The sequence below is a fragment of the Coffea eugenioides genome, chromosome 10 (assembly GCF_003713205.1).
Source record: "Coffea eugenioides isolate CCC68of chromosome 10, Ceug_1.0, whole genome shotgun sequence".
Classification (NCBI taxonomy): domain Eukaryota; kingdom Viridiplantae; phylum Streptophyta; class Magnoliopsida; order Gentianales; family Rubiaceae; genus Coffea; species Coffea eugenioides.
The window spans coordinates 28,511,882-28,583,970 of record NC_040044.1 but is presented as its reverse complement, the minus strand read 5'-3'; positions in this window follow the sequence as shown (position 1 = coordinate 28,583,970).

Genomic DNA, 72,089 nt, shown 5'->3' with positions numbered 1-72,089 from the left:
ATATGCAATTACACATAATTTATTTATTTTTATTTTTTTTTTGCAATTACACATAATTTATATAATAGGTAGAAAAGATAAAAGAGAATTGCTATTTATGTAAAAACAAAACCAAGAAAAATGACATAAAAAGTAAGTTTGGTTTTTCTCCCACTATTTTATTCAAATTCATTTGGGAATTCATAATTCCTTGTGGGCCAGAATTCCATTTAGTTATTTTGATTTTGAGTATACTCAAAAAATCAAAATAATTTCAATATGTAAGTACTTATTACCAATTATAACTCTTGTAACTTTTAGATAGTTGAGTTATCAACTCTTGATAAATTACATCATATGTGTTATGTGAGGACTCGTAAAAACTATTATTTTATGCCTAATTTATGGCTTAATAAACTATTTAATTGGATTTTTGCCACGAGGAATATTTTCTAGCCTTATTAGACCTAAATACATGGAAATATAAGTTCGTTATATTTTTAAAGTGACTCGTTCTGAAAATTAATTTCCTGGAGTACGTTTAGTAAAAATAGTGAATAGTACTTGGAGATTTTATCCGCGTAGTAGCACAATAAGCTTGGAATATTGAAGACTTGTACTATGGTCCTAAAATAGGTAATCTTATGAATAAATACTCAAGTGATAGTTAGTAGTACAATCGTTATAAGAATTTCTCGGAAGTTTCGCGTTATATCGTTAAAATTGACGGTACGCGTTTTCACACGCGCGACTTTATTTGAGGGACTTTAGACCCTTATTTCGGGACAATTAAGAGTGAATAATATTTACATGAATATATATGCATTGGAGGTTTAGTGCATTAGTGAACCAAACGCGCGAGAAAATCGAGCCGTAATCGCACCAAACGGCCCCTAATGAGAGTTGACTTTTGGGTGAATTTCCACCACTTATTTCACCTTCTCTTGGAAGCTAAAGGAAATCAGATTTCTCTCCATCTTCTCTCTCCTCATAGCCGACCAAACACCCTCCTCTCTCTAACTCCATTGCTTCAAAATTTCTGCTCACTAATCTCACTCAAAACCACCCCAAATCATCTCCAAATTCAACCAAACTTGCACCACACCTAACTTGACACTTGAGGAGCATTTTGAGCTGCAAACAAGGGCTGGAAATCACGGTTTTTCTGGGGTAATAGAGGGCCGAAAATTCTGCTGAACATCAACCCAAAGTTAGTGATGATCCACTCTTGGAAACTTGAAGTTTGGAAGCTATCTTACCTTGTTAAGTTCATGCATGCATTTGGTTAGCTTGATATGGATGTAAAATGTGATAGTGGGCTCTTTGTATTCCCACACTTGGGTTGTTGTTGCTGATTTGAGGATCAATGTTGGATTTAATGGTAGTTTAATGGTTATAATGATGAATTTATGGAGTGTTATTGTTGGGAACTCAAGTAGAGGTCATGACCAGAAATTGCCGAATCTGCCCCTGTTTTGTTCGGCCATGATAAGGCCATTTTTGGTGATTTATTGGCATGATCCTGATGTGTATATGTTATATTATGTGTGTAGAAATTTTCGTTGGAAAACATTAACGATTGGATGGGCAAATGAATTTATTCATGAACTAGGCATGCTGGAAAATTATTTTCGGGTAAAACTGTCCAGTGGTCGTATTTTGGCCATAACTCTGTCCTCGGGTGTCGAAATCAAGTGCCGTCAGTGGCGTTTGAAACTAGACATTCCTAGCTTTAATTTGAGATAAAATTCACGTTCTGATTCTTTGTGAGTGATCCGAACCAAACGTTTTAAGTTAGCTGTCCTGTCTCTCGGATTTGCTGGAATGGCTTGTTGAGGCAGCAACTTGAGGCTCAATTTTGAGCTGGTTGCTTGCCAAATTTCAGAACATTTCCTTCTGTGAACTTTTAGTCCCGTGAATGTATTTTCTAACGCCATAAACCATGCCTCATTCTGAGTTAAATTGATTGAGTTGTGACTAAAACAAGAGGACTGCCCTGTTTTGGAAAAACGTAGTATTTGGACTGATTTGGGGCAAAACTTGGGAATGATTTTATTAATTGAATTTCTTGATGCTCATCACTTACCAAAGGTATCATGGATGAGTCTTAGACCTTTGTTTCACAAATGAACCATGTTCGGATAGTTTCTTGGTTAAACGATTTGAAATTGTGAAATGAAAGTCACAAGGCAGATTGCCTTAGAATTTTTCCTGAACTTTGGTTGACTAATTAACTACCTTCCCGAGGGTATTTTTCCCTGAAATTTGATAGAGGAATACCTTGCATATAGGAGTAAAAGACTGCCAATTTTGGCACCAATTCAAGTTCGTTTCGATACCGAATTAAATTGCTAGTGTTGGAGGTTCAAAACTGGAAATTCTTCTTCAGTCTTGAATCTTCCTCAACTTTGAGCTACCGTATCTCGGTACTCGAAACTCCGATTCTTGATCCGCTTGTTTTGTTATAAACCTCACTTGTAACACTAATTGAGCTGTAAATTTCAGAGGCCGGTTTGCAACATGTGAATCGTGCCGAATTTCCAAATTTGGCCGAAATCCAACTTAATTCTGCCTTGTACGCCGAACCTGTACCTTCAAGCTCATTTTTGAATACCTTCCACTTAGATTCATGGAAAAGTGTCTTTTAAGAACTTTTAGTACTTTCTAAGAGGTTTCCAACGGTACCAAGTTTTATAATTTTGGACCTACTGAGTGCAAGATCTGATTTTTCTAAATTTGACGCGCAAAGCTGAAATTTGCTGATTTCTTAGAAAATGAAAATTTGAAAACTTGTTACTCCTTCTTGATGATAATTGATCGCTTTAAACTTGATTTCATGAAGGAAATCAGTTTTTCTTGTGTTAATAAAACCTCACTTTTGAACCTTTATTTTGAGTGGTTAAGGTTCTTGGTTTGAGGTATTGACTAGTCCAAATAAGCGTAACTCCTTTCTTGATTAATACGTGATTGTGAGTGAAAAATGCTTGTTAATTGCTTCAGGTGCTCAAGCGAGTCTTGAAAAGAATCCCGGAGGGGACAACTAAAGATTTTCTCGCTCAATTACTTTTGAATTGGTGAGTGTCAAGTGCATGACTTGTCGTGTTTACTTGATTTACCTGCTTATATACGTGAATATCACTTGATGAGACGAGTGTGTACTTTATCGCACTCGCTCTCCTTTACTTGAACTTTACTTGTATTAACTTGGTTTTCAAAGTCGATTGAGTGAATCTCGTCGACTAAAATATACCCGTTTTCGTGTGCGTGTCGTGTTGCCATGCATGTCATGTATGTCGTGCGTGTCTTGTTGTCGGGTGGAGTGAACCTCCTCGACTTATGGGGACGCCCAATTCTCTTAACCAATCTTGCAACTCGAGCCGGCATGGGCTTGGTCGAGAAGTTTGATAAACCAAGAGAGTAACAAAACACAACTTGATCTTTTGAGATCTTGTTCGGCATACTCGTGGAGTATCGCCCTTTCCGTGCGTGTTCAAAAATCAAAACTTGATCTCTTGAGATCTCGTGTGGCATACTCGACGAGTATCGCCTTTTTCGTGCGTGTTTGGTTTCGGATCCGAGAGGGTGGAATGTTGGTCGGAGGAAGTAATAAGTGAAGTTTCTACGGATAAAATACCCACCAGGATAACGGAGTGTCATCACGAGAGGGTATCGGATCGAGCCGTGGCGAAGCAAGAGGAAAATAGTTCCTGAGAGCTCCTATATCCTTGAATTGTTTCTGTTTATTTTTCTCGCTCGAATTGTAAATTACTTGAATATTGGGATTGTTATTTGGACAACGTGCTTGCATGTGTGTTTTCTTGGCCTCACGAGCGTTTCGCTCACCCCGTAGATTTGTTTTCCTTAACAGGAATGGATGGAGTGAAACTCGTTGGAACCCTTTGGATGTACTTTTTGTATTAGGGTTTCAATTGTAATTGATAGACATTTTGGCTATTGTATATATTTGGGAATTGATGTATCTTTTGGATCCTGACGTAAGAATTGGATAACGGATGTATTTTGAACACGTGGTACAAGACTTGGATATTCGTTTATGGAAGCGATTTTTTTCTTATTAGACAGGTATAAATTGTTATATATTGTTAAGTTTGAATTGATTTGTCTCGAGTCCTGGCGAGAGCTAGGCAGACGTTCCGCGGATACCCTTGGGTTCGCCCTTGGGAGAAGTGGGGGCGTCACATGTTACCCAACCTTTGCCTCTAAAACTTTTTGACCTTAAATGTATTCAACAAGTCACAAATTTTAGTTAAATGATACCCATTACTTTAAGATGTCATCTCATCTCATAGTTGAAACTTCTCGTGGTGGAGCAATCTTGAGTGTACTCAACAAGTTAATTCGAACATGATTGCATTTTAACTGTAATAATGGAATGCAACTTAAGTTTTGACCTAAAAGGATTCTAGATAGAGTATATCAAGTGGGTCAGCATGCATATCCATTCATCAACATAAATAAATAAATATTCTATAATTAAATGTGGATGATTGTGTACTTTATTCCTAAACTGGTTTCTTTGATTCAAAAGGACACTAAATGGTCAAACTAAGGGACAAGTGACACCTCCATGCATTGTATGCCTTTTCTATGTCTGCCATGGTAGAATTAGTGTCATCTCCATCTCTTTTGTATATTACAAATGTAAATATAATCTAAATATTTTAGATCCTCGCCTTCTTCCTATCCCTAATACAGTACATTACATAATATTGAGAAAAATCTTGAATTACATTCCAATGGAGTGAGATGAGAAGAGCATTTGCATTGAGCGTGTATAGAGAAGGTAGGATCTGCAGACCCAATTTCAAAAATACCAAAACCAAACCATACATACATTCACTCATTTCACATTAGTCTTAGTTCATAACCAATAGGTGTTAAATCTGTTCAATAACAAAATACCTACTCAAGAAAATATAAATTTGCATATAACATTGAATAGGATCATCTCCATAGAAATTGGAAGAAATTCATTTCTTTTAGAGCAAGATTTAATGAGGGGTTTTGAATAATTAAAATAATTAATTAATTTTCACTAAAATAATTAAACTAAAGTTAAATCAATAAATAGCAAAGCTCTAGCCAAAAGAGTAACTTTTAGAGATGGTTTATACAACTGATCTGTTACAATAATAAATTCAATTACTCATTGATAAACTAGTTATAGCTATCAATAAACTTTAACAGCCAACTTTTCCTTACTTTATTGGTAGTTAAGGTACGATCATTAACTACTTTCCTAATCAAAAGATAATCGTAGGTATGACCGTATGATTCAATCTTTCAATTACAGTAAAAGCTAGAAAACCCTAGCTCAAACCAACAAACACGTTAAGTGAATTTTTTAAAATTTGATTGTATGTTTCCCTGATACAAATCCAATTATTAGTCACCACGAGGATTAAAATATCCAAACAATTACGGATTCAACTATTTAATTGGTAGTAGATTATCTAATTCAATCAAATATCGATCAATTATATGCAAATTAAATAGTTCAATAAAAAATTAATCTAGAACATACACAAATACCAATGAATAAAAGAAACAGTAAAAATTAACTCGATCTCATAGTTGCTTGTAGAACCAAATCTTCAAATTATCCCTTGACTAAAAAAAGAATTTAGTTTCTCCTCAACGAATTAACCCAAGCAAAAGTATCAAAAATTGCAAAAGTCATTCGCTGAAAGAGAAGCCAAAGTTGTTGGTCTTGCGAGGAAGAACGAGAAAAATAATAGCCAAACCATTACTTCTAATTGTTTCCTACTTTTTATAGTGGTCTAAAACATATCCTGTGAGGACTCGTATTTTTATTTTTAATTTTTACTTATTTTAAAATTATTTGCATTGGTGTTATTTAATTTTATTATTTTAGCATGAATTTTACTCAAAACAATTTTTATCACTTACGCGTCAAAATTTTTTAAAAGTCGCACCGGCGTGACTAATTGGAGATTTGGAGAACTTATCTTGGACTAGTAAGGATGAGTATTAGTGGCGCAAGAGAAACTATCTTGGAAGATTAGTATTTAAGTGTAGTAAACAAGAAGGAAATTGGTAGTGCAGGACACTATTACACCGCTATTCAAAGTTGACTTTCTAACCAAACAAAAGGCTAGCTTTTCTTCTTATCTTTTCAACACAAATCAAAACTTCATCTTCCCTCATTCTCTCTCTCTAAGTGGCCGAACCTTGGGAGCTCAAGAGGAGGAAGAAAAGCTTCAACTTTTGCCATTAATCTTGCTCAAAGATTCACACCCAACCCTCAAGACCTTTGGAATTGATGGTGAATTGTTGGTGAATAACTTGTCTCCAACTAGGGTTCAAGAGGCTTGAAGAGGTAACAAGTTCACCTCTTTTAATCTTTAATTTTTACAAGAGTTAGTAATGGTTAGTGGTTGTTTTGCATGGATTTGAAAACCCTAACAAAAAATCTAAGATAGAGGACTTGAGGAAACCCTTGTTTTCTTGCTTTATATCTTAGGTAGTGGTCTTGAGGTAAACATCTAGGTAGAGGACTTGGGGATTCTTGCTTGTTTGGTTGTAATCTTGTGAATTATGGTTTGATATTTGGCTTGGTAGTGGAGAGAAAACTTGAAGAAGTCAAGGGGAGTCCGAATTTCTGCTGTCTTGTTCCCTTGCTTTAATTTCGAATTTTGTTGCTCAAATGGCTGAAAAAATGCTTGTTATATGTTGTATTATGTGTGTAAAAATTATCTCTCAAAAATTGTTTCAATTGGTTGGCTAAAACTTGAGTTTTGAGAAAAGAAAGAAATCTGAAAAATCTGCCAGGTCAGCCAACCAGGGTCTCTTTGACTGCACATAAATCTTTGTACAAAAGTTGAAATCAAGTGCCGTTTGCGGGATTTGAAACTAGACACCAAGAGATTTCTAACGGTATAAAAGTTCCCTGCTAATTCATTTTGTGTAAGCTGTAGCAAACAGGCAAAGTGGACTGATTTGCTTCTCCTGTTTAACCGAGAAAATTATGCAGCTGCATCTTGCGGCTCAATTTCGTTCCTCTTGTGTAAAGAATTTGAACACAATTTCTTCTGATGATTTATAGAATTTTGAATCTAGTTTTCAAATCCATAAACCATTCCCAATTTGGACTTGTGTAGCGTTAGTTATGGCCTGATTTCGAAACTGTGTCGAAGCTTTATGACTGAAAATCCGCAGAACAGGTTGCAAAGACCAGTTTTCTTAAAACTGTTGTATCTTGGTGTTGGAAAATCCGAATTGAGTTCTGCTTGTTGCGTTTGAAACTTGACTTGAATTTATTTTTGTGTTATGAATTTCAGAGGCTAATTCAATTTTCGTGAATTTTTTCGAATTTTCAAACTCTACTGAAAATCAAAACTGTTCCTGCCCTATTTCAATAAAATAGCAAGTTTGAGCTGAGATTTGAATGATTTCTGTTTGGAATTTGGGAAAAGTGTCTTCTGGAAAGTTTTGGTACTTTGAATCTTTCCAACAGTATAAAGTTTTTAATTTTTTGGGCATACCAAACTCAAGATATGATTTTTCACGTGTTGTCGCGTAAAGCTGGAAAATTTTGGGTTACAACAAAATGAACCTCTTAAGAATTCCCAACTATCTTTTGAGATTGATAGTCCATTTCAAACTTGATTTCATGGATGATACAAGTTCTCTTGTGACTTTAAACCTTCATTTTTGAATCTCGATTTTCGATGGATTAAAATTCTTTTGAGGCGTTGTCCTAAGTTCTAAGCTAATGAATTTTCTCCTTGTATCCTAAGTGACATAGGGCATCCGTGAGTGATAGTTGGTTGATATTTTTTCAGGTGTTCAAAAGGATTTCGAAAGGAATCCTGGTGCGGATAGCTAAAGGACTTAATTGCTTGCTTGCTTTTGAAAATTGGTGAGTGTCAAGTGCATGTCTCATGTACTATGATTGAAATGATATTTGTACAAGTGTTATGTGAAATTGTTATGATTCGTGAACTTGCCGAGACGAGGGTGTACTTTATTGCCCTTGTCCTCTCCCTCTTGAATACTTGTTACTTGAAATATGAACTTGCGTAACTTGAACTTGTACTTGAACATGCTTGTAATCGTGAGTACTGAGCGGCAGCATGTACCACATCCTATTCGGGTGGGAGGTGCCTCTCATCCCGACTTAGTACTATGACCGATTTTTAGTCAATTGAAGCCTTGTCTTATCGACCACTTATACTCGTGAGGATGCCCAAAACCCATTGGCTAGCCTCGTAACTCGAGCCGGCAAGGGCTTGGTCGAGAAGTTTGGTGAACCATGAAAAATTATAAAGTTTAGTCTTTTGAGATCTTGCTTAGCATACTCGAGTAGTATTGCCAATGGAGGAAGTAAGTGGAGTTCTATGGATATGTTACTACTTGAGTTGACAGAGAGTCAATCAAAGATGGCTTGAACTGGTCGTGACGTGGAAATAGCTCTTGAAATCTCATGTATACTTTTCATTTATGTTTTACTTCCTACTTGCTCGTTTATATGAAAATTGTGTTAAGTCTCTCTTAAGTGTGTTATTTGAGTTAGTTCGCGCTACTTGTTTACTTGCTTACTTGATTTCTTGGCTTCACTGAGCGTTAACTCACCCTAAGTTGTTTTCCTTAACTGGTTTGGAAGTAGAAGTTGGTGATTCTAGACTAACGATTTTTTGTGGAAGTTAGTATGTCTTTTGTATGTTATGGGAGACATTTAAAGTGTAAATTTTGTTATACTTGGGTTATAAAACTTATCTTTTAAGTCCCTACTTGAATTCTTTTAAGTCAGCTAAAGAAATTCTTAATGTGTGTGACCCATTAGGTTTTTATATATGTTGACAATAAGTATGAGTTATAATTCCTAATAAATAAGAACTAGATAAATTTAAACTTCTTTTAAATTATTGTTGATTCTATTAATCAATCAATTCATTCTCATAGATCAATATTGGCATCTAACAATGCATTATGATCACCCAAGTAATAAGAAAAGTAAAGTGGATGACTTCATCTTTCAGTGAATGTTTACTATGTAATTAATATCTTTTTACCACACTTATCTCACATTAATTATGAAATAAGTTGTCCCTGTTCCATTATGTGATTAATGTTCATTTCTTGTACCAAAATGTAAGTCCAATGAATAAGTACTTAGAAACACTTTCTAACACTCTTCTAGTTAGCGCTAAAAATTTTGAATTATACTTCTACAAGTTATCATACATGAGATAACACCTTTTTTTAACAAGATGTGGTAAATTCTTATAGGTTAGTCACCATCATTTCATACTTCAAATATATACCCATTTGCTTATGATGTGAGCATTCCCTGTTATCTGAGCAATCATATAGCAAATAAAGTATAACCGTCCATATTCAAGATACTATGATAACCTTAAATCTAAGGATCACTTACACAAACATTGCTTAGAGATTAATCCCTTGGCACTTAAAGGACATCTCTATGCGGATCAATCTAGTGAACTTGATCATTTTATCAAGCACCCATATATTAGCGTAGGTGTCTTACACACCATAGTAGATGAGGTCTGTTATTTCTCATATAAAAACAGAATAGTATATGCTAGTCTAACAATATTAACAATACCATTTCTTGTTAATATTTTGACTAAAGATATTTAAAAATATACCGTATCTATGATCAAATGGACCTCATCATCCTAACTCTTATGATTTCATTGATCAAATTTACTCTAAGGGTTTTATCTTACAAATATAAATATATAAGCAATCAATATGTTAAATATATCATTTATTATAACATAAATAGTTCAAGTGCATATTAAACCCTAGAAATTGATTGTTTTTAAGGCATACACATTTTCAATCTCCCACTTGTACTAAAACCAATTACTCATAAGTCCAAGACCAAATGAACTTACATGACCATCATGTTTCCTTTGAGATAAGTTTTAGTAAACGGATCAACTATAGTTTCATCCGTAGGTACTCTTTCTATCTCCACCTTTATTCTTACCAATGATTTCACCAAATCATGTGGTAACGCTTTAACAAGTCTATGTATCTATAATGAGACCTTCGTTCCTTTGCTAGAATAAATTTCCATTATAGTCACAATACAAGATAAATGACTTCTAATGCAGAGAACCAATCCAAGGTCAAAATTGAACTCGTAGATCCAAATGCTTCCCTTTGCCACTTCTCAAGTAGCAATTTGTTAAAGTTTAATTGTAGAAACTTTAGCTGTATTTTGCTTGAAACTCTTTCAACACGCAACATTAATATTGTAAGTAAATACATAATTACTTACAAATTATCATTTGTAAGATTGTTTACAAGTATATTCTTGAATTTCCAATTTTAATTCTTCATGGACCAAAGGAAACCACAAGTCTAGTACATTGAAAGGATAATTCTATATAATATAGATAAAACCCATTCTTAGATCACTTCATGCCAAACATTTTTAGCATCTTATCTATGCATTTTGAAAGCCCTAACAATCATGGTCTATCACTATCTTTACTTCCATAAAGAAGATTGCTTCTCCTTAATATCATAGAGAAAATCTTGATCAGCTATATTTATAGTTTTGGAGCATAGGTTTATACTTTCCATGTATAATATGTCAACTACATATAAACATAAAATCAACAATAACTCCCACCAAATCATGTATTAATACAAGGCCCATTCACACTTTTGATAAAATCAAACTCTTTGATTATGTCATCAAAATGAATGATGCAACTCTTAGAGGCTTGTTTTATTGGCACACAAGATGTAAAAAAACTTTTGAGATGTGTTACACACACAACCGTTTATTGTTTCCATTTAGGAAAAGTGGCTTTAACATCTATTTGCAATTGCATATCCCAAAGCTAAAGCAAGTAAGAAAATTTAAATGAATTTAAGTGTATTAATTACTTAGAAGATTTCTTTAAAAATAATTACTTATCCTTGCTGATAACTTTTCTACCAATCATGCTTTGTAGGTAACACTTTTACCTTCCATATTGATCTATATGCTAAAGACTCTCCTGCACCTAATAGGTTTTTATACTCTTAGGCGGATTGACTAAGGTTAATTTCTTTTGTTAAATATGGAATCCATTTTAGATTTGTGGTTTTAAACCATCTCTATAAGTTGTAAAGTTATTCATAAGTCATTAGGAACGCCATGATCAAATGTCATTATATTTCATAAGAATTCTATATTTCTAAAACTTATAAAACCCTTGTTCTAGGAGCTTTCACTGCACCTTATCATCATAAAATGCAAGTTTTAGTTCCATGCATTTGTTCAACTTCCTTTTGTGGCACTTCAAACTCTTTCAAATTTTAAGTTCTATCTTACTCCCACTACTTTATCTAGACTAAACTATTTATCTAGAAAATAGTAATTTTAAAGAAAAACACTTTTACTCTTGGAGAAGATTGCAGTGTTCCTTGAGAAGATGAGGAAACTCTAACTTATGAGTTAGAAGAAATCAAACCAATGAATTAGAGAGAGTCAATTTGCTCTTCTTTTTTTTGGTCAATTTTCTTTTTTCTTTTATTTCTCAAGGACACTCTGCAGAAAGGTCTTAATTGGATCTTAGTTCCAACTTGTCCGATTATACCTACTTCATAAGTACGGCAACTCAAACTTTTATAAAAATTTGGATTCTTTAACACTATATATCTCATATGATATATTTTGAACAAAAATATATATGGAACAGGATTTAGTGTATAGGAAGTATTTTTATCTAGAACAAAATCCAAAACTATTTTGGTAAAATTGCATGGTACATCTTATCTCATAAGACATAATTCCTTATCTAGTTTACTCAATTTAAATTGAGATACCTAAGAGAAATTTTACTTGAAAATCTCAATCTTCTTTAGATGATTTTGAAACTCTTGGACTAAATGTTCTCCACATTGATCAAATTTTAGTGTTCCAATACTTTGCCTTGAATCAAGCATTATTCACCTTGATCATATCTAGGTGTTCTAATGCTTTCACCTTTTTATTTCTCTACTTCATACGCAAACCCTTTAACTTCTAAATACATCGGGTTTGTACTTAAAAAGCATACCTAACCATTTTGAGTAGTTATTATTCAAAGTAGTAAAGTATAAGAAATAATAACATTTATTTAGTTCCAAAATAAGTCCACTAGATTAAGAAAGATAATTTCTTACTGCATAATAATGAAGTAACTTTTACTTCATTAAAGTAGATGCTTATTATCCTTCTTTTCAACTTACTTCTTTTAAGTTAAAGTATAACGAATATCTGGTATCTCAGATCCAAGGAGTTTAAGTTGGAAGTAAATATACTAGTTAATCTCAATTATAAACTTAAAATGAAACTTTCACAAAGTTACATTTCATTCAAGTTAAGACCATGCAATGAAAGTTTGTGCCATAAAGCTAGCTTTTCAAAACTTTTTAACTTATCCTCTTGATAATTGATTTACCTTGTCAACTCTTGATAAGTGATATCCTTTTAGTCAAAACTTGACTTATAGTTTTGTCCAACAAAACTTGATTGAACTAATTTTCCAATATAGCCAATCATTCTCTAATAAATAATCAACATTTATTTAGAGAAATTCTTGTCATCTAGTAATGAAATTATTGTTCAACGATTTCATATATCTTAAACCTTGATTATCCATCATTCAACTCCTGAGATGTCTAGTCATGCTGAAACAAAATGAAGCCTTTGTAACATAGGAGATTTCGGAAGCAACCATGATACACTATCATCATCTCCTTTATGTTTATTATAAGCATTCACTATTAATTTCATACCATCTTTCATGATTGGAAGTATGAAGGTCTTAAAAGATATAGCCAATTCCACTTGAGAACATTTTTCAATTTTCTTTCTCAATCCAAGAAATTGGAAATATTAAATATATCAAGAATAATATGCAATTACACATAATTTATTTATTTTTATTTTTTTTTTGCAATTACACATAATTTATATAATAGGTAGAAAAGATAAAAGAGAATTGCTATTTATGTAAAAACAAAACCAAGAAAAATGACATAAAAAGTAAGTTTGGTTTTTCTCCCACTATTTTATTCAAATTCATTTGGGAATTCATAATTCCTTGTGGGCCAGAATTCCATTTAGTTATTTTGATTTTGAGTATACTCAAAAAATCAAAATAATTTCAATATGTAAGTACTTATTACCAATTATAACTCTTGTAACTTTTAGATAGTTGAGTTATCAACTCTTGATAAATTACATCATATGTGTTATGTGAGGACTCGTAAAAACTATTATTTTATGCCTAATTTATGGCTTAATAAACTATTTAATTGGATTTTTGCCACGAGGAATATTTTCTAGCCTTATTAGACCTAAATACATGGAAATATAAGTTCGTTATATTTTTAAAGTGACTCGTTCTGAAAATTAATTTCCTGGAGTACGTTTAGTAAAAATAGTGAATAGTACTTGGAGATTTTATCCGCGTAGTAGCACAATAAGCTTGGAATATTGAAGACTTGTACTATGGTCCTAAAATAGGTAATCTTATGAATAAATACTCAAGTGATAGTTAGTAGTACAATCGTTATAAGAATTTCTCGGAAGTTTCGCGTTATATCGTTAAAATTGACGGTACGCGTTTTCACACGCGCGACTTTATTTGAGGGACTTTAGACCCTTATTTCGGGACAATTAAGAGTGAATAATATTTACATGAATATATATGCATTGGAGGTTTAGTGCATTAGTGAACCAAACGCGCGAGAAAATCGAGCCGTAATCGCACCAAACGGCCCCTAATGAGAGTTGACTTTTGGGTGAATTTCCACCACTTATTTCACCTTCTCTTGGAAGCTAAAGGAAATCAGATTTCTCTCCATCTTCTCTCTCCTCATAGCCGACCAAACACCCTCCTCTCTCTAACTCCATTGCTTCAAAATTTCTGCTCACTAATCTCACTCAAAACCACCCCAAATCATCTCCAAATTCAACCAAACTTGCACCACACCTAACTTGACACTTGAGGAGCATTTTGAGCTGCAAACAAGGGCTGGAAATCACGGTTTTTCTGGGGTAATAGAGGGCCGAAAATTCTGCTGAACATCAACCCAAAGTTAGTGATGATCCACTCTTGGAAACTTGAAGTTTGGAAGCTATCTTACCTTGTTAAGTTCATGCATGCATTTGGTTAGCTTGATATGGATGTAAAATGTGATAGTGGGCTCTTTGTATTCCCACACTTGGGTTGTTGTTGCTGATTTGAGGATCAATGTTGGATTTAATGGTAGTTTAATGGTTATAATGATGAATTTATGGAGTGTTATTGTTGGGAACTCAAGTAGAGGTCATGACCAGAAATTGCCGAATCTGCCCCTGTTTTGTTCGGCCATGATAAGGCCCATTTTTGGTGATTTATTGGCATGATCCTGATGTGTATATGTTATATTATGTGTGTAGAAATTTTCGTTGGAAAACATTAACGATTGGATGGGCAAATGAATTTATTCATGAACTAGGCATGCTGGAAAATTATTTTCGGGTAAAACTGTCCAGTGGTCGTATTTTGGCCATAACTCTGTCCTCGGGTGTCGAAATCAAGTGCCGTCAGTGGCGTTTGAAACTAGACATTCCTAGCTTTAATTTGAGATAAAATTCACGTTCTGATTCTTTGTGAGTGATCCGAACCAAACGTTTTAAGTTAGCTGTCCTGTCTCTCGGATTTGCTGGAATGGCTTGTTGAGGCAGCAACTTGAGGCTCAATTTTGAGCTGGTTGCTTGCCAAATTTCAGAACATTTCCTTCTGTGAACTTTTAGTCCCGTGAATGTATTTTCTAACGCCATAAACCATGCCTCATTCTGAGTTAAATTGATTGAGTTGTGACTAAAACAAGAGGACTGCCCTGTTTTGGAAAAACGTAGTATTTGGACTGATTTGGGGCAAAACTTGGGAATGATTTTATTAATTGAATTTCTTGATGCTCATCACTTACCAAAGGTATCATGGATGAGTCTTAGACCTTTGTTTCACAAATGAACCATGTTCGGATAGTTTCTTGGTTAAACGATTTGAAATTGTGAAATGAAAGTCACAAGGCAGATTGCCTTAGAATTTTTCCTGAACTTTGGTTGACTAATTAACTACCTTCCCGAGGGTATTTTTCCCTGAAATTTGATAGAGGAATACCTTGCATATAGGAGTAAAATACTGCCAATTTTGGCACCAATTCAAGTTCGTTTCGATACCGAATTAAATTGCTAGTGTTGGAGGTTCAAAACTGGAAATTCTTCTTCAGTCTTGAATCTTCCTCAACTTTGAGCTACCGTATCTCGGTACTCGAAACTCCGATTCTTGATCCGCTTGTTTTGTTATAAACCTCACTTGTAACACTAATTGAGCTGTAAATTTCAGAGGCCGGTTTGCAACATGTGAATCGTGCCGAATTTCCAAAGTTGGCCGAAATCCAACTTAATTCTGCCTTGTACGCCGAACCTGTACCTTCAAGCTCATTTTTGAATACCTTCCACTTAGATTCATGGAAAAGTGTCTTTTAAGAACTTTTAGTACTTTCTAAGAGGTTTCCAACGGTACCAAGTTTTATAATTTTGGACCTACTGAGTGCAAGATCTGATTTTTCTAAATTTGACGCGCAAAGCTGAAATTTGCTGATTTCTTAGAAAATGAAAATTTGAAAACTTGTTACTCCTTCTTGATGATAATTGATCGCTTTAAACTTGATTTCATGAAGGAAATCAGTTTTTCTTGTGTTAATAAAACCTCACTTTTGAACCTTTATTTTGAGTGGTTAAGGTTCTTGGTTTGAGGTATTGACTAGTCCAAATAAGCGTAACTCCTTTCTTGATTAATACGTGATTGTGAGTGAAAAATGCTTGTTAATTGCTTCAGGTGCTCAAGCGAGTCTTGAAAAGAATCCCGGAGGGGACAACTAAAGATTTTCTCGCTCAATTACTTTTGAATTGGTGAGTGTCAAGTGCATGACTTGTCGTGTTTACTTGATTTACCTGCTTATATACGTGAATATCACTTGATGAGACGAGTGTGTACTTTATCGCACTCGCTCTCCTTTACTTGAACTTTACTTGTATTAACTTGGTTTTCAAAGTCGATTGAGTGAATCTCGTCGACTAAAATATACCCGTTTTCGTGTGCGTGTCGTGTTGCCATGCATGTCGTGTATGTCGTGCGTGTCTTGTTGTCGGGTGGAGTGAACCTCCTCGACTTATGGGGACGCCCAATTCTCTTAACCAATCTTACAACTCGAGCCGGCATGGGCTTGGTCGAGAAGTTTGATAAACCAAGAGAGTAACAAAACACAACTTGATCTTTTGAGATCTTGTTCGGCATACTCGTGGAGTATCGCCCTTTCCGTGCGTGTTCAAAAATCAAAACTTGATCTCTTGAGATCTCGTGTGGCATACTCGACGAGTATCGCCTTTTTCGTGCGTGTTTGGTTTCGGATCCGAGAGGGTGGAATGTTGGTCGGAGGAAGTAATAAGTGAAGTTTCTACGGATAAAATACCCACCAGGATAACGGAGTGTCATCACGAGAGGGTATCGGATCGAGCCGTGGCGAAGCAAGAGGAAAATAGTTCCTGAGAGCTCCTATATCCTTGAATTGTTTCTGTTTATTTTTCTCGCTCGAATTGTAAATTACTTGAATATTGGGATTGTTATTTGGACAACGTGCTTGCATGTGTGTTTTCTTGGCCTCACGAGCGTTTCGCTCACCCCGTAGATTTGTTTTCCTTAACAGGAATGGATGGAGTGAAACTCGTTGGAACCCTTTGGATGTACTTTTTGTATTAGGGTTTCAATTGTAATTGATAGACATTTTGGCTATTGTATATATTTGGGAATTGATGTATCTTTTGGATCCTGACGTAAGAATTGGATAACGGATGTATTTTGAACACGTGGTACAAGACTTGGATATTCGTTTATGGAAGCGATTTTTTTCTTATTAGACAGGTATAAATTGTTATATATTGTTAAGTTTGAATTGATTTGTCTCGAGTCCTGGCGAGAGCTAGGCAGACGTTCCGCGGATACCCTTGGGTTCGCCCTTGGGAGAAGTGGGGGCGTCACATGTTACCCAACCTTTGCCTCTAAAACTTTTTGACCTTAAATGTATTCAACAAGTCACAAATTTTAGTTAAATGATACCCATTACTTTAAGATGTCATCTCATCTCATAGTTGAAACTTCTCGTGGTGGAGCAATCTTGAGTGTACTCAACAAGTTAATTCGAACATGATTGCATTTTAACTGTAATAATGGAATGCAACTTAAGTTTTGACCTAAAAGGATTCTAGATAGAGTATATCAAGTGGGTCAGCATGCATATCCATTCATCAACATAAATAAATAAATATTCTATAATTAAATGTGGATGATTGTGTACTTTATTCCTAAACTGGTTTCTTTGATTCAAAAGGACACTAAATGGTCAAACTAAGGGACAAGTGACACCTCCATGCATTGTATGCCTTTTCTATGTCTGCCATGGTAGAATTAGTGTCATCTCCATCTCTTTTGTATATTACAAATGTAAATATAATCTAAATATTTTAGATCCTCGCCTTCTTCCTATCCCTAATACAGTACATTACATAATATTGAGAAAAATCTTGAATTACATTCCAATGGAGTGAGATGAGAAGAGCATTTGCATTGAGCGTGTATAGAGAAGGTAGGATCTGCAGACCCAATTTCAAAAATACCAAAACCAAACCATACATACATTCACTCATTTCACATTAGTCTTAGTTCATAACCAATAGGTGTTAAATCTGTTCAATAACAAAATACCTACTCAAGAAAATATAAATTTGCATATAACATTGAATAGGATCATCTCCATAGAAATTGGAAGAAATTCATTTCTTTTAGAGCAAGATTTAATGAGGGGTTTTGAATAATTAAAATAATTAATTAATTTTCACTAAAATAATTAAACTAAAGTTAAATCAATAAATAGCAAAGCTCTAGCCAAAAGAGTAACTTTTAGAGATGGTTTATACAACTGATCTGTTACAATAATAAATTCAATTACTCATTGATAAACTAGTTATAGCTATCAATAAACTTTAACAGCCAACTTTTCCTTACTTTATTGGTAGTTAAGGTACGATCATTAACTACTTTCCTAATCAAAAGATAATCGTAGGTATGACCGTATGATTCAATCTTTCAATTACAGTAAAAGCTAGAAAACCCTAGCTCAAACCAACAAACACGTTAAGTGAATTTTTTAAAATTTGATTGTATGTTTCCCTGATACAAATCCAATTATTAGTCACCACGAGGATTAAAATATCCAAACAATTACGGATTCAACTATTTAATTGGTAGTAGATTATCTAATTCAATCAAATATCGATCAATTATATGCAAATTAAATAGTTCAATAAAAAATTAATCTAGAACATACACAAATACCAATGAATAAAAGAAACAGTAAAAATTAACTCGATCTCATAGTTGCTTGTAGAACCAAATCTTCAAATTATCCCTTGACTAAAAAAAGAATTTAGTTTCTCCTCAACGAATTAACCCAAGCAAAAGTATCAAAAATTGCAAAAGTCATTCGCTGAAAGAGAAGCCAAAGTTGTTGGTCTTGCGAGGAAGAACGAGAAAAATAATAGCCAAACCATTACTTCTAATTGTTTCCTACTTTTTATAGTGGTCTAAAACATATCCTGTGAGGACTCGTATTTTTATTTTTAATTTTTACTTATTTTAAAATTATTTGCATTGGTGTTATTTAATTTTATTATTTTAGCATGAATTTTACTCAAAACAATTTTTATCACTTACGCGTCAAAATTTTTTAAAAGTCGCACCGGCGTGACTAATTGGAGATTTGGAGAACTTATCTTGGACTAGTAAGGATGAGTATTAGTGGCGCAAGAGAAACTATCTTGGAAGATTAGTATTTAAGTGTAGTAAACAAGAAGGAAATTGGTAGTGCAGGACACTATTACACCGCTATTCAAAGTTGACTTTCTAACCAAACAAAAGGCTAGCTTTTCTTCTTATCTTTTCAACACAAATCAAAACTTCATCTTCCCTCATTCTCTCTCTCTAAGTGGCCGAACCTTGGGAGCTCAAGAGGAGGAAGAAAAGCTTCAACTTTTGCCATTAATCTTGCTCAAAGATTCACACCCAACCCTCAAGACCTTTGGAATTGATGGTGAATTGTTGGTGAATAACTTGTCTCCAACTAGGGTTCAAGAGGCTTGAAGAGGTAACAAGTTCACCTCTTTTAATCTTTAATTTTTACAAGAGTTAGTAATGGTTAGTGGTTGTTTTGCATGGATTTGAAAACCCTAACAAAAAATCTAAGATAGAGGACTTGAGGAAACCCTTGTTTTCTTGCTTTATATCTTAGGTAGTGGTCTTGAGGTAAACATCTAGGTAGAGGACTTGGGGATTCTTGCTTGTTTGGTTGTAATCTTGTGAATTATGGTTTGATATTTGGCTTGGTAGTGGAGAGAAAACTTGAAGAAGTCAAGGGGAGTCCGAATTTCTGCTGTCTTGTTCCCTTGCTTTAATTTCGAATTTTGTTGCTCAAATGGCTGAAAAAATGCTTGTTATATGTTGTATTATGTGTGTAAAAATTATCTCTCAAAAATTGTTTCAATTGGTTGGCTAAAACTTGAGTTTTGAGAAAAGAAAGAAATCTGAAAAATCTGCCAGGTCAGCCAACCAGGGTCTCTTTGACTGCACATAAATCTTTGTACAAAAGTTGAAATCAAGTGCCGTTTGCGGGATTTGAAACTAGACACCAAGAGATTTCTAACGGTATAAAAGTTCCCTGCTAATTCATTTTGTGTAAGCTGTAGCAAACAGGCAAAGTGGACTGATTTGCTTCTCCTGTTTAACCGAGAAAATTATGCAGCTGCATCTTGCGGCTCAATTTCGTTCCTCTTGTGTAAAGAATTTGAACACAATTTCTTCTGATGATTTATAGAATTTTGAATCTAGTTTTCAAATCCATAAACCATTCCCAATTTGGACTTGTGTAGCGTTAGTTATGGCCTGATTTCGAAACTGTGTCGAAGCTTTATGACTGAAAATCCGCAGAACAGGTTGCAAAGACCAGTTTTCTTAAAACTGTTGTATCTTGGTGTTGGAAAATCCGAATTGAGTTCTGCTTGTTGCGTTTGAAACTTGACTTGAATTTATTTTTGTGTTATGAATTTCAGAGGCTAATTCAATTTTCGTGAATTTTTTCGAATTTTCAAACTCTACTGAAAATCAAAACTGTTCCTGCCCTATTTCAATAAAATAGCAAGTTTGAGCTGAGATTTGAATGATTTCTGTTTGGAATTTGGGAAAAGTGTCTTCTGGAAAGTTTTGGTACTTTGAATCTTTCCAACAGTATAAAGTTTTTAATTTTTTGGGCATACCAAACTCAAGATATGATTTTTCACGTGTTGTCGCGTAAAGCTGGAAAATTTTGGGTTACAACAAAATGAACCTCTTAAGAATTCCCAACTATCTTTTGAGATTGATAGTCCATTTCAAACTTGATTTCATGGATGATACAAGTTCTCTTGTGACTTTAAACCTTCATTTTTGAATCTCGATTTTCGATGGATTAAAATTCTTTTGAGGCGTTGTCCTAAGTTCTAAGCTAATGAATTTTCTCCTTGTATCCTAAGTGACATAGGGCATCCGTGAGTGATAGTTGGTTGATATTTTTTCAGGTGTTCAAAAGGATTTCGAAAGGAATCCTGGTGCGGATAGCTAAAGGACTTAATTGCTTGCTTGCTTTTGAAAATTGGTGAGTGTCAAGTGCATGTCTCATGTACTATGATTGAAATGATATTTGTACAAGTGTTATGTGAAATTGTTATGATTCGTGAACTTGCCGAGACGAGGGTGTACTTTATTGCCCTTGTCCTCTCCCTCTTGAATACTTGTTACTTGAAATATGAACTTGCGTAACTTGAACTTGTACTTGAACATGCTTGTAATCGTGAGTACTGAGCGGCAGCATGTACCACATCCTATTCGGGTGGGAGGTGCCTCTCATCCCGACTTAGTACTATGACCGATTTTTAGTCAATTGAAGCCTTGTCTTATCGACCACTTATACTCGTGAGGATGCCCAAAACCCATTGGCTAGCCTCGTAACTCGAGCCGGCAAGGGCTTGGTCGAGAAGTTTGGTGAACCATGAAAAATTATAAAGTTTAGTCTTTTGAGATCTTGCTTAGCATACTCGAGTAGTATTGCCAATGGAGGAAGTAAGTGGAGTTCTATGGATATGTTACTACTTGAGTTGACAGAGAGTCAATCAAAGATGGCTTGAACTGGTCGTGACGTGGAAATAGCTCTTGAAATCTCATGTATACTTTTCATTTATGTTTTACTTCCTACTTGCTCGTTTATATGAAAATTGTGTTAAGTCTCTCTTAAGTGTGTTATTTGAGTTAGTTCGCGCTACTTGTTTACTTGCTTACTTGATTTCTTGGCTTCACTGAGCGTTAACTCACCCTAAGTTGTTTTCCTTAACTGGTTTGGAAGTAGAAGTTGGTGATTCTAGACTAACGATTTTTTGTGGAAGTTAGTATGTCTTTTGTATGTTATGGGAGACATTTAAAGTGTAAATTTTGTTATACTTGGGTTATAAAACTTATCTTTTAAGTCCCTACTTGAATTCTTTTAAGTCAGCTAAAGAAATTCTTAATGTGTGTGACCCATTAGGTTTTTATATATGTTGACAATAAGTATGAGTTATAATTCCTAATAAATAAGAACTAGATAAATTTAAACTTCTTTTAAATTATTGTTGATTCTATTAATCAATCAATTCATTCTCATAGATCAATATTGGCATCTAACAATGCATTATGATCACCCAAGTAATAAGAAAAGTAAAGTGGATGACTTCATCTTTCAGTGAATGTTTACTATGTAATTAATATCTTTTTACCACACTTATCTCACATTAATTATGAAATAAGTTGTCCCTGTTCCATTATGTGATTAATGTTCATTTCTTGTACCAAAATGTAAGTCCAATGAATAAGTACTTAGAAACACTTTCTAACACTCTTCTAGTTAGCGCTAAAAATTTTGAATTATACTTCTACAAGTTATCATACATGAGATAACACCTTTTTTTAACAAGATGTGGTAAATTCTTATAGGTTAGTCACCATCATTTCATACTTCAAATATATACCCATTTGCTTATGATGTGAGCATTCCCTGTTATCTGAGCAATCATATAGCAAATAAAGTATAACCGTCCATATTCAAGATACTATGATAACCTTAAATCTAAGGATCACTTACACAAACATTGCTTAGAGATTAATCCCTTGGCACTTAAAGGACATCTCTATGCGGATCAATCTAGTGAACTTGATCATTTTATCAAGCACCCATATATTAGCGTAGGTGTCTTACACACCATAGTAGATGAGGTCTGTTATTTCTCATATAAAAACAGAATAGTATATGCTAGTCTAACAATATTAACAATACCATTTCTTGTTAATATTTTGACTAAAGATATTTAAAAATATACCGTATCTATGATCAAATGGACCTCATCATCCTAACTCTTATGATTTCATTGATCAAATTTACTCTAAGGGTTTTATCTTACAAATATAAATATATAAGCAATCAATATGTTAAATATATCATTTATTATAACATAAATAGTTCAAGTGCATATTAAACCCTAGAAATTGATTGTTTTTAAGGCATACACATTTTCAATCTCCCACTTGTACTAAAACCAATTACTCATAAGTCCAAGACCAAATGAACTTACATGACCATCATGTTTCCTTTGAGATAAGTTTTAGTAAACGGATCAACTATAGTTTCATCCGTAGGTACTCTTTCTATCTCCACCTTTATTCTTACCAATGATTTCACCAAATCATGTGGTAACGCTTTAACAAGTCTATGTATCTATAATGAGACCTTCGTTCCTTTGCTAGAATAAATTTCCATTATAGTCACAATACAAGATAAATGACTTCTAATGCAGAGAACCAATCCAAGGTCAAAATTGAACTCGTAGATCCAAATTCTTCCCTTTGCCACTTCTCAAGTAGCAATTTGTTAAAGTTTAATTGTAGAAACTTTAGTTGTATTTTGCTTGAAACTCTTTCAACACGCAACATTAATATTGTAAGTAAATACATAATTACTTACAAATTATCATTTGTAAGATTGTTTACAAGTATATTCTTGAATTTCCAATTTTAATTCTTCATGGACCAAAGGAAACCACAAGTCTAGTACATTGAAAGGATAATTCTATATAATATAGATAAAACCCATTCTTAGATCACTTCATGCCAAACATTTTTAGCATCTTATCTATGCATTTTGAAAGCCCTAACAATCATGGTCTATCACTATCTTTACTTCCATAAAGAAGATTGCTTCTCCTTAATATCATAGAGAAAATCTTGATCAGCTATATTTATAGTTTTGGAGCATAGGTTTATACTTTCCATGTATAATATGTCAACTACATATAAACATAAAATCAACAATAACTCCCACCAAATCATGTATTAATACAAGGCCCATTCACACTTTTGATAAAATCAAACTCTTTGATTATGTCATCAAAATGAATGATGCAACTCTTAGAGGCTTGTTTTATTGGCACACAAGATGTAAAAAAACTTTTGAGATGTGTTACACACACAACCGTTTATTGTTTCCATTTAGGAAAAGTGGCTTTAACATCTATTTGCAATTGCATATCCCAAAGCTAAAGCAAGTAAGAAAATTTAAATGAATTTAAGTGTATTAATTACTTAGAAGATTTCTTTAAAAATAATTACTTATCCTTGCTGATAACTTTTCTACCAATCATGCTTTGTAGGTAACACTTTTACCTTCCATATTGATCTATATGCTAAAGACTCTCCTGCACCTAATAGGTTTTTATACTCTTAGGCGGATTGACTAAGGTTAATTTCTTTTGTTAAATATGGAATCCATTTTAGATTTGTGGTTTTAAACCATCTCTATAAGTTGTAAAGTTATTCATAAGTCATTAGGAACGCCATGATCAAATGTCATTATATTTCATAAGAATTCTATATTTCTAAAACTTATAAAACCCTTGTTCTAGGAGCTTTCACTGCACCTTATCATCATAAAATGCAAGTTTTAGTTCCATGCATTTGTTCAACTTCCTTTTGTGGCACTTCAAACTCTTTCAAATTTTAAGTTCTATCTTACTCCCACTACTTTATCTAGACTAAACTATTTATCTAGAAAATAGTAATTTTAAAGAAAAACACTTTTACTCTTGGAGAAGATTGCAGTGTTCCTTGAGAAGATGAGGAAACTCTAACTTATGAGTTAGAAGAAATCAAACCAATGAATTAGAGAGAGTCAATTTGCTCTTCTTTTTTTTGGTCAATTTTCTTTTTTCTTTTATTTCTCAAGGACACTCTGCAGAAAGGTCTTAATTGGATCTTAGTTCCAACTTGTCCGATTATACCTACTTCATAAGTACGGCAACTCAAACTTTTATAAAAATTTGGATTCTTTAACACTATATATCTCATATGATATATTTTGAACAAAAATATATATGGAACAGGATTTAGTGTATAGGAAGTATTTTTATCTAGAACAAAATCCAAAACTATTTTGGTAAAATTGCATGGTACATCTTATCTCATAAGACATAATTCCTTATCTAGTTTACTCAATTTAAATTGAGATACCTAAGAGAAATTTTACTTGAAAATCTCAATCTTCTTTAGATGATTTTGAAACTCTTGGACTAAATGTTCTCCACATTGATCAAATTTTAGTGTTCCAATACTTTGCCTTGAATCAAGCATTATTCACCTTGATCATATCTAGGTGTTCTAATGCTTTCACCTTTTTATTTCTCTACTTCATACGCAAACCCTTTAACTTCTAAATACATCGGGTTTGTACTTAAAAAGCATACCTAACCATTTTGAGTAGTTATTATTCAAAGTAGTAAAGTATAAGAAATAATAACATTTATTTAGTTCCAAAATAAGTCCACTAGATTAAGAAAGATAATTTCTTACTGCATAATAATGAAGTAACTTTTACTTCATTAAAGTAGATGCTTATTATCCTTCTTTTCAACTTACTTCTTTTAAGTTAAAGTATAACGAATATCTGGTATCTCAGATCCAAGGAGTTTAAGTTGGAAGTAAATATACTAGTTAATCTCAATTATAAACTTAAAATGAAACTTTCACAAAGTTACATTTCATTCAAGTTAAGACCATGCAATGAAAGTTTGTGCCATAAAGCTAGCTTTTCAAAACTTTTTAACTTATCCTCTTGATAATTGATTTACCTTGTCAACTCTTGATAAGTGATATCCTTTTAGTCAAAACTTGACTTATAGTTTTGTCCAACAAAACTTGATTGAACTAATTTTCCAATATAGCCAATCATTCTCTAATAAATAATCAACATTTATTTAGAGAAATTCTTGTCATCTAGTAATGAAATTATTGTTCAACGATTTCATATATCTTAAACCTTGATTATCCATCATTCAACTCCTGAGATGTCTAGTCATGCTGAAACAAAATGAAGCCTTTGTAACATAGGAGATTTCGGAAGCAACCATGATACACTATCATCATCTCCTTTATGTTTATTATAAGCATTCACTATTAATTTCATACCATCTTTCATGATTGGAAGTATGAAGGTCTTAAAAGATATAGCCAATTCCACTTGAGAACATTTTTCAATTTTCTTTCTCAATCCAAGAAATTGGAAATATTAAATATATCAAGAATAATATGCAATTACACATAATTTATTTATTTTTATTTTTTTTTTGCAATTACACATAATTTATATAATAGGTAGAAAAGATAAAAGAGAATTGCTATTTATGTAAAAACAAAACCAAGAAAAATGACATAAAAAGTAAGTTTGGTTTTTCTCCCACTATTTTATTCAAATTCATTTGGGAATTCATAATTCCTTGTGGGCCAGAATTCCATTTAGTTATTTTGATTTTGAGTATACTCAAAAAATCAAAATAATTTCAATATGTAAGTACTTATTACCAATTATAACTCTTGTAACTTTTAGATAGTTGAGTTATCAACTCTTGATAAATTACATCATATGTGTTATGTGAGGACTCGTAAAAACTATTATTTTATGCCTAATTTATGGCTTAATAAACTATTTAATTGGATTTTTGCCACGAGGAATATTTTCTAGCCTTATTAGACCTAAATACATGGAAATATAAGTTCGTTATATTTTTAAAGTGACTCGTTCTGAAAATTAATTTCCTGGAGTACGTTTAGTAAAAATAGTGAATAGTACTTGGAGATTTTATCCGCGTAGTAGCACAATAAGCTTGGAATATTGAAGACTTGTACTATGGTCCTAAAATAGGTAATCTTATGAATAAATACTCAAGTGATAGTTAGTAGTACAATCGTTATAAGAATTTCTCGGAAGTTTCGCGTTATATCGTTAAAATTGACGGTACGCGTTTTCACACGCGCGACTTTATTTGAGGGACTTTAGACCCTTATTTCGGGACAATTAAGAGTGAATAATATTTACATGAATATATATGCATTGGAGGTTTAGTGCATTAGTGAACCAAACGCGCGAGAAAATCGAGCCGTAATCGCACCAAACGGCCCCTAATGAGAGTTGACTTTTGGGTGAATTTCCACCACTTATTTCACCTTCTCTTGGAAGCTAAAGGAAATCAGATTTCTCTCCATCTTCTCTCTCCTCATAGCCGACCAAACACCCTCCTCTCTCTAACTCCATTGCTTCAAAATTTCTGCTCACTAATCTCACTCAAAACCACCCCAAATCATCTCCAAATTCAACCAAACTTGCACCACACCTAACTTGACACTTGAGGAGCATTTTGAGCTGCAAACAAGGGCTGGAAATCACGGTTTTTCTGGGGTAATAGAGGGCCGAAAATTCTGCTGAACATCAACCCAAAGTTAGTGATGATCCACTCTTGGAAACTTGAAGTTTGGAAGCTATCTTACCTTGTTAAGTTCATGCATGCATTTGGTTAGCTTGATATGGATGTAAAATGTGATAGTGGGCTCTTTGTATTCCCACACTTGGGTTGTTGTTGCTGATTTGAGGATCAATGTTGGATTTAATGGTAGTTTAATGGTTATAATGATGAATTTATGGAGTGTTATTGTTGGGAACTCAAGTAGAGGTCATGACCAGAAATTGCCGAATCTGCCCCTGTTTTGTTCGGCCATGATAAGGCCCATTTTTGGTGATTTATTGGCATGATCCTTATGTGTATATGTTATATTATGTGTGTAGAAATTTTCGTTGGAAAACATTAACGATTGGATGGGCAAATGAATTTATTCATGAACTAGGCATGCTGGAAAATTATTTTCGGGTAAAACTGTCCAGTGGTCGTATTTTGGCCATAACTCTGTCCTCGGGTGTCGAAATCAAGTGCCGTCAGTGGCGTTTGAAACTAGACATTCCTAGCTTTAATTTGAGATAAAATTCACGTTCTGATTCTTTGTGAGTGATCCGAACCAAACGTTTTAAGTTAGCTGTCCTGTCTCTCGGATTTGCTGGAATGGCTTGTTGAGGCAGCAACTTGAGGCTCAATTTTGAGCTGGTTGCTTGCCAAATTTCAGAACATTTCCTTCTGTGAACTTTTAGTCCCGTGAATGTATTTTCTAACGCCATAAACCATGCCTCATTCTGAGTTAAATTGATTGAGTTGTGACTAAAACAAGAGGACTGCCCTGTTTTGGAAAAACGTAGTATTTGGACTGATTTGGGGCAAAACTTGGGAATGATTTTATTAATTGAATTTCTTGATGCTCATCACTTACCAAAGGTATCATGGATGAGTCTTAGACCTTTGTTTCACAAATGAACCATGTTCGGATAGTTTCTTGGTTAAACGATTTGAAATTGTGAAATGAAAGTCACAAGGCAGATTGCCTTAGAATTTTTCCTGAACTTTGGTTGACTAATTAACTACCTTCCCGAGGGTATTTTTCCCTGAAATTTGATAGAGGAATACCTTGCATATAGGAGTAAAAGACTGCCAATTTTGGCACCAATTCAAGTTCGTTTCGATACCGAATTAAATTGCTAGTGTTGGAGGTTCAAAACTGGAAATTCTTCTTCAGTCTTGAATCTTCCTCAACTTTGAGCTACCGTATCTCGGTACTCGAAACTCCGATTCTTGATCCGCTTGTTTTGTTATAAACCTCACTTGTAACACTAATTGAGCTGTAAATTTCAGAGGCCGGTTTGCAACATGTGAATCGTGCCGAATTTCCAAAGTTGGCCGAAATCCAACTTAATTCTGCCTTGTACGCCGAACCTGTACCTTCAAGCTCATTTTTGAATACCTTCCACTTAGATTCATGGAAAAGTGTCTTTTAAGAACTTTTAGTACTTTCTAAGAGGTTTCCAACGGTACCAAGTTTTATAATTTTGGACCTACTGAGTGCAAGATCTGATTTTTCTAAATTTGACGCGCAAAGCTGAAATTTGCTGATTTCTTAGAAAATGAAAATTTGAAAACTTGTTACTCCTTCTTGATGATAATTGATCGCTTTAAACTTGATTTCATGAAGGAAATCAGTTTTTCTTGTGTTAATAAAACCTCACTTTTGAACCTTTATTTTGAGTGGTTAAGGTTCTTGGTTTGAGGTATTGACTAGTCCAAATAAGCGTAACTCCTTTCTTGATTAATACGTGATTGTGAGTGAAAAATGCTTGTTAATTGCTTCAGGTGCTCAAGCGAGTCTTGAAAAGAATCCCGGAGGGGACAACTAAAGATTTTCTCGCTCAATTACTTTTGAATTGGTGAGTGTCAAGTGCATGACTTGTCGTGTTTACTTGATTTACCTGCTTATATACGTGAATATCACTTGATGAGACGAGTGTGTACTTTATCGCACTCGCTCTCCTTTACTTGAACTTTACTTGTATTAACTTGGTTTTCAAAGTCGATTGAGTGAATCTCGTCGACTAAAATATACCCGTTTTCGTGTGCGTGTCGTGTTGCCATGCATGTCATGTATGTCGTGCGTGTCTTGTTGTCGGGTGGAGTGAACCTCCTCGACTTATGGGGACGCCCAATTCTCTTAACCAATCTTGCAACTCGAGCCGGCATGGGCTTGGTCGAGAAGTTTGATAAACCAAGAGAGTAACAAAACACAACTTGATCTTTTGAGATCTTGTTCGGCATACTCGTGGAGTATCGCCCTTTCCGTGCGTGTTCAAAAATCAAAACTTGATCTCTTGAGATCTCGTGTGGCATACTCGACGAGTATCGCCTTTTTCGTGCGTGTTTGGTTTCGGATCCGAGAGGGTGGAATGTTGGTCGGAGGAAGTAATAAGTGAAGTTTCTACGGATAAAATACCCACCAGGATAACGGAGTGTCATCACGAGAGGGTATCGGATCGAGCCGTGGCGAAGCAAGAGGAAAATAGTTCCTGAGAGCTCCTATATCCTTGAATTGTTTCTGTTTATTTTTCTCGCTCGAATTGTAAATTACTTGAATATTGGGATTGTTATTTGGACAACGTGCTTGCATGTGTGTTTTCTTGGCCTCACGAGCGTTTCGCTCACCCCGTAGATTTGTTTTCCTTAACAGGAATGGATGGAGTGAAACTCGTTGGAACCCTTTGGATGTACTTTTTGTATTAGGGTTTCAATTGTAATTGATAGACATTTTGGCTATTGTATATATTTGGGAATTGATGTATCTTTTGGATCCTGACGTAAGAATTGGATAACGGATGTATTTTGAACACGTGGTACAAGACTTGGATATTCGTTTATGGAAGCGATTTTTTTCTTATTAGACAGGTATAAATTGTTATATATTGTTAAGTTTGAATTGATTTGTCTCGAGTCCTGGCGAGAGCTAGGCAGACGTTCCGCGGATACCCTTGGGTTCGCCCTTGGGAGAAGTGGGGGCGTCACATGTTACCCAACCTTTGCCTCTAAAACTTTTTGACCTTAAATGTATTCAACAAGTCACAAATTTTAGTTAAATGATACCCATTACTTTAAGATGTCATCTCATCTCATAGTTGAAACTTCTCGTGGTGGAGCAATCTTGAGTGTACTCAACAAGTTAATTCGAACATGATTGCATTTTAACTGTAATAATGGAATGCAACTTAAGTTTTGACCTAAAAGGATTCTAGATAGAGTATATCAAGTGGGTCAGCATGCATATCCATTCATCAACATAAATAAATAAATATTCTATAATTAAATGTGGATGATTGTGTACTTTATTCCTAAACTGGTTTCTTTGATTCAAAAGGACACTAAATGGTCAAACTAAGGGACAAGTGACACCTCCATGCATTGTATGCCTTTTCTATGTCTGCCATGGTAGAATTAGTGTCATCTCCATCTCTTTTGTATATTACAAATGTAAATATAATCTAAATATTTTAGATCCTCGCCTTCTTCCTATCCCTAATACAGTACATTACATAATATTGAGAAAAATCTTGAATTACATTCCAATGGAGTGAGATGAGAAGAGCATTTGCATTGAGCGTGTATAGAGAAGGTAGGATCTGCAGACCCAATTTCAAAAATACCAAAACCAAACCATACATACATTCACTCATTTCACATTAGTCTTAGTTCATAACCAATAGGTGTTAAATCTGTTCAATAACAAAATACCTACTCAAGAAAATATAAATTTGCATATAACATTGAATAGGATCATCTCCATAGAAATTGGAAGAAATTCATTTCTTTTAGAGCAAGATTTAATGAGGGGTTTTGAATAATTAAAATAATTAATTAATTTTCACTAAAATAATTAAACTAAAGTTAAATCAATAAATAGCAAAGCTCTAGCCAAAAGAGTAACTTTTAGAGATGGTTTATACAACTGATCTGTTACAATAATAAATTCAATTACTCATTGATAAACTAGTTATAGCTATCAATAAACTTTAACAGCCAACTTTTCCTTACTTTATTGGTAGTTAAGGTACGATCATTAACTACTTTCCTAATCAAAAGATAATCGTAGGTATGACCGTATGATTCAATCTTTCAATTACAGTAAAAGCTAGAAAACCCTAGCTCAAACCAACAAACACGTTAAGTGAATTTTTTAAAATTTGATTGTATGTTTCCCTGATACAAATCCAATTATTAGTCACCACGAGGATTAAAATATCCAAACAATTACGGATTCAACTATTTAATTGGTAGTAGATTATCTAATTCAATCAAATATCGATCAATTATATGCAAATTAAATAGTTCAATAAAAAATTAATCTAGAACATACACAAATACCAATGAATAAAAGAAACAGTAAAAATTAACTCGATCTCATAGTTGCTTGTAGAACCAAATCTTCAAATTATCCCTTGACTAAAAAAAGAATTTAGTTTCTCCTCAACGAATTAACCCAAGCAAAAGTATCAAAAATTGCAAAAGTCATTCGCTGAAAGAGAAGCCAAAGTTGTTGGTCTTGCGAGGAAGAACGAGAAAAATAATAGCCAAACCATTACTTCTAATTGTTTCCTACTTTTTATAGTGGTCTAAAACATATCCTGTGAGGACTCGTATTTTTATTTTTAATTTTTACTTATTTTAAAATTATTTGCATTGGTGTTATTTAATTTTATTATTTTAGCATGAATTTTACTCAAAACAATTTTTATCACTTACGCGTCAAAATTTTTTAAAAGTCGCACCGGCGTGACTAATTGGAGATTTGGAGAACTTATCTTGGACTAGTAAGGATGAGTATTAGTGGCGCAAGAGAAACTATCTTGGAAGATTAGTATTTAAGTGTAGTAAACAAGAAGGAAATTGGTAGTGCAGGACACTATTACACCGCTATTCAAAGTTGACTTTCTAACCAAACAAAAGGCTAGCTTTTCTTCTTATCTTTTCAACACAAATCAAAACTTCATCTTCCCTCATTCTCTCTCTCTAAGTGGCCGAACCTTGGGAGCTCAAGAGGAGGAAGAAAAGCTTCAACTTTTGCCATTAATCTTGCTCAAAGATTCACACCCAACCCTCAAGACCTTTGGAATTGATGGTGAATTGTTGGTGAATAACTTGTCTCCAACTAGGGTTCAAGAGGCTTGAAGAGGTAACAAGTTCACCTCTTTTAATCTTTAATTTTTACAAGAGTTAGTAATGGTTAGTGGTTGTTTTGCATGGATTTGAAAACCCTAACAAAAAATCTAAGATAGAGGACTTGAGGAAACCCTTGTTTTCTTGCTTTATATCTTAGGTAGTGGTCTTGAGGTAAACATCTAGGTAGAGGACTTGGGGATTCTTGCTTGTTTGGTTGTAATCTTGTGAATTATGGTTTGATATTTGGCTTGGTAGTGGAGAGAAAACTTGAAGAAGTCAAGGGGAGTCCGAATTTCTGCTGTCTTGTTCCCTTGCTTTAATTTCGAATTTTGTTGCTCAAATGGCTGAAAAAATGCTTGTTATATGTTGTATTATGTGTGTAAAAATTATCTCTCAAAAATTGTTTCAATTGGTTGGCTAAAACTTGAGTTTTGAGAAAAGAAAGAAATCTGAAAAATCTGCCAGGTCAGCCAACCAGGGTCTCTTTGACTGCACATAAATCTTTGTACAAAAGTTGAAATCAAGTGCCGTTTGCGGGATTTGAAACTAGACACCAAGAGATTTCTAACGGTATAAAAGTTCCCTGCTAATTCATTTTGTGTAAGCTGTAGCAAACAGGCAAAGTGGACTGATTTGCTTCTCCTGTTTAACCGAGAAAATTATGCAGCTGCATCTTGCGGCTCAATTTCGTTCCTCTTGTGTAAAGAATTTGAACACAATTTCTTCTGATGATTTATAGAATTTTGAATCTAGTTTTCAAATCCATAAACCATTCCCAATTTGGACTTGTGTAACGTTAGTTATGGCCTGATTTCGAAACTGTGTCGAAGCTTTATGACTGAAAATCCGCAGAACAGGTTGCAAAGACCAGTTTTCTTAAAACTGTTGTATCTTGGTGTTGGAAAATCCGAATTGAGTTCTGCTTGTTGCGTTTGAAACTTGACTTGAATTTATTTTTGTGTTATGAATTTCAGAGGCTAATTCAATTTTCGTGAATTTTTTCGAATTTTCAAACTCTACTGAAAATCAAAACTGTTCCTGCCCTATTTCAATAAAATAGCAAGTTTGAGCTGAGATTTGAATGATTTCTGTTTGGAATTTGGGAAAAGTGTCTTCTGGAAAGTTTTGGTACTTTGAATCTTTCCAACAGTATAAAGTTTTTAATTTTTTGGGCATACCAAACTCAAGATATGATTTTTCACGTGTTGTCGCGTAAAGCTGGAAAATTTTGGGTTACAACAAAATGAACCTCTTAAGAATTCCCAACTATCTTTTGAGATTGATAGTCCATTTCAAACTTGATTTCATGGATGATACAAGTTCTCTTGTGACTTTAAACCTTCATTTTTGAATCTCGATTTTCGATGGATTAAAATTCTTTTGAGGCGTTGTCCTAAGTTCTAAGCTAATGAATTTTCTCCTTGTATCCTAAGTGACATAGGGCATCCGTGAGTGATAGTTGGTTGATATTTTTTCAGGTGTTCAAAAGGATTTCGAAAGGAATCCTGGTGCGGATAGCTAAAGGACTTAATTGCTTGCTTGCTTTTGAAAATTGGTGAGTGTCAAGTGCATGTCTCATGTACTATGATTGAAATGATATTTGTACAAGTGTTATGTGAAATTGTTATGATTCGTGAACTTGCCGAGACGAGGGTGTACTTTATTGCCCTTGTCCTCTCCCTCTTGAATACTTGTTACTTGAAATATGAACTTGCGTAACTTGAACTTGTACTTGAACATGCTTGTAATCGTGAGTACTGAGCGGCAGCATGTACCACATCCTATTCGGGTGGGAGGTGCCTCTCATCCCGACTTAGTACTATGACCGATTTTAAGTCAATTGGAGCCTTGTCTTATCGACCACTTATACTCGTGAGGATGCCCAAAACCCATTGGCTAGCCTCGTAACTCGAGCCGGCAAGGGCTTGGTCGAGAAGTTTGGTGAACCATGAAAAATTATAAAGTTTAGTCTTTTGAGATCTTGCTTAGCATACTCGAGTAGTATTGCCAATGGAGGAAGTAAGTGGAGTTCTATGGATATGTTACTACTTGAGTTGACAGAGAGTCAATCAAAGATGGCTTGAACTGGTCGTGACGTGGAAATAGCTCTTGAAATCTCATGTATACTTTTAATTTATGTTTTACTTCCTACTTGCTCGTTTATATGAAAATTGTGTTAAGTCTCTCTTAAGTGTGTTATTTGAGTTAGTTCGCGCTACTTGTTTACTTGCTTACTTGATTTCTTGGCTTCACTGAGCGTTAACTCACCCTAAGTTGTTTTCCTTAACTGGTTTGGAAGTAGAAGTTGGTGATTCTAGACTAACGATTTTTTGTGGAAGTTAGTATGTCTTTTGTATGTTATGGGAGACATTTAAAGTGTAAATTTTGTTATACTTGGGTATTTTGGATTGTAATTATAAATGGTAGTCTTGAGAGTTTTGGACTTGTATATTCGAATTATTTCTTTATTATAAGTCAATGGTTGACTTGTGGTTCTTTATTAAGCTTAAATGAGTGCGTGAGTCCTGACGAGAGTTGGGTAGATGCATCGCTGATACCCTAGGGTTTGCCCTAAGAAGAGGTGGGGGTGTCACATATCCCAATTCCTTTAAGAAAAGAAAAAATAAAGAAAAATGGAAACAAGAGAAGCTACTAGTGTCCTAATCAAAGTTGAATGTTTTCACGTTTGGAAAAGGAATCTTTAGTCAGCCAGGAATTTGAATTAAAGTTGGAAAATTTCAGCGAGTCAAAATCTCGAGCTTTCCGGATTTCTTCGAACGCGCTCACACCTAACCATATAGAAGTCTTGTGGAAAAATTCCATTTTGACTCTTTTTCACCTCCAATTCCTACAATTGGCACCAAATGCAAAATTTAAGTAGAATCCATCAATTAACACGATATTTGGCCAAAATAAAGAGAAAATATTCATAAATTTCAGCAACATTATGCACCCTATCAATAACCATCAATCATGTGTGAGACCCCGAAATTTTACTTGTCTTTATAACCCTTATGTGAACTCACTTACCTTTGATTCTTGGTTGTTTTAATGGTTGAATTTGAACCAAAAGAGTGAATTTTTTATATTTATAACTCAAGTTATGATTTTTCTAAAGGAATAGCGTAAGTTAAGGTAAACTAGGGTTTTTTGCATATTTTGGTAGTGTGATTAATTGGTGAGGTGTGTGTACTAAATTTGATGGATAAGAATGAGTTTTAGATAAGAGAAAGTATGTGATTAGAAGTGTTAATAATAAGTTCGTGAATCACAAGTTAAAACACAAGTACGAGAGAGTTAAGGAAAATAGGTTTGAACCGATGCGCACCGTTTGCTACCGATTGAGTACACCACTTGAACACTACTTTATTACCTTAATTTCCTTGCTTTTATTTCAAAAAAATCAACCCCAAAATATCCCTCAAGGCAGCCGAAATTCTTGACTAAAAGAAAGAGAGAAAAGAAAAAAAGAGTGAGATGGAACCATAGTATGACACTTGTTGAAAACCTAGAAAACTTTGACCAAGCAAATTTTATTTCCTTCTTGTCTTCCATTTTGGTTCATCTTCCTCATTTTTTCACCTTGGTGGCCGAGAGCAAGAGAGAAAAAGAAGGGAAGAAAGCTTTCAATTTTCAACCTTGAATCAAGCCTTGTTTGAGTGAAATCAATAAAATTAAATCGATAAAAGTTTCATCTTGGGGCTTAGGAACTTAGGAGTGGTGGAAATCTTGGGAGATAGTGGTTGGATCTTCACTTTCAAGAAGGCTTTTGGAAGATATAAGGCTAAAACTTTCTTTTCTCTTGCTTAATCTTGCTAAATTTGGTATAGAAGCTTTTAATCTTAGCTTGCTATGGTTGATTTCCTAGTTTTGATGGTGCAGTGGAATTTTCAGCTAGGGTTTGCATTTTTCAGCTTTGATTATTGTTGTTTAACTAGTAAATGTTGTTATTGAGCTTGGAGATAGAATTTGTGAAGTGATTATGGGCTTGATTGTGACTTTGTAGAGTTAAAAGTTGAATTTCCAGCATTTGGTGGTGAATTTCAGTTCTGCCCTGTTTTTGGAATCAACTTGGGCTGCGAATTTCTCCATGTTTTAGACTGAATCAACTTTTGGACAAAACATGAAAGTTATAGGGATTTGAGTTAAATTTATACCTGCAAAATTTTATATCAATTGGATCATTTTATCTTATAATTTGGCTAGAGCACTCCCGACTGCGTAAAACTCTAAATTTCCTGACCTGCTTTTCATGTGCTTCTGACAGTCCATTTTTTACCCTAAAAATGCGAGAACTAGATGTTGATGTTTTCATAGGAAATGTAGGTCTATGTCTTAGTTTCGAAACGCCATAAAATTTATCTCGATCCGATATATCTAGATATAGTTATGACCAAAACACCAAAGAATGACAAATCTGCCATTTATAAATTATTCTTTAAACTGGTTTCCAGTTTTGATCCATGGTGATAAGTTTATTATTTGGTTTGTTTGGTTGGTTTTGAGGCCTTGAATAGAGGTATGTTGTTGATTATCACTTGTGGTTGGATTGGAGGTTTGTTGGCTTGTGAATCCAAGTTGTACTTGGATGGAAAAAGTAAGAAAATAGGGGAAATGCTGCCCAAATTTCTATTACTTGCTCTTAAGAATATTAGTGAGAGGTAAGGTTTGATTTTGGATTAGTTGGATCTTAAGTTATATATGTATTCTTGAATGCACTTCAATAATAGTATATGAGTTGTTTTTTACCAAGATTTGGTATCAACTAAGATGAAAAGTGTTAGTTTTATCTCGAAAACTTTGAATTACATTTGCTCACTTCAAGTTGGGATTGGTTGTTCTTTCAACTACTGATTTCTGGAATTTTCTTTCGTTATGTTTGAATTTGAGAAATGACTCAAGATTTTTCATGACTTGGAAGTTCAAATATTATTATTCACTCTAAAACTGTATTTTCATATTTGCACTAGTAATTTCTGGATTTTTGATGGTTCATCTAGATTTTGATTAGTTGAACCATAATACCTTATTTTGACTGATCTAGGTTTCTTTGGTGATCCGGAGTATAACCCGAAAGGAAACTTTTGACATATCTCTTGCTCATATTGGTGAGTGTTTCAACTACATGTTACCTGCTCATTGTTACTAGATATTTACTAAACACCTGATTTGATATTTCATAGGCGAGTGTATACTTTATCGCGCTTGACCTAATTCAACTAAACACTTGATATCTCATTCATGCATTTACAAGTAACTTGCTTTGCATGTGGCCTGTACATTGACTTGAGATACTTGAAATGCATGAAAATGTGACATGCTAGGCGTTATTTGTGACTTGGTCAGAGTTAGGCGAGTGTACCCTTATTCACACTTGTCCTCCCCTTCTTGAATAATCTTGTACTTGCTCGAACCTGATTGACATGTACTTGTATTTGTACTTGTGCTTAACTTGTAAGTGTTGAGCGGCGGTATGTACCATATTCAATCCGAATGGGAGGTGCCTCTCATTCCCGTCTCCGTACTTTTCTCTTGATTAAATCGATTGGTCATCGACTATACTGACCACTTGGGAACCAAAACACCATTGGCTGGTTAATCGAGTCGAGTCGGCAAGGGCTTGGTCGATTGGATAACAAACCATGGGTCTCTTGTTTTGTCGAGTGGAGTGTTATCTTCTCGATTAATCGATATGCTTGAGTATTACCACACACGTTTATCTTGGCATTCGGGCCCTGTAAGGGGGTTGAATGTGAACGGAGATTAGCATTAAGTGGGGCACTACTGGACTGATTACTTTACTTGAAAGCTGACGGAGTGTCAACTATTACTTGATCAAGTTATGGCGGAGCTATTTTGCAATAGCGGCTATATTCTTTTACTTGACATATTAAATATCTAGTGATTGGCTTTATGAAGTGTTATTACTCCCTTTTCTTGATTTTATAGGCTCGCTATTTTGATACTTATGTTCTTAAATCATGGTCAACTTGCTATTTGGGTCTGCATGATGTTTTGGAACCTCACTGAGTTTTAGGTCACTCTATTAGTTTTTGTTTTCCTTACAGGGGGTACGAGCGAGGGTGTGAGGACTGGTATAGGCTAGTAGTGTCTAGCTTTTTTTGAATTTGGCGATTGTACTCGCGCTAGTACTCGATTAGGGTTGAATGTACCTGGATTTTAAATACTTTGATATATTTGGGTATATATGAGGCTTAGATCTAAATTTAAGCAATACTGTACTTTCTAAGCATGGGAACTGTTGTTTCCTTTTCTTTTGAAGTTGTAACTTATTTTCTTGATGTGAGTGAGTGAGTCCTGACGAGAGTTAGACAGGCGGTCCGCTAAACCCTGGAATACGCCCTAGGGGGGAGGTGGGGTCGTCACATCATGCATTGACATAATACAACACTAAATGAAAGTATACTAAATTATTTATTTAATTCTAATTATAAATCATTATATGCTCAAACTTTAAACCATTTAAGTTTCAACTCTTGAAGTCTATTTTTTTTTTCATTTTAACTATGGAAAACATTTTCTAATCTCATTAAAATAATTTCAATATTTTAAAAACCATGAACACAAGTTCTCATAATCCGATTACGAACCCAAGTCTAATTTAGGATTTTCTACTCCAACTAGAATTTTCTAATTCATTTGTGCTTGGAAATTTTCCTTTAAACCATTTTAGAAATTCAAAAACTAATTTAAGAACACTTTTTAAATTTAATTTCATTAAATTAGAAAGTTTCTAAAAGTATCTGGACACTTACCAAATTAATCTCATCAAATTTGGAAGTTTCTAAAGTTGGTTAGACTTTCTTAGTTTTAGCCTCTTTAAAATTTAGTAAATTTTCAAATTTTAATTGAACAACTTCTTTTTTAATTAAGATTTCTAAATATTTACAAAATTCCTCAATTCTAATCATATTAGAATAATAGAAATTTTCCATATTATTTTAGAAACCCATACTCAATATGAAATCAATGTCCAAATCCTATTTGTCATTGAAAACTAACTTGTTTCCAAAATTTCCTTTTCCAAAAAAAAAAAAAAATTCCAGCAACAATTAACAACCAAAAATCCTTGATTGTCTTGATCATCTCATGAACAAGAAACCGAGCAAGATCGAAGAACTTTTTATAGAACAATAGCCATTATAACTTTACAAGGAAGCTACTACAATTAAGCAAGGTTCCTGAATTCCAGAATGAATTTTTCTCTTTCTTTCTACTAGCCTTTTATGCTTGCAGGCCGTTACACAAGTTTGTTATAACTAACTTCACTAGGAGCCTTTACAAAATCGTGCCATGCAAGTGATACACGAGTACAAAAATACAAACAACATTATTTCTTCTATAAAAATACATCATTATTCCTTCTTTTTTTTTGGTAATTGAAACAAATATAAGAAAATACAAATGCTGATTATTTTTTAACGCATCATAGCCTTTCTGGTGCAATTTCCAGCAACAAAGTCTCATTGCCCATTCGAACCTCTTATTGACTGGCTTTAACAATCAATCCAAGACAAAACCTACATGAAACATTTTCATGCTCGGATGAAGAAACCGAGGCCAATGGATTGAACTATGAAAAAAAAATTAGACCACGATTACAATGTCCATAAGGTCATGAACAAGTAACTTGCCATATCTTTATTCATACTCACAACTATCTTGCAGTTTCTTCTTTAATCGTTGTGGTTTTTCTCTTCTTTTTTTTTTTTTTTGTGATCACATCACACAACAAAAAAAGAAATGAGATTTTTGTTTTTGTTTGGAAGCTTTGGATTACAAAACATTGAAAAATTCAAGAACAATTCTAAAAAATGTTCAATCAACTTTTTTCATGTAAAAATCCTTAAACAAACTTCAAGAATAGCATATAACATGATCATATCATTATTCATGACAATTAAACAAATCTATCACATGGGTTAATCAAAATTAGTTATGATATCTCTATAACGAGCTGTAGAAACATGCACAGTTGAAAATTTAAAAATTTTTATTCCTTTAGTAGATTGACTATAAATTAAATCTATGAAACATAGAGTTTGTTCAAGAAGATTACCTCAACCCATGAATCTTCTCGAATTGGTGGAGATCTGATGCAGAGAATGGTAAAGTGATGCACATAACCACACACATGTCCGACCTCTAATGGTGATCCATACAAACCTTCTTAACTAGAACCTCATAGATTAAAGTATTTTAAGTTAGATTAGTGCAAACTATTTTCAAGATACCTTACATAAATTAATTGAGAAAAGCCCTATTTTTTTGTGAGGACCCGTAAAATTTCCCTAGTTTATATTCTTTTATTTTATTTTTCCTCATGCATTTTCCTTACTTTACTTTACTATATTAATTTTCCAAAGATTTTTATCGGTGAATATAGTTTTAAATCATTTTCCCAGTATGGGTTAGGTTATGAAGAGTTTGAAGTGTATTATGGACGTGAGACCCGCTAGTGCGGTTAGTGTGATAAAATTTTGATGATTAGTTGAAATTTTTATAAAGAAATATTTTTTTACAAGGTGCTAGGAGACAATTAGAGGTTAACTAGATAGATTAACCATTGGGAGAAAGAAGATAAGATTAAACCCTAAAAGGTGCCACATGTCGCGATTTGATTGGAAGTTGGACTTTGACCTAATTCTTACCGTTACTAAATATCTAATTTTTGACCAAAATTATCTTCATTCTTCATGAAGCTTGGCTGAAATTTTGAGGGAAGAAAGAGGAGAGAAACTTCATCTTGCACCATCCTTTCTTGCTCCAATCTTGGATTTCAATCATAAATCTTACAAACCACACCATATAAGTTGCTCTTTAGGGAAGATTAAAGCTTGTGGTAGAGTGATTTTAGGAGGAAGAAGCCTAAGCTACCATTTTTCTTGTTGTTAGAAGGTAACTTTCCAAGAAAACCTCTCTTTACTTCTAATAATTGCATCATAATGGTTTAAGGTTGTTAAATATGTAGTTTTATGGGAAAAATGATGGCTTGAGGTGGTGTTATGGAAAATTTCAGTTTTATTAGAGGATTTTCTGCCCTATTATGAAGCTTAATGTTTGACCATGGATTGATAGCTTTGTGATGTGTATTATTGAGCTTTTATATGCTAGTTCTAGTTGCCTAAAGGAATTTCCAGCTTGTGTTTGAAATTTCAAATTTAGGGTTTCTAATTGGTCTTGTTTGTGGTTGGTTTTGGAGCTCTTACTTGGTGAGATATGAAGGGTATTTAATGGTTTATGATTTGTATGTGAAGTTGTGGCTGAAATGGGATGAGATTGGGTGTTATTGTTAGGTTGGAAAAGTAAAGAAAAACAAAGGGAGTGCTGCTGAAATTTTCGCAGGATCCTTGAGCAGTCTTGGGGAATCTGCTATATCTTGATGTAAGAAAATTGGAATTGAGTTCCGTTTGTTGCGTTTTAAACTAGATTCATAGGGATATAAACCATGTAAATTTCAGACCCTGCTTCTGTCTGTAAGATTTATGGTGATTTTTCAAAGTTAACTGAAATTGCATACCTGTTCTGTCTTTTACTGGACGAAGCAGCGACTTGAGGCTCGAATTTGACTGACTTGTGATCCGAATTTTAAAAATGTGTCTTCTGAGAAATTTTACTCCTTTGAGTCTATTTTCTAACGGTATAAAGTTTACCAATTTTGGATTCAAGAATCTTGAGATATGATTTTTCAAATGTTGGTGCGCAAAACTGGAAAATCCTGTTTTATTAGAATTATTCTTACTCTTATTTTGCACCTTAAGTTTGGAGTTAGTAAATCATTGAGGGTATGTTTTGGGTAGAAGCGAAGGGTTTTTGGATCGTTCATATCTGTAGGACAAACTACTATTTTTTCACTCTAAAACTATACCTTCGTGTGTATTGGTAATTTACTTGGTTAGACATATGACTCGTAATCGAGTCTCAATTGTTCTACTTTGTTGGTTTAGGACGTGCCAGTGATCCAAGTACTTTGAGAGGAAATGGTTGAAGTTATTTGTTTAAACTGGTGAGTGTACCACTCCCTTAAGTTGTTGCTTATCTGTGACTTCTGTATACTTTATACGAAATGAGGGTGTACTTCATCACACTCATTTCTCTCATCTGTTCTTTTTGGTTCCTATATATTGTATAAATCTGTATTTGTTCTCTGTATTTGTTATCTGTATCTGATCTTTGTATGTGTTGATGTCGTTTGGAGGGTTGAATCCAAAGACCATTCTATGACCTATGAGCTCAAAACCGGTGGTTAGTTACTCGAGTCGAACCGGCAAGGGCCTGGTCGATTAGATAACGAACCATGGTAGTCCACTTTTAGGAAATCTTTGGATATTGGTAGAGCTGTTAAACGAACCGAGCTGTTCGGTAGCTCGGTTCGTTTCGGCTCGTTCGTGTTCGTGAAAGGCTCGTTCGAAATTTTAAACGAACCGAGTTCGAACGAATTTTTTTGTTCGATTAATAATCGAGCGAACACGAGCATGTTCGCGAGTTTTAACGAACGTTCGCGATCATGCTAAACAAACGTTCGCGAACACGAACATGTTCACGAGTTTTAACGAACGTTCGCGAACATAGACATAATTATCATTTAACAAATTTAGGGTTAATTTTATGGCTGGACTTTTATATTTGGAGGGCAAATTTCTTTGTTTTATTTGTTGATTTTTTTGTTAATGTTAGTTATATAGTTAATGAATAATAGAATTTAGTCACTTAGTGCTTTAATTATTTTTTAGAATGATTAATAATTTGCATGGCATATTTAAGGCATAAAATAATTTGGATTCGAGCATTTCGGACATGTTCGCGAACGGCTCGTTTAACATGAACGAGCCGAACTCGAACTCGAACTCGAACACGAATTTTACTTAACGAACCGAACACGAACACAGGTTTGGAGTTCGAAAATTAACGAACGAACACGAACGTTGTTCGAACTGCTTAACGAACAGAGCTCAAACATGAGATACTCGGTTCGATTCGGTTCGTTTACAGCTCTAGATATTGGAGACTCTAAATTTCCGATATATTTGAGTATTACCATCTATGTTTCTGTTGAGGTGTTCGGGCCCGGTGAGGGGTAAGTTTGGTGGACGGAGTTGACGTTAAAGCGGTGCTCTACCGGACTGGTTCCTTTATTTGAAAGTTGACGGAGTGTCAACTACTTTGATCAAGCTTTGGGGAAGTAAGGAGAAATTGGCTCTTGAGAGCCACCTGTATCCTTTCTATTCAAAATCTTTGTTTATTTCCCTTATCTGGTGTGTATATTTGACTATGTGTATTTCGGGTACCTCACTGGGCTTCTAGCTCATCCCGTTCCCGTTAATTTGTTTTCCTTACAAGAATACTACTTTGGAAATCATGATTTTTGGAAGGAAGAGTTGAGCTAGTAGATGTGTATCATTTTGTTAAACTCCTCTATAATTATAAATTTTAAATGTATTTTGTATAAGTATGAACTTTTGTCATACTTTTGACTTGTACTTCATGGAATCGTGAAAACATCAATGTATATATGTTGGTAAGTGAATACTATATATATATCTTTTGAGTAAAGCATGTCTTGCATGTCTTTATGGTTATTTAAACCTTATTTGAACCTGTGGGCAAGACCGGGTTAGTGCGGAAATTAAAAGAAGAAAGAAAATTTCTGGCGGGAATTTCTGTGTGAGAATCCAGCCGCAAATCCGGCCAGTTATTGGCCGGATAGCTGGCCGGATTGGCAGGGGATTTGGATCACTTTGGTGTTTAGCTACTACCTCCAATCTGACCAGGAATTCGGCCGGATTGTGACGTGGCAGCAACACTTTTGTTTTTTTTTTTTTTTTTATTTTCGTTGGAACATTGTATCAAAGTTCTATTGCATCTTTTAGTTTAGTTATTTTAGTTTCCAAAAGTTCTTTTCTCGAAGTCCCTTTTGAATGTTTGGTAGGGTTTACTTCCGTTTCGGATCCGTAGTCCCGACGAAAGTTGGGCAGGCGGTCTGCCGAACCCTTTGGTTCGCCTTAGGGGAAGATGGGGTTGTCACATTTTTCACTATGAAAAGCCTGCTCCAGTAAGACAAATAAGAGATGCGATTTTTTTTTTATATTCTTGGACAAGTTTTGGGTACTTCTCTCTTGAGATTTTTCTTCAAAATCTCACAAGACAATTTGTGTATTGATTAGTCTTGTCAGCAAAAATTTAGTAAGTATATATAAACAAATAAGTTATTCATATTCTCATGGAAGCCTAAAAATAGTTTCCAATAGGATTTAGATTTCTTATTCAAATACAATGCTTATATTTGGAAGACTTAAACTTATTTGCACTATAAGTCCCTCAAGTTTAATTTATCTCATAAATTAAATTATAAGTTATAAAAACTTATCTTTCAAATCCCTACTTGAAGTTCTTTTAATCAAGCTAAAGTAGTTCTTAATGTGTGTAACTCGTTAGGTTCTCATATACATTAGCAATAAATATGAGTTATAATTCTTAATAAATTAAAACCCCTTTTAATTTATCATTAATTTCACTAATCAATCAACTCATTTTAATACATTAAAATTGGCATCTGGTAATGCATTATGACTACTCAAGTAACGAGAAAAGTCAAGTGGATGACTTCATTTTTTTAGTGAATGTTTATCGTATAATTAATATCCTTTTACCACCATATCTCATATTAACCTTGGAATAAGTTTTGCCTATTTAATTATATGATTACTGTTCATTTCTTCTACCAAAATATCCTTATACTATATAAAATTGAGTTTTGGTCAAAAAAGGGGTTGAATTTCAACTGCATGGCCAGGTGCATTTTGGAAATTTGAAAAATGTGTTGCTTCTTTCAAGCTTTTGGTACAACTAATTGCAGCATTTGTTTAGGTGTTTTTATGTTAAAGCGCCCATGTTTGTGCATTTAAAGCTTGTATTTATAAACACATCTGGGTATTTGTGGAATGTGAGCTTATTTGGCAATCATTTGTGCATTTGGTCCAATTCATATAAGCGTATATTTTTGTGCAATTGCTGAAATGGGATTATTATGTAATTAAAATAAAGCCACAAAATGGGGTTACACTGAAATTAAAATAAAGCCACATTGCTGATAACATTACAAGCCCATTTCCTCAGTAATTGCAGTATAACTCCATTTCAATTGTCTAAAACACTCATAATTATACCAACACCTGCGTTCTTGTGTGTAAAGCTCAGCCGTTTGAAACAGCTCCTCCACCAGCAATAAAACACTATTTACATCCTAATTAGACGGCCAATAACGTGGGTATGCTGCTGAGTTCATGTCTGAGCATTAGTTATGGCTCTTTCAATTCTTTCTCCTTCACATTCTTCGATTTTCCCCCGTTCGGCTTCCAGGAATGAGTTATTTTTTTGGCCTTTATACTCAACATTTCATAATGGTTTTCAGCAGAAGCTATTCGTGGTGGTTCAGCTTGAGGTGACTTTTGTTTCTTAATATTATTGTTTTTGTGAGTAATTCTTGTGGTCTCTAGCTTTGGGTGTTTGCTGCCATTGTAAATTTGAGCCTTTGGTTGAGTGATTTATCTGTAATATTACGATTTCTGCAAACATTTGGTTGGCCTGTGTAATTTTAATTGTGCGCTTATGATGTTATAGGTTCGGAGCAACTATAAGGAAAAACTTTCCAGGGTTTATCTGGAATAAGGTATGCTAGAATTGATAGGTTTTAATTTTGCCTGTGTTAGATTCTTTTTAATTTGATAGTAATTTGATTGCGGAGCATTGTGAATGTATAGGTTATATGATATACATCAGCATTGCAATTCAATTGTAGACCCACTGATAAATTTATAGAAAAAAAATGCATGTGGAAATGACAGAATGATGTTAAAGAAAACTTTAAATAGGACAAGAATGACTACTACGAATGATGTGAAATGCAAGTTGGTTAACGATGCTAATTGCAACTTTAGATTAAATGGTCTGTATAGAGATGATTAATCCTTATTGATCTCTAAGTTGGTTGAAGATAGCAATAAGATCTAAAACACAAATAAGAAATGTAGGATGGAATAGTTTACAACAACTGAACTAAGATCAAATAGCAAAATCTTTGCTTCAGCAAGATCCTTCTTTTTACTATTAAATTATTTATACAATTGAACTAGAAAACAAACATCAAAGATGTGAAACAAAGATTCAATACTGAATAAACTTACACTATCCTTATTATTTGTAATCCGTGAATCACAAGTTCGTTAAAGATACCAATAGGCACTTCTGATTAAATGGCCTTTATAGGGATGATAAAATCCTTAATGATTAACAAGTTCACTAAATATACTAATAAGATCTAAACCACAAGGAAGACATTCCAATATGTTATAGTTTACACCACCGGATCTGACATAAAAAATCAGAATTTTTGGTTTGTTAGGTTACTCCTTTTTACCATCAAAGTATCTATATAAACAATTGAATCAGAAAATAAACTTATACTCTATTTATACAATTGAATCAGAAAACAAACGTCAAAGATGTAAAACAAAGATTCAATACTAAATAAATTTACACTATCCTTATTACCTGTAATCTATGAATCACAAGTTAGTTAAAGATACCAATAGACACTTCTAATTAAATGACCTTTATACGGATGATAAAATCCTTAATGATCAACAACTTCATTAAATATACTAATAAGATCTAAAACACAAAGAAGACATTCCAATATATTATAGTTTACAATACTTGATTTGACATAAAAAAATTAGAATCTTTGGTTCATTAGGTCCCTCCTTTTTACTTGCAAAGTATCTATATATACAATTGAATCAGAAAACAAACCTATACCCTCCTTAGGAAGAATTGATGTATATAAAATTTGATGAGTTAGCTAATTAAAAGTTAGGATGAAGACATACATTTCAAAACAACCAGTTTTCAACTATGTGTGTGCACTGTGAGCAACTATATTTGTTCTGTATGTACTTTCAACGTTGTTGTGTGTGTACTTGATCTGTATCTATTGGTTAGTGTGTTTGAATCTTCAGAAATTTATTTTCCTGGATATGACAGAATGATGTTAAAGAAAACTTTACACAGGACAAGAATGACTGCTATGAATGATGTGAAATGCAAGTTGGTTAACGATACTAACGAGAACTTTGGATTAAATGGCCTGTATAGAGATGATATGATCCTTATTGATCTCCAAGTTGGTTGAAGATAGCAATAAGATCTAAAACACAAATAAGAAATCCCAAGATGGAATACTTTGCAACAATTGAACTAACATCAAATAGCAAAATCTTCGCTTCAGCAAGATCCTTCTTTTTACCATCAAATTATTTATACAATTGAACCAGAAAACAAATATTCAAATATACGAAACAAAGATACAATACTAAATAAACTTACACCATCCTTATTATTTGTCATCTGTGAAACATAAGTTAGTTATAAAAATCAGTAGGCATTTCTGATTAAATGGCCTTTATAGGGATGATAAAATCCTTAATGATCAACAACTTCACTAAATATACTAATAAGATCTAAAATACAAAGAAGACATTCCAATATATTATAGTTTACAATACCTGATCTGACATAAAAAATCAGAATCTTTGGTTCGTTAGGTCCCTCATTTTTACCTGCAAAGTATCTATATATACAATTGAATCAGAAAACAAACCTATACCCTCCTTAGGAAGAATTGATGTATAGAAAATTTGATGTATTAGCTAATTAAAAGTCAGGATGAAGACATAAATTTCAAAACAACTAGCTTTCAGCTATGTGTGTGCACTGTGAGCAACTATATTTGTTGTGGGTGTACTTTCATCTTTTGATGTGTGTGTACATGATCTATATATATTGGTTAGTGTGTTTGATTCTTCAAAAATTTTATTTTCCCGTGCAAGCTTCTTGTTCTGCTTGTTATCTAGGGCAATGAGTATATGATGTACTGCATTTTGTAGTGTCATTATTGAGGCTTTTATCATAAAGAATGTTTCAATCCTAGAAAATCTTCAGGAGGTAAAGTTGTCATAGCCTAAAATGACTGTACTAAGTAAAGATAGCATGATAGAAGAACGAAAGCATCAACGAAATGATAAAGCAAGGGTGAAATATGCATCGTTGACTGAAGAAGAAAAAGAGCTCCAGCGACAAAAGCACAGAGAGGCTTATAGGAGAAGAAAATAGCAAAGTAGTATGGATGAAGCTACTAGGTTGTCATCACAGCAACCTTTAGAAGCGAATGATACACAATATTATAACAGTAGTATACACAATACAGGTAGAATGTCTTTCTGTAGGAAGTCATGACACATAAGATAAGTTTCATTAGGCTAACAAATGTTTAAACTTCATTTTTTTAAATGTGAACTACTCATGTGAAACAAGCTCCAAACATACACCCCAAGAAACAGAGTCTTCAATCAACAACCAAAGTTTGACGACCTAAAATTATCTGTATTCCAATACTACAATGAAAAGCAAATAGAATATTAAAATATAGGCCTGACATTTTGTACAAAAATATATAGGTTCAGCCTTAGATGTTTGCTGTCAGAAATCGTGCCAACATAGTACCACACAACGACACTCAGGTTCATCCACAATTAGGCATTCTAAATCTTTAATATATTGTTACTTTAGATTTCACATATCTTATGATACTTAGATTCAAAATGGTCAATTGTAGATCAATCAGTGGCATGCAGTTAGTTGTATTAATCTGTTGATAGAAGCTATGAAAGATTTGCCAAGCGTAACTATAGACTAAGGTAACACTCTAATAGAAACTAGTCATCTATAGCAATGTCTACTATGTTTATAAGTAGTATATTGATATAGGATGTTCATCTTTATCGGCTTTGAACACTAGGAAAACATCCTCTCAAGGAAGACATTGAAGCAGATGATAGGTTAAAATTTTCAAATATGTAAAAGCGCCACATATTTTATATATACACCCCAAAAAAGCAAAACATTAATAAGAATAAGTTGTTTCTAACTGTATCAAAATTATTTATTAGTGCAAGCTACTGCAATGTGTGACGACCCCACCACCCCCTAGGGCGTACCCTAGAGTTTAGCGAGTCGCCTGCCCAACTCTCGTCAGAACTCACTCACTGGTATCTCAAGCATACATCCATAGACGATACATAACATCGCAATTCAAACTTATAATATACAATGATGCGCAAACCAAGGTACAAAGTTTCTATACACCCAAATACTTCAAAACATTTACAATTCAAGTACAACAAACCCTAGTCGGGTGCTAGCGAGAGTACAATTCAAAATTCAAAAACAATTAGACTACGCTAGTTTGTACATGTCTCACGCCTCGCTCGTACCCCCTGTAAGGAAAACAAATGGCGTGGAATGAGCTAAAAGCCCAGTGAGGTTCCAAATAGTAAGGTGACCATTATTGAAAAGTACAAATATCACGTAGCAAAATAAAGAGCATGAAAAGTTCATAAAAGTGAGCAATAACACTTCAAGTAGCAAATCTCTAAGTGAGCGAGTGTAAAGTTTTTCTTTTAAAACTAAACAATAACACGATAAGTACTAATCATTCCAAGGTATAAGGATACGGATGGCTCTCAGGAGCCAAATTCCCATCGCATCACCAGAGTTTGATCCAGTAATAGTTGACACTCCGTCAACTTTCAAGTAAGGTAACTAGTCCAGTATTACACCACTTAACTCCAATCTCCGTCCACCAACCAAACCCCTTATCGGGCCCGAATTCCAAGATAAACACTGGTGATAATACTCGAGTATACCGATTTAGTCGAGGAGATAACACTTCACTCGAAAACACTAACTACCCATGGTTCGTTATCTAATCGACCAAGCTCTTGCTGGCCCGACTCGATTAACTGGCCAGTGGGGTTTGGGTCCCCAAAAAATCGATGAGATAACATCTTCAATCGACTGAATCAAGATAAAAGTACGGAGACGGGAATGGGAGGCACCTTCCACTCACATTGAGTGTGGTACATGCTGTCGCTCAGCACTTACAAGTCAAGTACAAGTATATCAAATCAATTGCAACAATAAACAAGTATATATCATATTAGGGTAAGTGCGATAAAGTACATTCTTGCCCGATCAAACAAATTACATATCCTTAAATCACATTGGTCAAGTATTGAAAACAAGTGTCCAGTTCAATTAGGTATTTGGAAACATTCACCAAAGGTCTAGTGTCTCTCAAAAGTCACGTTCAGGTCCAACTCCTTGGTTGGAATCCAAATCTGCGATAAAATATCATTTACGAATGTAAAACTTTCTAGAGTTCGAAACATAGGAGTTTCGTTTCAAGAAAATCAAGTAAATGCAACTCGTTTAAGTAGTATTCAAGATACTTATCAAATTTCGAAAAATTCAAACTTGCTCGTTTAGTTATGATCAAGAAGTAGTTTCGACTTTAGAAGTTACACTTGGTATCAAAGATCGGAAAAATCGTATTTTGAAAGGATCGCTACTTTCACTTTTCAAGGGTAAAAGTTTCGACAAAATTTTAGCTCATATACCCTAACTAAAGAAAACTCGAATACCATAGGCGACCTAAGTCCAACTTGACCTCAAATCGTCGCTCAAGTCGCAGGTACCTATGTCTAACTCTCGAGTGAAAATTTGAGCAGCACGCCCTTTGTGTTTACCTATTTTTCAGCAATTTATGGCTTAATTATTTTTCTCAATCAGCCCCAAAATCACACACAAATAATGTTACCACCATAACCCTTCAATTAGGCTCCAAAATAATCCAATTACAACACAAATCTTAACAAGGCAACCGGAAATCAAGTTTAAAGGCAAATAGCTAAATGGCAGATTTGACGTCTTTTAGCGTATCGGTCACAACCGAAGCTACGCTTATCGGATTGGGGTAAAATTTATACCGTTTCGAATCTAGGACAAAGGGCTACAACTTAGATGAAGACAACTCAGCCCAGTTAACAATTTATCCAGGTCAAATCTACAAATTACAGAACCAAAAGTTTATGACCAGGAGGGTTGTCAGTATTGAATTCAAACGGCAATAACTCAGACTACACAATTGTAGACACCAAATTTTTAAATTTATTTCATTTTTACTGATAATTATCGTCTATTTTTATTTTATTAATTTCATGATTTTTTTTTAGATTTTTTTTAGCATTTTAGATAATAAATTTTTTTATTTAGCTTTATTTTTTATTATTTTTCAGAAAAAAGAAAAATCCCACAAAAAGTTGTTTTAATAATTTTGGGTTTCAATTTGAAAAAAGGGGAGCAAAAAAATATGTAATTGATATTTTTGAAAGTTTTAGTTTGTTTTTTTAATTTGTTTATAACTTGGTTTATTTATTTAAATTGATTTTTGGAAAAATGAAAATGACAAAAAAAAGGAAAAAAAATGTGAATAGGTGTAGGCTTGCAATAGGGACAAGTGTCCCTTTTATATTTTTGACAACACAACACATAAGGGGTGAGGTGTTGAGACACTTGTTTGATATAGGGATTTTCTAGAAAAAGACAGCAACGGAAGAGAAAAAAGGGGAAACGGGGACAAATTTTAGGACAGAAGAAAGCAAGGGTGTGGCGGCTAGGGTTGGAAGCTACGTAAAAATCAGAGGAAATGAGAGTAAGAAGGCTACGCAGGAGGAGGACAGCTGAGGGGAGTAAGAAAGAAAAGTAGCTTCGGCGGGTTTGGGAGAGGGCTACCAGCAAGAGGTGACAGGAAGAGCTTCGGGTGGTGGTTGAGGAAAAAGGTAGGAGAGAGATGCTTGTGACGGCTGAAAATCTGGGAAGAAAAAAAGAAAAGGATCTGGTGACGGCTGGGCAGGTGTGACGGCTGATGAAAAATGATTGGTTGGCGGCTGGAGAGGAAAAAATCGAGGGAGAGCTGAGGGTTTTTCGTGGGGGAGAATTGGGAAAAGAGAGCAAAAGAAGGGGAAAGGCGGCTAAGTTTGAAAGTGAGGAAGCTACGGGGCCGAGAAAAGAGTTCAAGAGGGCTGAGGATAGAATACCAGGTGAAAAGGCACGGGCATGGAGGAAATTTGCTGGGTTAGGAAAAGAAAAGCTAAGTGAGAAGAGAGGGAGCTGGGAACAAAGAGGAAAGACCGGAAAGGGGAGAGTTTGGGAGAGAATCTAGGGGAAATTGGGGGGGGGGGGGAAAGAGAATGATCGGAAGATAGAACAAAGCAAAAGCAAAGGAGAAACGAGATCAGAAAATTTCTGGAAAATCTTGGCCTCGGGTTGATGCAGTAGTCCCCTTTGGATCCATATCCCCATCTTGATTTTGCCCTTTTTAGCTAATTATTCATTTCTGCATCACATATAGTTGTAGGGTAACAACTTTTCTCTTAAAGATTTCCCCATAAAACACCTTCAACCTCGTCGAATTGGAACTCAAACTCACAGGATCATCAACCTTGGAACGTCGGCGCCAAAGTTTGCAACTTCATTTTTGGAAATCAGCGCGACTTCCAGGGGTGTTACACGTTCATCCTACTCCTCTCAGGTAACCATAGTTTCCTCGCTTGTTGCTTTGGCAAGCTCTTTTCATGAGAAGACAATTCTGCGGGACATGAATCTTGGGATATTTTTGCCGCGAGTTTAGCTTCCTGAGTTTTATCATGTTTGGCCTCTTGATGTTATCCCTGGTTGCTATTTTATTTGTGTTTTTGTTTGCAATGTTGATGGTGGGTTTTAGCAGTAAAAGGCATGGGTAGCCTGATTTTTGTTAGTTTAGAAATTGGTTGCATGATCTGTGGTTTGGATAATGAAGCCCACAAAGATTGCAGCAATCTTGCCAAATGTGTTGTTTGGTCACAAGAAATCTCCTTTTGCTTGAACTCTCGACTTGATGACCAATAGAACGTTCAATAATCTTCTTGCTTGCGTTTAGACTTCCTTGAGCTGAGTTTCGTGTATAAAATCTGCTGCAATGAACTTGAAAGCTCTCAGCTTGTTGCAGCAGTGCGCGCGGACAGCTTGTGTGCCTTTTGGTTTGCTGAATTGGCTGCTCAATGAATCTTTACACTTAAGCTGCATGTTTAATCTGGTGTTGAAGGGAAGAAATGGAAGGTTTGGTGCTGAGTTTGTGTGTTTGGGTCTAAAAAAAAAAGAGAGAAACACTTGAATCATGTTTGAATAATTGCTGGAAAACTAAACATCCAGGTTGCCGAACCATGTTTGCATGTTTTTTTCAGAATTTCGCATGATATCTTTCTAAGTTTATTGCTTGTTTGGATGGTGGTGATTACGTAGTTTGTGGCCTAGTTTAAAGCCGTGTGTTTGGGTTTGAAATCTGCGTTTGTAAACAAGAATGCAGCGGGGTTGACCTTCGGTTGATGAAACATACGAAAGTAGCTCCAGCAGTTTGTTTTCCTTATGGTTTTATGAGAGCTTGCATGACATGCTTCCAAGTCTGCATTTGTTAATAAATGTTTAGCCGTGTGTAGCTAACTTTAGCTCAAAAGTGTTTGTGTGAACTTTTGTTTGCCGAAAGTTGCCTCGAGTTGCAGAAGCTTGTGCATGGAAAACTACAGCAGAAACGACATAAAGAAATAGCTTCAGCTTTGGCCGAAAAGTTTTTTGATTGCATGCATGTAAATGTTTTCTAAAAGTTGCATTCCAATCCCTCAAGTCTCCCTTTGTTCCCTTATGGCCCAGAAACTTTGGAAAGTTAATCAATTTTGCCCCCTTTAACATGCTGTTTTCCCATGGTTTGCTTTCATGTGATTATTGAACAGAACATGCATGAGCTTTTGGGATGAAATTTTGAGGTTTCATAGCTTTTAAGAGATTTATGACTTTAATTTCGATTTTTAGTGAAATTTTGGAATCTTTGGTGTTTAATCCTAGCAAATTGGTTTTCATTTGTTTTTATGTGATTTTTATCATTTGATTGGGGGGTCTCACCTTAGATCCTTAATTTTGTTTTTATTCCCTGTTAGACTCTTAATTTTTATAGTAATAATAAATTGATCCCTTGAATCTTCTTTAATCCTTTAAACGGATCCTTGTTTGTTTTAATTGGATGAATAGGGGTTGTTTAACTTATTTTGAATGCATTGTTTAGTTATTCAATTTTATATTTGTTTTATTCTTTGAAATTTTGTTAATTAAAGTGATGCTTTGACCCTTTTTGTTATTTTGGAGGGTAAATATGTAATTGCACTTCATTAGGGCCCCAACTCAAGGGAGGTACACCCTATCCTTTAGTTTCTTACTTTATTTGACTCTATGTGCCCTATATGACTCTATGTGTTTAATTGCATGCTTTTGAATGTTTTCATTTTATTTATTTATTTATTCGCTTTAGTCGTCTTAATTTCGTATATTTATTTTAGTTCATTTTGATTATTTAAAAAGCATTTAAATGTCAAGTTGTAATAGTTAGGTTTATTTTATTTATTTTCATTTCCCCGTTAGATTGTAGTAGGGCCCCCTCAAATGTAATAGTTAGGGTTTTATTTGCTTTCTTTTTGCTTGTGTGATTTGCATGCTTGCGTGCTATGTGTTACCGTTTTTTTAGGACCTTGCATCTACATATCATGATTATGTGTTATGTATTTATATGATATTATGTGTTTACACGCTTTTATTATATTTCACATAATTAGTTAGTTATGATACATGTGTGACGTTATCACACTAGTCCAACGCTAGTTGTGATCCATTTCTCGATATCACACTAGTCCAACGCTAGTTGTGGTTCCCTTGTTCGACTTCTCACTAGTCCAACGCTAGCGAGAAAATAGAAATAAGGGCTAGTCCAACGCTAGACCCTTAGGAGCCCTTCGACTGATAGATCATGATTGTGTGATAAAAACACTTCATCTCATGCACGTTTTAGGTTCTTTTATCATTTTTTGCATGACATTCTCCCTTATACATATACCCCTTACCCCATGTTCCCTATTTATAGGTATATCTCTTATCCCATATTCCCCTTATATTTTTATTTCCTATTCCTATGTGTGAGACATAACATTAGACTTGCATTTCATTTAAGAATTAGAGATAGGTTAGTACATTTGCTTGATTAGATTAGGAAAATAACCCCCCTTGGATATGGGATATGGACGAGTTTGGCTTTCTAGTTTTAACACGTTCATATTCCCTCTATCAAAAGAAAAATTGAGTCACGAACATTGGTCCCCCGTACCCGACATGATGCACTCCTTTAAGACATGTATATTTGTATAATTATTTTATTTCTTTTCTTTTCTTAGAATCTCATATTTTTGCATTATTCATGACTTCTTCGAAGAGTCTTCATTGGGCGTCACAATTATTGTGATTGGTACCAATTGAGCTTTGAAGACATATTTTGACCCCCCGATACCCTCCTAGGTCTAGGGTTTGCATCCATATAGTACATTCGAATGTGATAAATCTTTAGGTTAAAATAAGAAAATCTTTGACTAAATCTCGCAACTAGTCTTGGTTAGGTCGAAAGGGTGCCTCGAATTTTTATCCTTGTTTTCCCTTTCTTCAAATGTGACTCCCGAACCTTTTTCTTTGATTTACGTAGACTAGAAGTCGTTTAAAAGGGGTTTTTCTACTTTTTCCTTTGAAAAATTCATTTTAGGTGACTTGGTACACCTTAAATCTATGCCAAGTGGCGACTCCGATTTTTATTCAAAAATCATTTTTAAACTATAATTTGGGCCCAAATCGTCATACTTTCAAACCCCATTTAGGCCCATTTTCTTTTTAAATAAAAAATTCATATTTTTAATCAAAAATTCACTTTTTTAAACCATTCGTTTGTTTTATAAAAAATGGGGCACGACAGTTGGCGACTCCACTGGGGACTTAGAGAGTCCGAGCAAATTTGATTTAGTCAATCTTTTTCTTCTTTGAACCTTTCCATATATCGCATTTGGATGTTTAGGATTGCATTTTTTCCTTTTTTAGGGTTTTGCATTTCGCGCGTATCAACTCACTCCCTCACACATTTGCGTACGATTGATTTGATGGATGAATGGTTTATCTATGTGATCCCGCGATTTGCATTGCATTTGGGTGGGGGACATTATCCTAGAACCCTCGGCCGCATCTAATGGTACAATCCCTCCCCTCAATAAGAAAGCACCTCATACGTGCATGCATAGTCTTATTTACCCTATTTTTTTCTTTTTCGTGGGCGTTTCCCACACCTCCTTGTAGGATTAGGATCGATTGCCTTGGGTAAGCAGATGGTGTGCTCTGCGCCCATGGCGCTACCTAAGGGATCACTCGAGCCACCGATCAAAAGCCCTGGGAGTGATGACCCTTCGCCTTTAGGTCTGAAGGCTTGGGAGCCGAAACCTTATCGAGTCTAGATGCATTAGTGAGCCAAACCTCATGCATCCATATTAGAATTGCCTAGGATAGAGTCGACCTTATCCTGAACTAGGGACACTATGCACGAGGGGAGGGATTCCAACCCTCTCACCTTATTTCTGCTTTCTATATTTTATTATTATTATTTGATTGCCACAATGTGTTATGTGTTGAGCTAACTTTCCTTGTTTCTTGCCTTTTGCATTCACAAACATTAAGAGATAAAAGGTCTGGCATGATCTTCTTTTAGAACCTACCCTTGCAGATAGGCTATTGCACGTTTAAGAAATTTTGGTATATTTCGTTCATAAATTAATAATGCCATATCATTTTAGGTCTACCCTGGCAATTAAAGGGTCCCTTAGGTCATGTTTCATTTCAAATTGCATATTTTACTGCTTTAATAAACTGGCATCACGCATAAACCATAGAAAGGGAATGCCATTTAGGGGATCCCACGTTAGGAATAAACCGCCCTGTGTCTCGGATATTTAATCCAAGGAGACTTGCACGTTTATATTTTTGTACCATCCAAAGGGGTAGTGCACAAGGTAAGGTAGGATCCGATCCTTTCCATGACCCTGGGGCGATCTTTGGTACATTAGAATATGAGCATCTAACGATCATTCTTTGGCCATTTTTAACATAGTTGGTAAAATCCCTTGCTTAAAGGACATTAACTTGAAGAAATTCGCAAATAATTCCTCATTATTGAGATGGTAAACTTATTGAGGCCAAATCTTGATTGTAGGAGGCTCATAGGCTAATGCATCGCAATGCATTTTTGAAACTACCAAAGGGGAGATAATTCCATCGATTTTTGAATAAACCATCAATTCCATTCAATTCATTTGATCAAATTATTTATCAATTTCATTTTGTTAATTCATTCATTTTAGGACAACTTAGTCAACAAATCATCAATTCTATTCAAACAATTTGACCAATTTATTCATCAATTCCATCCAGTCCATTTTATCAATTTGCTCATTTTTAGGGCAATCTATTTTGAAAATCACCAATTTCATTCAACTGACCAATTTACCTTTTAGGATGATCTGGTCAATTTCAAATAAGTTATCAAATTTCATTCAATTCATTTGACCAGTTTACTCTTTTAAGGTAATCTAGTCATTTTTTTTGAATAAATCGTTAATTTTATTCAATCTATTTGACCAAGGTATCCATTTTTTAGGGCGATCCAACAAAGTTCATCAATTTCGTCTGATCCATTTGACAACTTAGGGGTTTTGATGTCAAGAGTTGGGATAGCTGTTTGTTTTTGAGAAAATCGCTCATCGCATTCATTCCATTTGGATAGATTAAGGTTTCGATCCATGTAAGAAATTGCAATCTCCCCAATAACAAAATGATTTGTACCAAATTCCTGGGCCAACCAAAACCATTCATTCGTTTGGATTTGTCCTCATTTTGTTAAAAGGCCTCCCACTATTCAATTGGCCCAAAATTTTCAAATTGCTTTTCAAATCAAATGTTACTAAGTTGATCGGATCCATCATGTATGGTTAGTGCCTACCTCAGAGGATTACATCATATTAGGCTTACCCTTGGCACAAAAAGGGTTCCCCCATAGGACATGCATCCGAATTTTTTGGATATTTACTAACTCTTGTCTTTTTCTTTTCCCTTTCTTTATTTTTATTGGAATAGCTAAGCGAGGGCTAAATCTAAAGGCAATTCCTTTCAAAAATTCTCAGGTAATATTTAAACATAGCTTCTCGTCGAAGCCCCATCATAACACGATCCCGTAGTCAAGCCCAGAGGAGTCGTGTAAACATGAGTTCACAACCGGAACCATCGGATAGGTCTGCTACTGCAGCTCAACCTGAGACTACGAGTTTAGGGGTTCAGCTAATCGAGATGCTTACTAAGTTTGGTGAGATGGCTACCGAGATGGCGGCCCAAAGGAAATTGATTGATGAGCTTATCAGTAGCGGAGTTCAACCCGAGCCCGTACCCGTCAGACAACCTGAGTAAGAACCATTTGTCATACCCCCGACTCAAACTATTGTTATACCATCTTTCCCTATTCCACCCGAAGCAACTTTCACCTATACCACCACAAATTTGCCATACACCTACCCTCCTAATCCTTCATTTCTTCCTACTCACACACAAATTCCACCACCACAAGTCACTTCGAATATGCTTCCTGAGCAGTATACTTTTTATCCCACCGCTACAGAGCCCTTACTGCCAGACCATACTGCCCAAACTAAACCAGAAATAGAAGAATCTTCTGCTCCTGTTGATATGAGGTTACTCAAGCGCCTGGACCGTTTTGATGAATTTATGAGGAAAAGTCAGGGGTTAAATAAGCAAGGAGTGCTGGACTATGATGAGCTTTGTCTCTTTCCAAATGTGCAATTGCCTGAGGGGTTCAAAACCCCGAAATTTAATAAGTATGATGGCATCAGCAATCCCAAGACACACCTCCGATTGTTCGCCAACAAGTTGGGTAGGCCAACAGATGATGAAAATCTACCTTTAAGGCTATTCCCAAAAAGTCTGGAAGGCGACGCACTTGATTGGTATTCAAATTTGAAGTTTGATGAGATAAAGACTTGGCTGGACCTGTCCAATGCGTTTATAAGGCAATATGAATACAACTGTGAACTAGCACCGGCACGGACCACACTAAAGGGGACAAAGAGGAAGCCATCTGAAGATCATAAAACCTATGCTAAAAGATGGAGGAAAATAGCTGCAAAGGTTGAGCCGCCAATGACTGAAGATGAAATCATTCGCACCTTTATTAAAGCACACGATCCCCCGTATTTTTAGGAAATCTTTCGCATGACTGGATGCTCATTTGCTGCTATTGTCAATAAGCTTGAAGAATATGATGATTTTGTGAAGGCTGGAAAGATTGTTAATGTGTCTGCCTTGAAAACTCAAGTGGAAGCTTTGCAAGGCCAAAGTAATAATGGGAAGAAGCAACAACTCCAAAAGAAAGAGGGGAAAATCGCTTTTGTCTGGGATCGAAACCCTATCCCAAGACCCAGACCTCGACAATACCCTACCTACTCAAACCCTTACCCTTACTATTCAAACCCACATCCTGTTTATCACACCAATATCACTCATCCTCGACCTCGCCCTAATTACACCAACTCGCCTATAGCCCCTTTCCAAATATCTCAACCTAACTTCCAACAAGGTCGACCTCGACCTCCCTATAATCAACAATTTTCTCCACCAAATAGACCCACCTATAATTACCCTCAACCCATTGAACCCCAAAGTCAAAATCGTTATCGCACTTTTACTAATCTTGGCAGGCCTCTGGACCAATTGTATGAACAATTAAAAGCCGCTGGTAAAATTGGCGTAATTCCCCCTCCAGCTTACCCTCATGGCGTCCCTGGCGGATACAACCCACAGTACACTTGCGCTTATCATTCGGAAGCATCTGGCCACTCAACCGCCGATTGCAAAGCACTTAAGCATAAAGTCCAAGACATGATCGAGGCAGGGGAAATAGTGCTAAGGAAAAAAGGGTGAACAAGGGCCGAGCATAAGTACAAATCCTTTTCCTGAACACAAGGACACCTTTGAGGCATCCACCTCCAACGAAGAAATTTGAAAATCTTGATGGAGCTTTGCACAATTGGATTGCCGAGTATTTTCCCTCTCGAAGGGAATTTCGATAAATCTGGGGATTGTCATTTGTTAAAATTCCTGAAAATCGTCACTGTTTGCTTTTGTGTAAATAGTTTTATCATGTTCAATCAAGTTTTGGCTAAAATAATTTTTACATTATCAAGTTCCTATGTTGTTTTTTGAATCTTTCAATAGCATGCATAGTCACATCTTTTCGTTATTTTGTTAATACCATTTTGTTTATATTGATTGTTTATTGGTTTTAATTTCACTCTAAACTCTTTCCGATGGTTAAAAAATAAAATTATTTGACCTTTGGATGTCACTATTCTGGAATTCGATGATGGCAATCTCGATATCACTCAAGACTTTGAGATTATGGAATCCGAAATTCAAAACGAGAGTGATAATGAGAAAGTATATGGTTCTTTTTTCAAAAGGTCTCGAACAATATGAAGAGAAATCTAGACCGAACCTAGAAGAGACAGAGATTGTTAATAATGGCACCGAGACTGAAGTCAAAGAAATAAAGATCAGTAGACATTTGAATAGGAAAAGCTGTGTTGCCTGCCGAGATTGAAGTCCCTTCATTGCGTACTTTAATGGAAGCCAAGTTGGAAGAAGCTGATTGATCAAGGCAACATCATGAACAATTGGTTTTGATTGATAAAAAGCGTCTGAATGCTATGTCACGGCCGAAACTACCAAAAACACATGACTCAAAAAGTCCACCGGCGATCTTTTGAAGAAGGGAACAAAGTGCTAAAGTGAATTTGGTAATGCGAGATGAAGTCGAAGGCGAATTTGTTCTAAATTGGCAAGTTCCATTTGTCATTCAAAAGATGCTACCGGGCGGAGCACTTGTCCTAACAGAGATGGATAGACAGACATTCCCTCAACCTATCAACTTAGACATATGTAAGAAGTTCTTTATTTGATTATGCAAATTTCTTTTAGGAAGTCATGCAAGAGACGAGACAAAAGTCAGGCCATCTTCCTTTCCAATCAAAACATTTCACCTCTAGTCATCCCCTTTGAGCTATCAGAACAATCATTTTCGTTTGGCAACCCCTGAGAATTGCAAACCCTACACTGGGGCAAATTTATTTTGAAAAGAGATGATCAGAAAGAAAAGGAAAACCCCACACTGGGGCAAATTTATTTTGAAAGAGAGAAAAGAAGAAAAAAGAAAATCCCACACTAAGGCAAATTTAGTTTTTAGAAAAATGCAAAAGTGAGAAAATGGTAATGAAGAAATTGCAAAAAGAGAAGAATTCAATCAAACTGGGGCAAATTCTTCTCAGTTTCGCTCAAAAATTGGAGATGATCTCAAAATGATGCAATTTCAGGTTATTTCACACCTCTCATAAAAAATTTGCTTTCAAGTCTCAACTTTTCTTGAAAACACCCCACCTGACTTCATTACAAAAATCCAAAGTCCTGACTTTCGTCACTTGCTGTATTTCTATTAGGAAATTCGCTAATCAACTGGCAAGTGATGTCCATAATACCTTCACCTAAACTTATAAGGGAAGCGCATTTTACTGATGCCAGCAATCTTCAACTCACATTCTTGAGTCGATCATGGCCGAGTTTTTCCATCGTTTTTTAAGTGAAAACCCGAAAGGGCACCACAAGAAACAAAAAAAAAACAACACAAAACAAAACAAAAAACAAAACAAAACAAAACAAAACAAAAAAAAAGAAAAAGAGAAAAGAAGAAAAACAAAAGAAAAACAAAACAAAAGTGGTGGGGGCAACCTTGGTGAAAACCCGAAAGAGCGTCAAGGTTGGTTGCAGTAAGCACGCACGAGGAGGAATAGCTAGTGACTTGGTTCATTTGGATTTCTCTTTGTTTTGTAATACTTCCGTCAATGTTGAATTCCAGAACAAGGATATCCGGAGATTCGAATATAACATCTGTTGGCCGAAAGCTGTGTCACTTTGTAAAACATCTTTTCTGCAAAATACATTCTTATGAAATTCATTTTTTCTCCAATTGCTTGTATTCATGACAGTTCATGTGAAATTACTTTTTTTTTTTAATCATCGAATTTTGGTGAATAACAACCCCCATGGTTTATTCAAAGCATACTTAGGTTCAGTCATCTTTCGAAAATGGTTGAGATTCAGCAAAGCCGGCTACGCAAGTTTCACAACATGGCAAGGTGCATACCGAGTCAGTCTGGAAAAATGCCACAGCAAAAAGTTGACGAAGGTCGCACAAAACTCATGTTTACACGATTTTTGAAGGCGAGCGGATGCAATGATGGTGGCAATTTCTTTATTTTTCTCTTTTGCAGGAAAATTTCAAATGAAAATAACAACACAACACACTGGGGCAAATTTTTAGATAAATTTTCAAGTAAGTCTTACACAGTTTCTTCATACAAAACCAGCATTTTATTTACACTGCCACTAGCCGTTGGGCCAGTCCCACTAGTGAACATTTCCTTTTACATTGCCACTAGCCGTTGGGTTAGTCACACCAGTGTGCATTTCATTTTCATTGTCGCTAAACATGGGTCAGTCCCACTAGCGTGCATTTCATTTTCACAGCCACAGAATATGGGTTAGTCCCACCAGTGTACATTTCATTTTCATTGCCGCTAAACATTGGTCAGTCCCACTAGCGTACATTTCATTTTCACCGCCACTGAACATGGGTTAGTCCCAACAGTGTGCATTTCAGTTTCATTGCCACTAAATATATGTTAGTCCCACTAGTGCGTATTTCATTTTTCACCGCCACTGAACATGGGTTAGTCCCACCAGTGAGCATTTCATTTTGCACGGCCACTAAACATGGGTCCCACTAGTGAGCACTTCATTTGCATTGCCACTAAACATGGGTTAGTCCCACTAGTGCTCATTTCATTTTTCACCGCCACTGAACATGGGTTAGTCCCACCAGTGAGCATTTCATTTTGCACGACCACTAAACATGGGTCATCCCACTAGTGAGCACTTCATTTGCATTGCCACTAAACATGGGTTAGTCCCACTAGTGCGCATTTCATTTTTCACCGCCTCTGAACATGGGTTAGTCCCACCAGTGAGAATTTCATTTTGCACAGCCTCTAAACATGGGTTAGTCCCATTAGTGTGCATTTCATTTACATTGCCACTAAATATGAGTTAGTCCCACTAGTGCACATTTCATTTTTCACCGCCACTGAACATGAGTTAGTCCCACCAGTGAGCATTTCATTTTGCACAACCACTAAACGTGGGTCAGTCCCACTAGTGAGCACTTCATTTGCATTGCCGCTAAACATGGGTTAGTCTCACTAGTGAGCATTCATTTGCATTGCTACTAAATATGGGTTAGTCCCACTAGTGAGCATTTCATTTACGTTACCACTAAGCACGGGTCAGTCCCGTTTTAAATTCTTTGTTCGGGTCAGTCCCGTTTTAAATTCTTTGTTCGGGTCAGTCCCGTTTTAAATTTCTTGTTCGGGTCAGTCCCGTTTAAATTCCTGTTCGGGTCAGTCCAAATTTAAATTTCTATTTGGATCAGTCCCGCTTTAAATTTCTGTTCGGATCAGTCCCGTTTTAAATTCTTTGTTCGGGTCAGTCCCATTTTTAATTTCCTGTTCGGGTCAGTCCCGCTTTAAATTCCTGTTAGGTTCAGTCCCATTTTGAATTCTTTGTTCGGGTCAGTCCCGTTTTAAATTTCTTGTTCAGATCAGTCCCATTTAAATTCCTGTTCGGGTCAGTCCCGTTTTAAATTCCTGTTCGGTTCAGTCCCGCTTTAAATTCCTGTTCGGATCAGTCCCGTTTAAATTCCTATTCGGATCAGTCCCGTTTAAATTCTTTGTTCGAGTCAGTCCCGCTTTAAATTCTTCGGTCGGGTCAGTCCCGTTTTTAATTTCTGGTTCGGTTCAATCCCGTTTTAAATGGGTCTTCTGGGTCAATCCCATTTTAAATTTGTCATCTGAGTCAATCCATTTTAAATTCTGTTTGGTTTAAGGGGTCAGTCTTCATTGCAAAAGCATCAGTCGTTCAAATGGTTTGCAGCGAATAACCACAGATAAGTATTTGGTGTCTACGTCTTTGTCTCGAATTTCTTCGAAACTCAGACGAAGAGTGACAAATTATAGACACCAAATTTTTAAATTTATTTCATTTTTACTGATAATTATCGTCTATTTTTATTTTATTAATTTCATGATTTTTTTTTAGATTTTTTTTAGCATTTTAGATAATAAATTTTTTTATTTAGCTTTATTTTTTATTATTTTTCAGAAAAAAGAAAAATCCCACAAAAAGTTGTTTTAATCATTTTGGGTTTCAATTTGAAAAAGAGGGGGGCAAAAAAATATGTAATTGATATTTTTGAAAGTTTTAGTTTGTTTATAACTTGGTTTATTTATTTAAATTGATTTTTGAAAAAATGAAAATGACAAAAAAAAAAGGAAAAAATATGTGAATAGGTGTAGGCTTGCAATAGGGACAAGTGTCCCTTTTATATTTTTGACAACACAACACATAAGGGGTGAGGTGTTGAGACACTTGTTTGATATAGGCATTTTCTAGAAAAAGACAGCAACGGAAGAGAAAAAAGGGGCTAAGCTGCGAGGAAAAAGAAAAAAAGGGAAACGGGGACAAATTTTAGGGCAGAAGAAAGCAAGGGTGTGGCGGCTAGGGTTGGAAGCTATGTAAAAAATCAGAGGAAATGAGAGTAAGAAGGCTATGCAGGAGGAGGACAGCTGGAGGGGAGTAAAAAAGAAAAGTAGCTTCGGGTGGTTTGGGAAAGGGCTACCAGCAAGAGGTGACGGGAAGAGCTTCGGGTGGTGGCTGAGGAAAAAGGTAGGAGAGAGATGCTTGTGACGGCTGAAAATCTGGGGAGAAAAAAAGAAAAGGATCTGATGACGGCTGGGCAGGTGTGACAGCTGATGAAAAAAGATTTGTTGGCGGCTGGAAAGGAAAAAACCGAGGGAGAGCTGAGGGTTTTTCGTGGGGGAGAACTGGGAAAAGAGAGCAAAAGAAGGGGAAAGGTGGCTAAGTTTGAAAGTGAGGAAGCTACGGGGCTGAGAAAAGAGTTCGAGAGGGCTGAGGATAGGATACCAGGTGAAAAGGCACGGGCATGGAAGAAATTTGCTGGGTTAGGAAAAGAAAACCTTAGTGAGAAGAGAGGGAGCTGGGAACAAAGAGGAGAGACCGGAAAGGGGAGAGCTTGGGAGAGAATCTGGGGGAAATTGGGGGGGTGAAAGAGAATGATCGGGAGATAGAACAAAGCAAAAGTAAAGAAGAAACGAGATCAGAAAATTTCTGGAAAATCTTGGCCTCGGGTTGATGCAGTAGTCCCCTTTGGATCCATATCCCCATCTTGATTTTGCCCTTTTTAGCTAATTATTCATTTCTGCATCACATATAGTTGTAGGGTAACAACTTTTCTCTTAAAGATTTCCCCATAAAACACCTTCAACCCCGTCGAATTGGAACTCAAACTCACAGGATCATCAACCTTGGAACGTCGGCGCCGAAGTTCGCAACTTCATTTCTGGAAATCAGCGCGACTTCCTGGGGTGTTACACGTTCATCCTACTCCTCTCAGGTAACCATAGTTTCCTCGCTTGTTGCTTTGGCAAGCTCTTTTCATGAGAAGACAATTTTGCGGGACATGAATCTTGGGACATTTTTGCCGCGAGTTTAGCTTCCTGAGTTTTATCGTGTTTGGCCTCTTGATGTTTTCCCTGGTTGCTATTTTATTTGTGTTTTTGTTTGCAATGTTGATGGTGGGTTTTAGCAGTAAAAGGCATGGGTAGCCTGATTTTTGTTAGTTTAGAAATTGGTTGCATGATCTGTGGTTTGGATAATGAAGCCCACAAAGATTGCAGCAATCTTACCGAATGTGTTGTTTGGTCACAAGAAATCTCCGTTTGCTTGAACTCTCGGCTTGATGGCCATTAGAACGTTCAATAATCTTCTTGCTTGCGTTTAGACTTCCTTGAGCTGAGCTTCGTGTATAAAATCTGCTGCAATGAACTTGAAAGCTCTCAGCTTGTTGCAGCAGTGCGCGCGGACAGCATGTGCCTTTTGGTTTGCTGAATTGGCTGCTCAATGAATCTTTACACTTAAGTTGCATGTTTAATCTGGTGTTGAAGGGAAGAAATGGAAGGTTTGGTGCTGAGTTTGTGTGTTTGGGTCTAAAAAAAAAGAAGAGAAAAACACTTGAATCATGTTTGAATAATTGCTGGAAAACTAAACATCCAGGTTGCCGAACCATGTTTGCATGTTTTTTCCAGAATTTCGCATGATATCTTTCTAAGTTTATTGCTTGTTTGGATGGTGGTGATTACGTAGTTTGTGGCCTAGTTTAAAGCCGTGTGTTTGGGTTTGAAATCTGTGTTTGTAAACAAGAATGCAGCGGGGTTGACCTTCGGTTGATGAAACATACGAAAGTAGCTCCAGCAGTTTGTTTTCCTCATGGTTTTATGAGAGCTTGCATGACATGCTTCCAAGTCTGCATTTGTTAATAAATGTTTAGCCGTGTGTAGCTAACTTTAGCTCAAAAGTGTTTGTGTAAACTTTGGTTTGCCGAAAGTTGCCTCGAGTTGCAGAAGCTTGTGCGTGGAAAACTACAGCAGAAACGGCAGAAAGAAATAGCTTCAGCTTTGGCCGAAAAGTTTTTTGATTTCATGCATGTAAATGTTTTCTAAAAGTTGCATTCCAATCCCTCAAGTCTCCCTTTGTTCCCTTATGGCCCAGAAACTTTGGAAAGTTAATCAATTTTGCCCCCTTTAACATGCTGTTTTCCCTTGGTTTGCTTTCATGTGATTATTGAGCAGAACATGCATAAGCTTTTGGGATGAAATTTTGAGGTTTCATAGCTTTTAAGAGATTTGTGACTTTAATTTCGATTTTTAGTGAAATTTTGGAATCTTTGGTGTTTAATCCGAGCAAATTGGTTTTCATTTGTTTTTATGTGATTTTTATCATTTAATTGGGGGGTCTCACCTTAGGTCCTTAATTTTGTTTTTATTCCCTGTTAGACTCTTAATTTTTATAGTAATAATAAATTGATCCCTTGAATCTTCTTTAATCCTTTAAACGGATCATTGTTTGTTTTAATTGGATGAATAGGGGTTGTTTAACTTATTTTGAATGCTTTGTTTAGTTATTCAATTTTATATTTATTTTATTCCTTGAGATTTTGTTAATTAAAGTGATGCTTTGACCCTTTTTGTTATTTTGGAGGGTAAATATGTAATTTCACTTCATTAGGGTCCCAACTCAAGGGAGGTACACCCTATCCCTTAGTTTCTTACTTTATTTGACTCTATGTGCCCTATGTGACTCTATGTGTTTAATTGCATACTTTTGAATGTTTTCATTTTATTTATTTATTTATTCGCTTTAGTCGTCTTAATTTCGTATATTTACTTTAGTTCATTTTGATTATTTAAAAAGCATATAAATGCCAAGTTGTAATAATTAGGTTTATTATATTTATTTTCATTTCCCCCGTTAGATTGTAGTAGGGACCCCTCAAATGTAATAGTTAGGGTTTTATTTGCTTTCTTTTTGCTTGTGTGATTTGCATGCTTGCGTGCAATATGTTGCCGCTTTCTTAGGACCTTGTATCTAGATATCATGATTATGTGTTATGTGTTATGTGTTTATATGATATTATGTGTTTACACGCTTTTATTATATTTCACATGATTAGTTAGTTATGATACATGTGTGACGTTATCACACTAGTCCAACGCTAGTTGTGATCCATTTCTCGATATCACACTAGTTCAACGCTAGTTGTGGTTCCCTTGTTCGACTTCTCACTAGTCCAACGCTAGCGAGAAAATAGAAATAAGGGTTAGTCCAACGCTAGACCCTTAAGAGCCCTGCGAGTGATAGATCATGATTGTGTGATAAAAACACTTCATCTCATGCACGTTTTAGGTTCTTTTATCATTTTTTGCATGACATTCTCCCTTATACATATACCCCTTACCCCATGTTCCCTATTTATAGGTATATCCCTTATCCCATATTCCCCTTATATTTTATTCCCTATTCCTATGTGTGAGACATAACATTAGACTTGCATTTCATTTAAGAATTAGAGATAGGTTAGTACATTTGCTTGATTAGATTAGGAAAATAATCCCCCTTGGATATGGGATATGGACGAGTTTGGCTTTCTAGCCTTAGCACGCTCGTATTCCCTCTATCAAAGGGAAAATTGAGTCACGAATAGTGGTCCCCCGTACCCGACATGATGCACTCCTTTAAGACATGTATATTTGTATAATTATTTTATTTCTTTTCTTTTCTTAGAGTCTCATATTTTTGCATTATTCGTGACTTCTTCGAAGAGTCTTCATTGGGCGTCACAATTAATGTGATTGGTACCAATTGAGTTTTGAAGACATATTTTGACCCCCCGATACCCTCCTAGGTCTAGGGTCTGCATCCATATAGTACATTCAAATGTGATAAATCTTTAGGTTAAAAATAAGGAAATCTTTGACTAAATCTCGCAACTAGCCTTGGCTAGGTCGAAAGGGTGCCTCGGATTTTTATCCTTGCCTTCCCTTTCTTCAAATGTGACTCCCGAACCTTTTTTTCTTTGATTTACGTAGACTAGGAGTCATTTAAAAGGGGTTTTTCTACTTTTTCCTTTGAAAAATTCATTTTTGGTGACTTGGTACACCTTAACTCTATACCATGTGGCGACTCCGATTCTGTTTTAAAAACCCTTTTTAAACTATAATTTGGGCTCAAGTCGTCGCATTACAAGTCCCATTTAGGCCATTTTCCTTTATTCATTTTCTAAAAACAAAACTCATTTTTCAATCAAAGATAAACCAAAATTCATTTTTTACAAAACAATTGATTTTTATTTAAAAAATGGGGCGCCACAACAATTTCGTTTGAGGTGTTTTTCGTTGCATTGGAAAGCTGAAACATAGGGATAAAACTTTCATGTTTTGGCCAAAGGCTGATTGAAACGGATCAAGGTGAAAAAATGCAGCCTGAATGATGAAATGTCAAAACTGTTCGCAAAACTATACCTATGGCAGTCAAGGGTATTTTTATCATTTCACGTGCTACGGTACTCCGATTGAACTGAAATTTTACAGGAAACTATAAAATATTATTTTTCACAACTTTCATGTTTTGAGATATGACCAATTCGGCCTCCATCATGGCTGAATGAAACTGGTCAGAACAGGGTAGTACAAAAACTTAAAGTGATAATCTTCTTATTCATGTATAAAACCACTACTACCACTCCCTATCTAAGTTTATTCACATCATATTCTAGATAAATAACACTAATAAAAATAGAAAATTACAAACCCTAGCTGAAAATTATATGTTAATAAGCCAAACCATGAAATCTTTCATACAATCCACCACAATCAAGCCATGCTTTGCTTAAATTGCAAAATAAGAAAGAAACAAGGGAGGTTTCTAGTATAATACCTCAAAATCTCCAAAATAACTTGTGATACAAGAACTTTTCTTCCTCCCAAAAGTTCCACCAAACTCACCTCCAAGCTTTCCCAACGATTGATCGAAATAGAATCAAGTTTTACGGTAATTTTCTCAAGAATCAAGCAAGCTCTCAAGTTGGAAAAATGGAAAATTTTCTCTCTTCTCTTTTTCCTCTCCTAAGTCATGACCAAACATGAAGAAAATAAGGTATTTTTGGTTCTATTTTACAAGATGAAGACTAAGGATAGTCTTGCTCAAAGGTCTTGGTCAAGATCTTGGTTGGATTTTTGACAAATGGCTTAATCACAAATATTTTCACCAAAATATCTCTCTTTTTCTTAGTCAATAATGGTAGCTGACTTAAGGGTTAATTAAGAGCTAATTAGCTAAACTAAAACAAGGAGATTAAGGTAATAAAGTAGTATTCAAGTGATGCACTCAATTGGTAACGAACGGTACACATCGGTTCAACCCGTTTTTTCTTATTTCGCACGTACTAAGGTTTTCACTTACAATTCAGTAACTCATTATTATCACTTCTAATCACACACTTAATATCATCTAAAACTCACTCTTAATCACCAAATTTGATACACACTCCGTACCGAATAGTTACACTATTAAAAGACGAAAAAACCCTAGTTTACCTTAATGATGAAAATAAAGGGAAAACCCTTGGTTCTATGATTAATTGTAACTATTGAGGAAGTGAATGAGTAGTAAAGCTATTGTAAAATAATGAATTCCAAATAAAAGGAAATTTTTAAGAAAATATGAGGGATTTTACAAGTCTTCACAATCACACTACCAAAATGCACACAAAAACACACACCAAAACCCTAGTATGCACAAAAACCCTAATTTATGTCCTTCCTTTAGAAAAATTATAACTTGAATTATAAATATCAAAAATTTATATAACTTGGCTTGTTAAAAAACTAGACTTCAAATACTAAGAATCTTTAGAAGACACTTCAAAGAGATTTAGTTCATAAATTGGTCCAAATTGAGCCATAAGCTACCACAACTTTCCTATGTTTACTTGTGCAGGGCAGAATTTTTAATCAACTTTGCCAATTTTCTAGAATTTATAGACATTGAATCAAACTCTGAATTTTACACCGTAGGAAGCTCTCTGAATCTAGTTTCAAACGCAATAAACGGAACTCAATTCCGACTTTCCTATACGAAGTTATAGCCAATTTTCCAAATCTGCTCAGAGCCTCCTGAGAAAATTTCTAGATTTTCTAACAATTTGAAATTATGAAACTTTTCTTAACAAAATTCACTCAAATTCAACCATTAAAGCAACCAAGAATCAAAGACAAGTGGGTTCACATAAGGGTTATAAAGACAAGTGAATTTTTGGGGTCTCACACTCTCTCCCCCTTAAAATAATTTCATCCTCGAAATTCTAATCTTTGCTCGCACAAACCTTGATGCTATGGAACTTTCCTCCAACTCTCAAGTGACTTTCTCTTACTCATAGTACCACAACAAACTTACCTAGAGAGAAAATCTTACCACGTAAAGGCTACGCTAATATGCTAGGGAAGTTTAACAAAGAAATAAACACTTATCAAGTCCTCACAGTCATAGGAGAGGGAAACAGATCTTCCGTGCAAATTTCTCAACGTACTCTACAACCTGGACACCTTCTATAGAAACCCTAGCCAGACGATTGCTAGATTCGTCCATGATAACACTCCGAGATCCAATCCCCTTGATTAGTCCAATGACTAGGTCAAATGTTAGAATCGTCCTCGCCTTAACCTTTACCATCAAAACTCACCTCAAGTGCAATCAAGATACAGGCCCTTATTCTAGCGCTCTCCACTATTTGGTACCCAAGTACAAGAATCCACAATAAAACAATTCACAACTCGAGCCGGCCGGTCCCAAAAGTGAATTACCCATATTAGAGATTCCTACCAGACATACCTAACTATTGTCCCCAAAGTACCATGATAAAGGTTTAAACCTAGAACGTTTCATGATTCGTAACCTATACTCAAATGAGTACTTAATCCTTTACACCCATTCACGAAATTAGGACCATAACACCACTTGGCCCAATCTCACTCCGCGCAGAGACCACGCGAAGTGGCTTTGATACCATCTGTGACGACCCCACCTCCCCCTAGGGCGTACCCTAGGATTTAGCGAGTCGCCTGCCCAACTCTCGCCAGGACTCACTTACTCATATCTCAAGCATACATCCATAGACGATACATAACATCGCAATTCAAACTTATAATATACAATGATGAGCAAATCAAGGTACAAAGCTTCTATACACCCAAATACTTCAAACCATTTACAATTCAAGTACAACCGACCCTAGTCGGGTGCTAGCGCGAGTACAATTCAAAATTCAAAAACAAGTAGACTACGCTAGTCTGTACATGTCTCGCGCCTCGCTCGTAGCCCCTGTAAGGAAAACAAATGGCGTGAAATGAGCTAAAAACCCAGTGAGATTCCAAATAGCAAGGTGACCATTATTGAAAAGTATAAATATTACGTAGCAAAATAAGGAGCATGAAAAGTTCATAAAAGTGAGCAATAACACTTCAAATAGCAAATC